General features: G+C 49.0%; 3 protein-coding genes and 2 non-coding genes across 5 annotated transcripts in view; 3 read left to right on the top strand and 2 right to left on the bottom strand.

Moving 5' to 3' along the window:
• Positions 1 to 7,015, top strand: part of LOC123036345 (peroxidasin homolog) — a 24,418-nt gene extending 17,403 nt beyond the window's left edge. The window contains exons 11-14 of the mRNA XM_044455521.1: positions 1,223 to 1,328; positions 1,698 to 1,791; positions 2,617 to 2,736; positions 5,254 to 7,015. Of these exons, the coding sequence (XP_044311456.1) occupies positions 1,223 to 1,328; positions 1,698 to 1,791; positions 2,617 to 2,715 (299 nt within the window). The 3' untranslated portion in view covers positions 2,716 to 2,736; positions 5,254 to 7,015. The remainder of the gene's footprint in view (positions 1 to 1,222; positions 1,329 to 1,697; positions 1,792 to 2,616; positions 2,737 to 5,253) is intronic.
• Positions 7,016 to 12,255: 5,240 nt separating this feature from the next.
• SRMS (src-related kinase lacking C-terminal regulatory tyrosine and N-terminal myristylation sites) lies at positions 12,256 to 37,404 on the top strand. The gene is made up of 8 exons (XM_044455334.1): positions 12,256 to 12,608; positions 22,091 to 22,212; positions 27,157 to 27,323; positions 29,855 to 29,996; positions 31,706 to 31,861; positions 33,628 to 33,809; positions 34,561 to 34,717; positions 35,885 to 37,404. Exons 1-8 carry the CDS (start codon positions 12,256 to 12,258, stop codon positions 36,076 to 36,078), a joined length of 1,473 nt encoding a protein of 490 aa, XP_044311269.1. The 3' UTR covers positions 36,079 to 37,404.
• A 1,601-nt stretch (positions 37,405 to 39,005) lies between these two features.
• On the top strand, positions 39,006 to 39,121 carry LOC123036531. Its single transcript, XR_006417159.1, has one exon. It is a non-coding gene; the product is annotated as a U5 spliceosomal RNA (small nuclear RNA).
• Positions 39,122 to 41,326: 2,205 nt separating this feature from the next.
• On the bottom strand, positions 41,327 to 41,442 carry LOC123036530. Its single transcript, XR_006417158.1, has one exon. It is a non-coding gene; the product is annotated as a U5 spliceosomal RNA (small nuclear RNA).
• Positions 41,443 to 54,292: 12,850 nt separating this feature from the next.
• Positions 54,293 to 69,528, bottom strand: PCMTD2 (protein-L-isoaspartate (D-aspartate) O-methyltransferase domain containing 2). The gene is made up of 6 exons (XM_044455275.1): positions 69,396 to 69,528; positions 62,862 to 63,194; positions 61,260 to 61,362; positions 60,194 to 60,365; positions 58,740 to 58,863; positions 54,293 to 57,434 (listed from the first exon to the last, which is right to left on the bottom strand). The coding sequence occupies exons 2-6, from the start codon at positions 63,166 to 63,168 to the stop codon at positions 57,055 to 57,057; spliced, it is 1,086 nt and encodes a 361-aa protein (XP_044311210.1). The 5' UTR covers positions 63,169 to 63,194; positions 69,396 to 69,528; the 3' UTR covers positions 54,293 to 57,054.
• Positions 69,529 to 69,881: the final 353 nt, after the last annotated feature.

Genomic DNA, 69,881 nt, shown 5'->3' with positions numbered 1-69,881 from the left:
CTGGTGCAGCAGGCAACCTGCTGGCTCAGGAGGATGCGGTACCTCCACATGACGCTTTTATTGTGGCGCTGGCCCTTCTTATTCACAGATGACGTTCAGCTTTTTCACACAGGGCATTCTTTGCGCGCCTGTCGTTTCCTCCTCCTGGCTCTTTAGATAGTGTAGGGACCCACTTTTGCATCTAGCCAGAACTTTCAGCAGGAAACACGAGGCATTTCATTGTGAACGCACAAGAAAGTACAATTTCCTCTGGTGTATTTGCACTTTTCCATTAAACCACAGTGCCACCTAGAGGACATGTAGCAGAAGAACCAGTGTGTGTCATGGCTAAGAATGCAAATCACTAAGATGGTCCTGTCAACTGGCTTGCATCTAAAAAGACACGAGAGACGAGGAAAAAGGCAAGGGGAGGGAAGAGGAAAAATGAAGCCATCGGAATGAGTAGTTCTGCTGCCCCCTCTTATTTCTCTCTGTTGCAACCTCTTGCCTTTCTACTCTCCTGTTACTCACCAGGGCTCTCCCTTTAGCTATTGATATGACTGTCATTAGTGAGGGACATGTCTCAATGCACGGCATCCTTTGGGGACAGTTGGAAGCTTGCATGGCAGGGCGGGAGTGGCAGGCAGAAAGCGGGCTGAACTTTTCCCCCACCTGCCTTCCCTCCCCGTTGTGCAAGTCAAACACGCTGGTGGGAGGGGGAAGTGAGGAGACCGGGGGATGGGGTCACTGGCTGGCAGTGGAAGGGTTAAGCACCCTTTCTCCCCTGTGATGTGCCCAATCTGGCGGCCTGTTGCAGTGCAGAAGGGGCGGTAAAGAGCTGCTGTGACCGTTGGGGGGCTGCCGTGCAGCGTGTACTTTGCCCTCGAGTGTGTGCGCGAGGAGCCTAGTCCAGCGTCCCCAGCGGGGATCTGGCTCAGGTTCGCAGCAGCATGGGACGTGTCACGCCCGCCACAACCTGTCTGCACACTTCCTTCCCTCTTCCTGCAGCCCTTGTGCCCGTTCAACTGGGGCAACTGCGAATGGGTTACTGGAGCGAGGCAGGAAGCCCACAGCGCCAACTTGCCTCTCTCGTGCGAAACGCACACTGAAAACGCTGCCCCGTCTCTCCCACCATTCAGAGAAGGCGCAACATGGAAGCCAATATGATAACTGGGGGGTGGGGGTGCATTTTGAGGCCCGAAACCCACCCCGACCCTCAAAATATCCCTTCCTCTTCCCCCAGATTGCAGGACAAAGGGCCAGTTCCGGGCTCTCTCGCAACAGTTCCGAAGCAGGAGGTCTTCTGGCTTCAGCTACCCGGAAGAAAACCCTTCCAGAGACAAGCCCCGGTGCGGCACATGTATTTATTTATTTCATTTGTACCCTGCCTGTCTACCGAAAAAGGCACTCCTGTCCGCTCTCTGTGTTCTTTTTCTCGTTACCCCTGACAGCTGAAGCTGCCCCACTCCCTTTATTCTGTTACAAATGCACACAAAGCACTTGCAAAAGGAGGAGATGTTTGCACTGTTTTTTGCACCTTATGCTTGGGATGAGCCAGCAAAGCAGAGCAAACTTTCTCACTAACAGCACGGCAATGCGCGTGCAAAGCTGTTCTAGGCATGCGCTGCCTTGTTTGGCCTGCTTGCAGCCGGAGAGGTGCTGCTCCTGGGAAGCCCCCTCAGAGGAACTCCCGTGTCTCGCTGTCTCTCCTTTTACAGGATGGAGGGACCGGCTCAGAACCACCCCCCAGAAGAGGATCTCGGGGCTTTAGTAGATGAACTTGAGAAAACCATCTCCTCTCTTCGGAAACAGGTAGACCTTGCGTCTGGGAGGAAAGGTTTATAGTGTTCCCCAAGCCCCGGTCCACGAGAGCGCCTGGGCCTCTTGGAACTCACCCTTGCCTTTAAAAAGGGTGGGTCTCAGAGTGGGGTCTTCTGCACTAGGGGCCTTCTGCACTGTACTCCCCCCACCCCCAGTCTTTAGGGATACGTGAAACATTTGCCCATATATTTGATGCAAATTGATCAAATTCACCGCTCTTGAGCCAGTAAGCAAGCTAGGAAAGGGTTCTGTGCCGAACTCCACAATTGGCACTGTGGTTTGTTGGGACAAACGTACACGAAAACATCCACATAAATATTTGTTTAATTGTTATGCCGATCCAATGGCTGAAGCGCTCTGGGCAGTTTCCAACAGCACATTAAAAATACGATATGAAATACACCATATTAAAACATCATTAAAAGCGTACAGTGCAAAATTTGAAACCAAATGTTAAACAAACAAACAAAAATAGTATGACTTGTTGAAAATCTTAAGACCTGTTTCACAACTAGAGGGTCCCAACAGACTAACTGGATGCCCTGCGGTGGAAGACAGCCCTGACCTGCCCCCTCAAAAGGCAACGAAATTGATGTTCTGTGTTCTAGAGGGGGAAAGCACTAGCCTTCTCCCATCTACTGCCCCCCAAATGGCTTAGACTGCAACTCCCGTCATTCCCAGCTACCATGGTCATTGGGGTTGTTGCAGTCCTAACACCTCTGGGGGGCACCAGGCCGAGGAAGGCTGCCCTCTCATGCCCCACCTTTAAATGCAGCACTAATGGAGGAACCTTCCCCTTGGTTGCTGTTGCTCCAGGTCAGTGGCTTGGAAGGGCGGCTGCGAAAGCATCGGAGGAGCATCGGCGCCAGGCCTGGCCGGCAGCAGAACAGTGGAGCAAAGTGGAGGGAGAGATGACCTGTGCTCCACGGTGCTCATGTGAGTCCAGGGTGCAAGAGGGATGGCGTGGGATCCCCCCTGCCTTTCCACGCACACACCCCAAGCTGAGAGCCACGGTGGCGTAGCAGGTGGAGCGCCGGAGACCTGGGTTCTGGCCCCCAGTCGGCCTCAAAGCACAGGGGGGCTCTGGGCCAGGCACAGACCCTCAGCCTAACCTATCTCACAGGGTTGTTGTGAGGACAGACTGGAGAAGGGCTGTTTCTGCGAGCTGTCTTGGGTTCCTTGTAAGACGAGAAAAGTCAGGGAAGAAATGCAATGATGACAGGAGTCATGGAGTTTTGTGGGTGAAAACAATGCAAGATAATATTTGAAGCGTCAGGATGTCTCACTGGAAACCAAGGCCACAAGCCTCCACGTTATTGTATTTCTGATCGCTGTGTGTGAGTGTAAAAACCAACAGGAATAGATGTGTTCAAAACCTGGTTCTGGAGGAGAGCTTTGTGGATATCCTGGGCTGCCAGAAAGACAAAGAAGTGGATCCTGGATCAAGCGAAGCCAGAGCTTTCCTTGGAAGCAAAAAGAACAAAACAGACATGCTACTTCGGGCATGTCGTGAGAAGGCAAAGCTCCCTGGAGAGGAAGACCATTGTACTAGGGAAAGTCGAAGGCAGTAGAAGAAAAGAAAGGCCAAATAAGGGATGGATGGACTCCATGAAGGATGCCACAGCCCTGAAATTACCGGAGCGGAGCAGGATTGTCAAGGGCACGCCGTTCATTCACTGGGTCGCCATGAGTCGGCGATGACTCAGGAGCGTGGAACGACTACTTTCAGTTGTAACGCATGATTAACGCTTGGAATGGGCTGTGATTCTGCAGTGATGGCAGGTGCTGTGCAAGGCTTTGGAGAGGCGCGATCACATGAACTCAGGGAGGATTGGTCTCTGGAAGCTGCAAGTCAAGACTGCTCTGTGGAATCTCGCAATTCGGAAGCACCAAGCGTCTCTGGGTGCAACTTGCGGCCGGCACAAGTGTGTCGCTTGGCTTCGCGCCCGCCCTGTGAGAACTCCCGATTGTTGGTAGTAGCAGCCAGGTGTGCGGGCTGGGTGAGCCCTTCGCCTAATCCTACAGGACTCCTCTTACGTACTCCTCCCCTTTTCCTGAATGTTCACCTCTTCCAAGAAAATGGTAAATCGTCTGCTGCTTTAATGACAGAGCTAAAAGCAGATCACCCAACCGCTCAGCAAGACATTGTTGGTTTATACATTTATATCCCACTTCCTTTTCTTGCAAGGAACCCAAAGCAGCCCCCAAAATCCTCCTCTTCCTCTCCATTTTCGCCTCACAGCAACAATAACCCTGTGAGGCAGGTTAGGCTGAGACTGGCCCAGAGTGATCCAGTGACTGAGTAAGGACTAGATCCCAGACAGCACCAGCATGACGGGCTGGCCCTAAATAACTCACAATGATGACTCCTGGTTTGGCTGGCTAGAGGATACTGGGAATTGTAGTCCAACACATCTGCAAGACACCCGGTTGGGGAAGGCTGTCATGATGTAGCAAAACCATGCATTAAAATTATTAAGAATATTTAATCTGCCGGGATGCTTCCAGTTTCCAGAAAGTTTGCCCACATGTAAGTGTTGTAAGTTTTGCATTTCAGTCTTCTGCATGTCTCTAGGCCTTCCCCAAAAGCACATTTCCGCTTGCCAGCGTCACTGTGACTGGGATATGCATGCTTTTTACTCTTCTAAGCTAGGGGTCCTCAAACTTTTTCACCAGGGGGCCAGTTGAAAGGTGCCGCTGCTGGGCGTGGGCTGGAAAGGTGGTGCTGGCGGGTTGTGCGACCTGGCGTGGGAGCGCGCACGTGCCGGGGCAGGGAGCAGGGCGCGCAGGCAGGTGCGCGGAGCGAGGCGAGGCGAGGCAGCGGCTTGCTCACTTGGAGATCGTTTTCCCTGAGCAAGTCTAAAACGATCTAAACGCGAGCAAGCCACCACCTCCCCTCACGGGGGTAAGGCGGACGGCGGCGGGTGCACACATGGCGCATTGAAAACCTCTGAGGTGGGCCAGGTAAATGGGCATGGTAGGCCGGATCCGGCCCCCAGGCTGTAGTTTGAGGACCCATGTTCTAAACCTTTACGCTATGGCCAGACTGCTTTGCACTTTGTTGTTTAGTCGCAAAGTCGTGCCTGACCCATCGCGACCCCATGGACAACGTTCCTCCAGGCCTTCCTGTCCTCCACCATCCCTGGAGTCCACCCAAGCCCACACTGACCACCCTAGTGACTCCATCCAGCCCCCTCATCCTCTGCCGTCCCCTCCTTCTTCTGCCATCAATTGTTCCCAGCATTAGGCTCTTCTCCAGGGAGTCCTTCCTTCTCATTAGGTGACCAAAGTATTTGAGTTTCATCCTCAGTATCTGGCCTTCTAAAGAGCAGTCAGGGTTGATCTCCTCTAGGACTGACTGGTTTGACCACCTTGCATGCTTTGCAGTACCTGGTCTGAATAAATCGTCCCTACTTGGATTTGTAATGCACATGTTCTTTTTTCCATCTTCAGGCTGTTCCACTCACTGTTTCCCACCCCCCAAACCCTGCATCACAGCTGGGGCTCCATCAAACCCCGCACTGGCCTTCCCAAGGCCACTGGGATTCTCCAGGCTCCTCGTTCACTGCACTGATAGACCACAAACCTCTCGGAGTCCTAGCTTTCCTCTCGCCTCATCAAGGAGCAACTCACTCAGACATCCCCCTGCCCTGCCTTCGGCTCCACCGGAGGGGCCTTTCCTGGCACAGCACTTCGCGCCCGCTGCACTCGCCCAGGAATGGTGGGTGCTGCTTTAGAATAAAGTTTCCCTCCCGTGGGCCTTCTTTCCATTTTTGCAAACCACCCTGGCCCAGCTCCCCCTTGTGCAGACACTGTTGGGAGACACCATCCCCGGAAGCCGACTCCCCCCCACCCCGCAAGGCTCAAGCAAAGCCAACACCTGGTGCGTCAACAGAACGTCCGTGTCGCCAAGCAATCGATTCGAGGGAATGACTGACAGGCGTGCAAAAATTAGCGAGCCGCGGCACACGAGGAGGAAGGGCAGAGCTGTTGGAAACGGCCCCTGTCATACCTGGTGAGCATTTGCCTGAGCTGAAGAACACGGCCGGAAATTGAGCGTGACTGCACATTCCCTGGGGCTGCCTTGTCAGTCCACCTGAAGCTGTGGCGGCCTTTGGAACCGAGCACCTGGCTGGGTGGAACCTCTCTGCCCTACCTTGTGCTAGAAGTGACCTTGCTTCTCTCTGGGGCTGTGTTCCTCCAGCTCCTTCTGCTCTTTCCTTGAGAGACATTGCCAAACATCTTCATTTGGAGCAGATTTTATTATACGGATGCAGAGAAGACAATGCCAGCCAGAGCAAGCCACCGGGTAAAAAACAAGGTCCAGTTAAAGAAGCTTCTCTCTAGTGCTTTTTGGACCATCCAGTCATGGCCTGCTAACAGATGAGAGAGGATCAGGAGACAGAAAGCACTCGGAAGCAAGGAGAGGGGTTTTTTCATGCCAAGTTGTTCCCATTTCTGCAGCAACAAGCCACCTTCTTACCACACTAATGACCTGAGAGTTCGTACATGTGCAGGTTCATGCAAAGCTGATGCTTACACTACAGTATTAGACCAGTTGTGGTGTACCACAAGGAACCCTGGGAACTGTAGTTCTACAAGATGGCTAGGACTCTCTAAGCACCCCTGAAAATTAGTTTCTTTGGCATCTGGGGAGAAGGCACAACCAGCGCTGATCATAGTGCCTCAAAAGAATGTGTGTTCCAAGTTGGCCCGGAGATAATTCCATGGGTCTGTATCTGAAGTAGGGATGTTGGTGGAATCCAGGAAGGAGTCGAATGATTTTAGGACTGTGTCCCATGGATTCTGCAGTGAACTAGATTTTTCTGAGTTGCACAGATTCTGTGGATTTAAAGATTTTTTTTACTTTTCATAAGTTGTTGTAAACAAATGCAAACATATATTTAAAAGGTCCTGTCATCCTTAGGCTAAAACATGAAAATGCGCATGGGAGGATTTGCATAAGCATGTTCTGGAAGCTAGAGGCGAGTGGATCTCTTCGATGAATGGGTGAAAGAATGAAAGGTGCCTGGCAATCCGCAGATTGCAAATGGTACAACTTTAACTGTATCTGTCCATCAGTACTTTGGTGCTCCAGCCAGTGTTTGGTTCAACAGTTCAGGCCAGAAATGCACACGCCGGTTTTGAGTCTGATCTGTGGTGCTTTTTCTACTTTGAGGTGCTTTTTAAAGAATAAAACAATGGTGCTACACTACGTCCTTTGCTCGTTGATAATGGCCCATGTCATTTTTCTTGGGTACAGGTTGCCTTTGGCTCCTGAAACGAGGGAATTTCAAGAGTACATAGTAATACCCTTGGGGCGACTGATTGTCTCTTTCTCCCCTTCGGCATGCTCTGCACTTCCCCACCATGTTCCTCTTCCTACAGTTCAAGTGTCACAAGTAAATACTCAATACTAAAGGGATTTTCTTTTCTTCTTTTGCCTTTTATGTGGAATTTTTCTGGAAAAACAGGGCTACCGAGAAGCCATGCATAGATCATGATCTGTTTGCTGCAACCAAAGTGTTGGCAATTTCCCATTCATTAGGCTCCATTCAACTATTAGCCAGGTCAGATGTTTCACCAGTTGTAAGCACTCAAGTCAGAGGATCAATCTGTAAGCATCTCCTTTCCTTCAAACTATTAAATTAGTCATGAATTGTCACACTTCATTCACTCACTCTTTAAGAAGAATCCAGGGAATACTGTTGGAAACCCAGTGGATTCCAGTGATAAATGCCACAGCAATGCCAACCTGTCAATTGTGGACTGTGGACCACTGTAGCTTTAATTAGTGGCTTCCCCCATGCTGCCCCTGCTCCTGCTTCCTGCTGAATAAATGGCCCGAGGCTTTGGCGAATGGGGCAGCATAGAAGCCTTCTAAATAAATAAATAAATAAATATTTTGCCATTTATGAAATGGAAAAAAATACAGGAAATTGGTAACATACACCTTAAAGGTAATAGGAACTCATCTAGGGAGTAATTGAAGTTACTCATCAACAATATGATTGCCAATTTAAACAAGAAGCAGTAATGAGGCAAACAGAAGGAGCCTACTAATTAAATTTGCAGTGGACCTTGTGGAACAAGATTTAGTTCAGAGTAAACTTTATGGAAAGGTCTTACCTTTTGGACTGGGAATGGACATTGTTGGATAATATGGCATTTTTACACATGTCGTGTGGAACCACTGTTCTAGTTTGGCTTGTAGCTAATTTACAGAATTAAATTACAGAATTGCAGCAGTAAAAGACCTCGTGTGGGAGCAGTCCTCATCTCAGAGTCTTCAAGCGCTTGGGTGTGCGAGGAGAGAGATGCTTGCACTCTTCCTCTCTTGCAGGCTTCTGCCGCTTGTTGCTCTCACACCTAATATAATTTGACAGTGGTATGCATAGGATTCTTCTTGGCTTCCTTGCAAAAAGGCCTGCTTGCAAAAAGGCCTGCCTTCCCTAGCAGAAGTGCTCACAATCTGAGAAGAAAGAGATGGGGGGAGGAAAGCTCCACAGCACATCTTACCCCTGGAAGAGTGAAGATACACCCGCTTTTAGCCCTGGCTGAAATTGCAGCAATAAACCGAGGGGCAAAACCCCATGATCCGGCGTACTTTCCCACTTACGCTCTTGCCTGCAACTGGCTGGGAGCGGCAGCAGAGCTTTTTGCAATGTGGTGCCTTTCAGATGCTTTGGGCCGCAGCTCCCAAGGTCCATGCTGGCTGGAGCTGATGAGCACGGGTGCAGGGGAGGGGGCTAGCGGCACTGCCCTGAGCAAACGGGGTCCTTGGCACTCCAAGAAGCACAAGCATCCTTGCACTGGGAATGCTGTGTGTTGGGGTGCTGTGGAGTTGGATGCCGACTACAAAAGATTGCAGGAAACTGCTGCCCGAGGGGCCCAGGAGGGGCCGCCTGGGGCCCTCCTGTGCCTCACCAGGGAACATCTTGCGGGGGAACCTCTGCAGAAGTCCTCGTGTCCGATCCCCACCTTCCACAGGTAGGGCCAGACAAGGCAGCCCTGTCGGAAACCCAGGAGAGTCAGGGATGCCTGGCAGAGTGAGCCCTCTTGGACTCTATGGATGAAGGCCCTGTGGGTGCATCCATGGGAGCTTTCCTCTCTCTCCACATGGGCCAAACCGCTGGGCAATCCTCTGCGCATAATTCTTGCAGTACACAACATTCTTCGTGGGAGGGCGATTTTGGGGTTTTGCTCGGGCCAGTCTCTCGAGCAGAAATATTCATCCATGTCCCTCGCCTGGCTTGGCCGTGCAGCACCTGGTTGGCTGCTTAGACACGCAGTGGCAAACTTCAATTCGGTGTCAAAAGTGGTGCCGCCGAGGAGGGCATGGCGGGAGGTGGTGCATGGGAAGAGCCTTCCATGTTGGGTTTCGGCGTTGTTAAAAATAAAACTTTGAACACACGAGCGCTTGGCTTTGTCCTGTGTGCTTCTGGTGAACATCACCACGTTATCGCACAAGGCAGCCGTTCGGTTTATGCCTGGAGCAGAGGTGAAGCGCCGCTGGTCCATCGGGCTGGGGTGGCGCAAGGTGGTTTCTCGGCGGACCTGGTCAGGCTTCCTTCGTGGGCCGCAGTACCTGATGGAGCGCCTCACCCAGCATGTCGTTACCTGCACGGAGAATCTGCGAGGGATCCATTGGGGGGGTGCGTGCAAGTCCATAGGATTCCCTGAGCTTGGCTCCCCGGACTCCAGTCTCCTGGGTCACAGCCGTGTTCCAAGTTCCTGGCGAGCGCCTCCAGCGGTGCTCAGCAGGATCCGACCCTCGCACGCGACCCAAGCAGCCGTGCCCTTCTGCACCACCCACAAGGGCATTCCTGCTGCTGTTCCTCATGCAGAAGGTTGCCAGTTGTGCAGCCTTTGCGCCACGTGTGTTTGCAGACCTCCTCCTGGCGGGGCCTGCAAAGGCCAGGCCGAGCACGAGCACGAGGGGGAGTCTGCAAGGGCCGGAGGGCGTTGTCCCAGCCCTGTCAGGAAACCGTTGGCCTCACGGGCGAGGGGAGCAGGCGGCTGCTGCTGGGGTGCTGGGATCCGCGTGCAAGAAAGGGATGAGGCTTTGTGAGATGCGTATGGGCCAGTGGCAAAGGCCAGGCCAGGCCAGGCCAGCGGAGGCCAGCTCAGCAGGGCCAGGGGGCTGCGGGCAGGGCAAGGGCAGTCAGGACGTGGAACAGGTACCTGGCCCGGCAGGTTGGTCATACCGAAAGTGGGAGCAGGCAGGAGTTGTGGCACAAGCAAAGTAGGAAGCAGACCCACGGGAACGAGGCCGCCTCCGCAGATGCTCCAGTTGGTGGGCAAAGCTGAGCAGCACAAGGGTGCCTTTCATGCATTCATAACACTAGTGTGCTGCCCAGTTGTACCACGGCGCCTCCGGGAGGCTCGCAGGCATGAGATAAAACACAATAAAAACTAAGTACAACATAATAAAAATGCAATGTTAACCAAATACGGATAAAAATACAAAACAGAAGGTTGAGTGGCATTAATTATTACAATGTTTTTTGAAAAGGAAGGTCTTTGCCTGGCCTTTATGGGCCCTTCCCAGGCTTCCAACTGTGCTCCGCAATTGCTCAGGCTCCAATCCTGAGATTGATTGATTGATTTAAAACTTTTCCATACCGCCCCATCACAGAAGTCTTGGGACGGTTTACAACAGCCTGAGTCAAGCAGCTGCAGGACAGACTCTGGTCCTGCAGGCGCTTGCAGAGGAAACTGGGGCGCCCTTCAACATCATGCCACCCAAGGGAACTGGATCCGGCCTTTGGATCCGACAGCCAGCCTCCTCATCTTCCTCCGGGTGCTTCTTCTCAGGACTCTTGGGGGCAGCCGTGTTGGAGAGGGCCTTCTCCGTGGTAGCCCCACCACCACCACCATGGAATGATCTCCCCAGTGAGACCCGCCTGGTGCCAAGATTGTCATCCTTTCAGCAATGGGCTAAGAGCTTCTTAAGTCTCTGCCAGCACACAATGACTTTTCAATCAGGTCCTGTCAATACTTTAAAGATGATTTTAGTTGTGTGCAGATTATTTTAATTGGGTTTACATGCATAAGACTTAGTAAGCGGCCCAAAGATGGCACAGAAAAGCAATACATGACATGAAATGGGCCGTCTTCCCTGGCAGTTAGTGGAGGAAGGGGGCCAGTCTATCTGACTGGGGACTGGAAGTAGCAACAGAAATCCCCCTGCTTATGAAGCCAGCTGTGAATGCTCCCCATTTTTCCAGGTGTTTTTATGGAAAAACAGGAAAGACCACACATGGCGAAGAGGCAAAGCCTTGTCGTGTTGCCTGGGATTCTCACTGCTACAGAAAACCGAGGCAGAGCGAGCCAGTTCACCTCCTTTGCTTGTCTTCCCAGCAAAGAACGCGTTCCCACGCAGTTTCTCTCTAGCCAGGAAAGCTCAGGTCCCTGTCAGAAGAGCGGGCCCATGGCTCTCCAGTCAACACTGCAGCCTCGAACAGCCTCCAGTCCTCCAGTCTCCAGTACCCCAAACACAGAAAAAGAACAGGTCAGAAGGGGTCTCCCGGGCCATCTAGTCTGACCCCTGGCTCCAGCTGGCCCCACTCAGGTAATCCCCAACAGTTCCCCACCAGTGCCACAGGGCATGATCCTGGAAATAAACTGCGAAGGACTCCCACAACTCTGCCTGCTGTTAAAGTTGTGTTGATGCACACCCAGTAAGCCGCTCTGACAGACTTCTGAGTAAACATGTGTGACAAGACACTGCCTAAGGAACTTTTCCCTTAGTTGCATGCAAGCACGGGCCTGGCAGGGGAGGCAATCTCTACTCATGCAGCTGGTTCGTTAGCAATTTATTTCTCCCCATTTACAAAATGGTAAACGTCAGTCCATGGCACCAATTCCGGCCCTTACGGGGGGAAACGATAGGGTACACTGGGGAAACAAAGGCTAGCGTGTGGCTCACACCCTTCAAAGTATAAAGTGTTATGCTTTAAGCCAAAAAGGGCCAGTTGCCCCCCCGCCCCGCTCCAGCCCCAATACTGCTTTTTAACAAGTGCGTTTTACACACACTGCAAACGACACCTGTGGCAGCACGCCAAAGAGAAGCGAATTCACGTGCACTTTAGGCAACAGAGTGGAAGCAAGAGCTAATTTGGGGCGCAGCTCAGAACAGGAGCCAATCTGGCTTCCTCCACGGCAGCCTATTCAGTCTGCAGAAAACGAGTTCTACCAGATCATCCAGTCACCCTTTGGGCACTTGGGAGTTCCTGGTAGCCGGCTCCTGCACTCGGGTACCTCAGCGGGGAGAAGACAGCATCTCGTGTTTCCGGGCTTGGTTTGGGGAGGGGGAGCACCATGCATTAGCAGAACAGATGAAAAGCGCAGCCACGATGCATCTGCTATGTTCCTCCTTTTCTTCAAGAAGCCCTTTGGAATAGCAGCACCGGGTCCTGCTGGAGAAATCCTCAGTGACGACGGAAGAAAGGAATGGACCACATTAGGAAACACCTGACCTTCTTCAATACCTTCTGGAACAAGTGTCTGCCCAACGGAAGTCCAAATAGCCACTCGCTGGAGTTCTGGGAGTCAGATCCTGGGTCTCTCCATCCCACCCTGGACCCGGATCCTACAGAGCCCACGTTCTCCCTCTTCGGTGTGCTGTGCGACTTCACAGCCAGGAGTGCCGATGAACTGAGTGTCAACAAGGGGGACAAACTTTGTATCCTCAAAGAAGATGGAGGGTACGTCTTGGCGAGACGGCTCTCCGGGGACCCGAACATGGGCTACGTCCCAGCCAACTATATCAGCAAGATCACTCAGGAACCTGTTGCCCAACAGCCGTGAGTATCTGACTCTGTTGGGATTGCTCATTATTCTTTCAGAATGTGTTAACATGTCTAAATTATTTGAGGCACTTTGCAATGTCCTAGGTGGAAGGGAATGGGAATTTCTGGGGGGCAGAAGCTTCCCGAGCTGAGAAAGTTACTCATGGGACTAACCCCATGATCTTCAAACGATGCTGGAGAAACTTTCCTGGAATTTTATTAGCAATTACAAGTGAAAACAATGAACAGCTCAGGCAGCGTTACTGAGGATTAGTAAGGTGACTAGCAGAGGTGACAGGTAAGTGGAGCAGTGGAGAGGTGTGTGTGGACTCACTAAGTCACCTTGACTGGGAGAGGCTGTCACCCTTATTACAGGTTGCCTGGATGCCTTTATAGGTCACCTCTTTAAAATAATCCTGTTTTTCCTTAATCCAAATCATAAAAAGTTGTTACGGCTACCCAAATGACCACCAAATGGAAGGGAGAAATTTTGCTGTGTCGATTGATGATGGCCTGCGGACACACCGGGACAAGCAAATGTCAGCTCTCCCAGCAAGGGATGGTGCTTGCTCCTTTCTTTGGTGTGAGGTGTTCAGGTTGCTCCTTAGGCAGATAGGTCTGAAATGCAGTCGGGGGTGGCTGGTGTGGGTGTCACACAGCCACTGGCGCTTCCATAAATGAGGTGCTGCTCCCTTATGCAGTTGCAAGGCAGAAAACACCTTGGCTGTGCTTCTGCCCCGGTACAAAGTCCCCAGTTCCATGGACACAATCCTTTACTTCCCTAGGTTTTGAGCCCAAGAGATTTACAGAGGAGAGTGAGGGAGAGTGAGGACTGCTGTGTGGATTCACTGTTACTGTATGAGTATTGGTATTGTTTCGGTATTAGTATTTATTTCTATTTTTGTATCTATCAAAAGTGCTGAAGTGAAGGAGTCCTGATGCTTTTAATGTCTCAGCAACTACCTTCATATAAAAGTGACTCACTGTAGGAGAGAAAAATTCAGTCTTGAAACCCTGTAGGTTCCAGACTCTCCATATTTTGGGATTAGATCATGCTTATAAATCCCTGTCCAAAACTGAGACAATGTTTTTACTCTTAACCATTCAGAATTTGGAACCGGAAGCATACTAGACCTCGTGCCAGGACAAAACAGGACTAGCTGAATTCCAGCAAGCGCAATGAAAATTTATGGAGTAAGAAAGGTTCTCACAACATTAATTTAGGATCTGATAACTTTACATGACAGGTAGTCTTTCCTTGTTGCCAATTATAGCATATAATAACAGGGAAAGAGGAAGCAAAATATACCTGTCATACTACACAGAAAAATATGCTAAATAGTCACATTTCCATATTAAATCAAGCTGCACGAATTCATTGGCTTGCAACTAATGCGAATGATGCATGCTAGTTTCAATAGCTAATGCTGTGTGAAGGCATAATGTTATGTGGTCAGCATTTAGGGCTTGATAAACCGCATTGCAAATGAGCAACATGGCAGCACAAGCATCCCTTTTTCCTCCCTTCCTCCCTTCCTTCCTTTCTTCCTTCCCTCCCTTTTTTCCTTTCCTTTATGCTAGGAAGGGATACCTTCCCACCAGATCTGAACCTGAGGTGTGATGGCTAAGTGTGCCCAAACAAGCCAGGATTTCCATACAGGATAAGCCAACAACAAACTAACTTGGTTTCAAACTGGTTTACAATCCTGGCTTCTTTGGCGGCACTGGACCCTAGCCCAACTTCTGATTGTGACACAGCGCTATATGCCTTCCTGTCTTGTTTACTTGCCTATGTGAAGGAAGGAGTGAAAAGGTGCTCTGTGCCAGTGCACTGCTTATTCACACTGTGACATTAAATCTGTGCTTTAATGCCAAATGTGTGCCGTTTATATGAGCATAAGCAGCTGCCTTGCAGTGAATCAGTCTTGGTCAGTGCAGCTAGCCCAGGATGGCCCACTGGCTCTCTAACGTTTCAGGCAGGAAATGTTTCCAGCCCTGCTCCGTATATTCTTTGGAACTGGACGTGCCCAAACCTTGCGCCCTTGGCATGCTAAGCATGTGCTATGACAAGACTGGGGAATCTGAGACAATCTAGATCAGCAGCAGGCAGAAAGTAGATCTGACCATCATTGGCCAGACGAGCAGGGGCTTTTGGGAGTCGAAGTCCAAAACATCTGGCGATCCACCTTCTGTCCATGCCTGCCCTAAATGTTGCCAAACAACAAGTCCCATCATTTTGCACTATTTTGCACACTGATCCACCAAGGCTGCCAAACATCTGAAGCCAGAAGGACAACCGTAGCACAAGAGAAGCAAGCGCTCCGTAAAGCCAGAGTTGCAAACGCTGCAACAGTGGTGCCCACACATGTCTGCCCGACATGTGGCAGAACACTCTGTGCCCGTATCGGCCTTATCAGCCACCTGCAGACACACCGTGGACAGCTCACAACCCGTTAGAAGTCAAGGTCCTCATCGAAAACAATGGACAAACATCATCATCTTTGGTGGCTGAGACAAATGGGTGATATAGTCCATCTGTGTCTGAAGGACCAAAGCCTTGCGAGATAATGAACAAGTGTGGGTTCAAATTGACTGAATGTTCCTCCATTTAAATGTATATCTCCACGCAAAAAACTAACAATGAAAATGGAATGGTTCTAGACCATGACGATGGTGAAGATGATGTAATATTTTATGTAAAACTGCTGACCATGTTTAAACATATCTCTTCCACCCTTGACATGCTACTTTTCTGCGTGAAGGGATTTATTTCATTTCTTTTGGATAAAAAGGCATTCGGTCATGGGAGTGTCCCTCAACATTCTGGAACGGGACACCCCAGTGAAAGCGAATCCATGTCACTCAGGTCTCTCTTTTTCTTGGGGACAATTCTACTGGTTGCACTTTGTATGTGCCCATTAACTAAAGCAACCAATCACACTGGCATTTCCCACCACATCATAAACTTTTCTTCAGGACACTGGGAGATTGTTTTATTTATTTATTTTTCGATTTATATCCTGCCTTTTTCCTCAAAGGACTCAAGGCAGCTTACATCATTCTCCTCCTCCATCTTATCCCCACAACAACCACCCTGTGAGGTAGGTTGGGCTGAGAGTCTGTGACTGGCCCAAAGTCACCCAGTTGGCTCCATGGCCGAGCGGGGACTAGAACCCAGATCCTCTGAGTTCCAGTCCCATGCTCTTAACCACGACACCACACTGGCTCTGATGGCGCAAACCTGCAGAATTGACCCACCTGAACAGAACCAGGAAGGTTGTCAGCTGACCAGAACCAAAACAGCCTTGTCTCCTTCGACAGCATGTGCTCTTGATGTGCTGTTTGCAACAGCTGGGATTTTTCACAGCATGGAGATAAACATTCTGTGCTGACAATGTCTACACAGTGCGATGCCGTGAAAGGCAGAGGAAGCGCTGGCGGATTTAATAGTCAGAATATTTACACATATTCAGAAACAGCAGTATAAGGTCATGTTGCGAGAGGGGCATTACTGGCAAATCAGTGTGAGCAGAATCTCATGTCTTTGCAGCCTAGAATTCAGCTGTGCAGCCAGCCTTCCCTATGCAGTGGGGGATTTTGAGGAGGGGGAGGAAGTCCATCACATCAGCCAATTCCCCCACCCTCCCACCCCGGTCCGTTCACTCACCCTTCTTTTTGAGAGATCCCCAAGAAAGGCAGACCCAAAATTGTGGCCTTGCCTACAGCTGCCGTCCTTTTTGCAAGTGGTCTGTCCCCAGGTTCTGATTCTTTGCGAGTGGAAGTATTTTGGAGGGGAAAGTAAGCTTCTGAGCATAACATTGATGCTGGATTGTGTGTCGCAGAGCCACCTGAAAAACAAACTTGTCCATACTTCAAATTCTGAGATGAGCAGGGAGAAAATCAATACTTTAGGGCATGTTTATTACATCCTCATTCAGGACCTCTCACCTTTGATTGAGCAATCAAAGGAAAGCCTTCTAACGTGTTGCTATATAAAGGACTAACTAAGCCATCAGAAATAAACTGCAGGCACCCACTGGACTTTTTTTTAACTGGTTGCTCAGTTTTCCACCCCAAAATCCCAAAAAGCCCTCAGGTGAGGCTGTGCGCATGGGAAAAATCAAAGACAGAGGCTGAGCCTACGTGGCTGGCCAGCCAACTGAACTGTGCATGACAGAGTTTCTAGTCCTCTTGGGCTGTTTTCATCCTTTGCCATCAAGTCCTCAAAAATAATAAAAAAATAGTGTGACTGTGAGCGTGGTGAGGGCTTTGAAGAGTAAAGAGTAATTTAGGGAAGATTTTTTTAAAATGATCTTTTAAAGTCACCTCATTTTTAAATGATCATTTAGGTCAAAACAAGTTGTATCAAACCTAGGAAAGGCTTTAATCTGTTGTTGGAAGACCTAAGCCAAGAAAATTTAGAGGCCTGCCTGATCACCTGGGGAAAGGCAATCCCCAGGGATTTTCTGTGCTTAGTTCTTCCAGCATGTTTTCCTTAATGCAATTAAGGCAAGGCAAAGCCAAATTTGCGGAAGGGATTTGGCTGCAGGGACCTTCATGGAATGCTTTCAAACCACCAAAAGCAGTGTAAACATCTCAAGTAGCCGCATTATTATGGATTTAAGAACCGGATGATAAAATGGGGACCAGGCAGGTAGGGTGGCCACTTAAGAAAAGAGGAAATGCATCACCAAGCAGGAAGACAAGGATTTGCATACAATGCCCATCTATTGACAGAAGTAATGATAATTCAAATAGAAATATGCCGCATTGTTTCTTAGCCTGCAAGACTGGGGCAAGGTAGACCATCTGCCTGCCTGTTATCCAGGGGCTAGCTGTTGATGAAAGCAATCCTTTATCTCCAACAGAAGATGCCTCCCAACAGAGGTCAGTTTTCAATGAAAGAGGACACATGGCCACCCTGAGCAACCCACCAGGGCACTGAATTTGGGAGTGCCTGGAGAATTTGGGAGAACAGTTGGAAATTTCTGTCTTCCAGAGTGAAGGCCAGGAATCTTCCCAACAATTCCAGGATGCATGTTCAGAAGGGTTCACACAGCACTGCAATCCTGAGTTAGCCTGGGGACCTACAGAAGCCCCTGTACAGGATCAAACTAGCCAGTGCATTGCATGGGCCAGCCTTACCTCAGCCTTCTCCAAGAGGGAGTCCTCCAGATGCGTTAGCCATGCTGGCTGAAGGCTTCTGGGAGTTGTAGTTCCAGCACATCTGGAAGGCACCCAGTCAGGGAAGGCTGCCTTTCACATACTTCCTTAAGTAGTAACCAAGAACCCTATTGTAGGCCCGCTCTGAAATTCCTGGGAAAGTGCCAACTCAAGGAAACAGAAAACAAGGCTGCTCAGGAGAGAATGAAACAGGGAAGCTGCGTATCCTGTCTCATTTGTATTGCTAAATTGCTCCACTCCTCAAAGATCTGACATATCATACACTGGTGGAAAATACCGGCACACGCGGGAATCCCCTTTCGCCAGGCCACCACCCTTTCCCCATAATCACCACTATTTCATAGTTCTGTTTCTTGATGTGCTCAGTAAATGCATATCCCACCTTTCCAGGGCAGCATGATCCTTGTCTTCTCCACGTTATCTTCCTAACAGCCCTGCGAGGTCGGTTAGGCTGAATGGCCCTACAGCAGCCAGTCTAAGGCGGTGTGGGGACCAGAACCAGATTGCAGAGTCACGGGCCTGCCGCTCCCCCCATATGCTTACCTATCTTTCATTTGCAAGCACCTGTCACCTACCAGTTTAAAAGCCAAGCATGTGTTTGTTCTTTGATTAGCTATTCTGAAAACGCAGGGTTGTCTCCTTGTGTGTTGATCAACAGTTCACAGTATACCTGAGCAAGTACGTGTGTGACCTGATACGACCTGTGCAATGCACGGTTCCGAGGGTTGATCCAGGTGTGAATGGGCACAGAAACAGCGCGTTGGTTCCCCACTCTGGGTGCGCATGTGGGGCAGAGTGTAAGCAGCTCTTCATCAGCCATTAAATCTTTGACAGCTGACACATGTCACGTTTATCGCACAGTTGTACGTCATCAGATATACGTATAACAAAATACTGATTTTCCAGGCTCCTGAAGTCCTTGCCCTGTATCAATTATTACTTCTGCTTTTGTTATTTTTCCTTCTTGGAAGGGTGTCAACTTTCGGGCTAATCCAGTCCTTTCAGTTCATACTTGATCACTGATAATGCAGAAAACCTGTAGAAGGGCTTGCGATGCAAATGAGGAAGCCCGTTAGTTTGAAGACCCTACGTGTGCAAAAATAGGAAGGAAAAGCTTTGTACTCTGCCCTAGGAAATCCCCTCCTCCTTGCTCTCAGTTTCTCTTTTGCAGAAATTATGTGCTGGCAGAGCTCGCAACCCTCACAGGAGGGCTGTCGCAAGAACAGCGATGGAGAAATTTCATGACCGACCTGGCTTAACAGGAAGTTTATGAATCAGCGTGAGAAAATGTAAACAGCTCAGAGAAGAGCCTCTGCAGTTTTGAAATCCCTCCTTTTCTTTTCAGGCTTAACCTTAAGATGTTTTCCTTTTTAATGCAAGCTAGCAGGGAACTCCCACCACCAAAAAACCCAAACACCTATTCTGCCACACCTCCTATGAGCACCTCTAATTGACCGTGCATTATTCTTCCTTGCTGGCAACTTTCTGGGATAATTTTGCGGGACTGGTCTCCAGGCTGGTGACTTGTTAGTCTGGTCTGGGCTCCTGACCTCTCAGAACATGATTAGCTCCAGGCCAGCAGCATGAAATCTTAGCACGCTCTAATGTGCGGCTCCTGTTGCACGGGAAGGTTTGGTTCTTCGTATAGGAAAGCTGCCTTGGAGGAGCAGGAAGTTCTTTGTGTGGGAGGGTTGAAAGCCAGCTATCAAGACTGGTTGCAAAAATAAATCCTCCAGAGCAGAGGAAAAGGTAAGCTGTGAGCCGTAAGCTTTCATGGGACTGCAATGGCCGCCAGTTCTCACTATTGGCTAGCAGTCTGAAGCAATGGGTATTCCTATGGCAGGTGAGGGTCCACATCTCATGGATCCCTGGCATAAAGGTACCACTACCCGGATTGGCTTATGTTCCAGGGACATTTTGAAAACTCTTCATCAAGGGAAATCTTTAATTTTTGCAAAGGCTGCTCCCAAGGACTTTCAAACAGCTGAAAGGCTCTCAGTAAGGTTTATTTCAATGTGCATTGAGAATAAATACCATCTCAAGTAGCTTTTTACGCGGGGAAGAGGAAGTGGAGTTCTACATGCCCTGAAGGATCGATTTCCCCACCCTGCTCTACAGGGAAAAAACACCTTGAAGGCAATTTTGAACCAGGGAGGGAAAGCACTGGATCAAAACTCTCCGTGACCAGGCCGAATGTTCCACTGGCCCAGCACCCTTGCGTCCACCTCTGCCAACTCAACTCTTCCAGGAAGCCTACCTGAAGAGCAGGAAGGCCACACCTGTGCCATACCCCTCCCCACCCCTCATGCCAGCCAAAGGTATTCCATGGCAAACATACACAGCTGTGCCTCATAGTTCAAAGGACTCCAACTTTGAACAATCTCAAGAGCGAACGTTAGAGTCGGGATAAGATCACTCCACAGTCTGAACGATGCTTCTAAGTTTGAACGGTGAGCAAAGTAAATGTGGTTGCCGCAAAAACGTCACGGGTTGTGGATCACCTCTCGCTGCACCTGTGCATCTTCACGGCATTCCTTTGCGATCATTCTCAATGTCTCCTTGATCTTTTTCAGCCCCTTCTAACTGCCTGCCTGCCTGCCTTCCCAATCCGTCTCACTGCCACCTCGATCCTTTTCTACTTCACCACTCCTAACTAAAAAAATTTGGACAGTAAATGCAATGTTCATGTTTGGTCTTCCTTCTCCTCTTCTGCCTTCATCTTTCCCCAGCACAGATGTCTTCTCCAGGGAGTCTCTCCTTTTCATAATGTGCCCAAAGCGTGAAAGCCTCGATGTTGTCATTTTTACTTCCAGGGAAAGTTCAAGCTTGATTGATCCAGAATATGCATGTTTGTTTTTCTGGCAGTCCAGACTATTTGCATAGCTCTCCTGCACCACCATGTTTTGGATGCGTCCATTTTCTTCCTTTCAGCTTTCTTCACTGTCCAGTTCTGACCCACATATAGAGTGCATTTTCAAAAGTAGGCCTGAGCCAATCATGAGATCTAGCTTCAAGCCAAGAAGATTAGCAATGGAGCAAGCAACCTTCTGCAAAAGTGCAGCCAGTACAACTCTCTCCTGCAGTGACAGCTGTTGCAAAGCGTGGATGGATGGATGGATGGATGGATGGATGGATGGATGGATGGATGGAAACTGTTGTGAGTTTTTGGCTCGCTTGCTTTTTTGGTGGGTCAACAACCATGTCTAGTGGGATGGACAATGTCCTGCACGAACTCCGTGTGTGCTCCAAGATGTAGGACAGCCTTCCCCAGTGTGGTGCCCTCCAGATGCACTGGACCGTGGGATGGTGTATTCTGGTGACCTGCAATGGCCTTCCTGGCCCCTTCCAGCTCTGTGATTCTATGCCAGCAACTCCCATTATTCCCACGTGGCATGTACCACAGCAGTGACGGAAAACCTCTTTGATGATCGAGTTTCAAAATTAGCATCTCCACATGATGCAGAGCAAAATGTGTCACCAGATCTCTAGATCAGAGGAGGCAGATTCAGGTTTTTCCAGAGATGGTAGATTTTGCATCTTTGTCTGAAAAAGGTAGAGGAGGTAGATTCAAGATTTCAAGGACTGTGGTTTTTCACAAGAGGCTGAAAACCGTTCCAGAATCCCTTTGGCCCCTTTGTAATGTAAGGTTGACAGTGACCACTTTCTTCCACACTGTTTTCTTAGAAGGGGCTGGAGAGAGGATCCAAGGCAATTAGGATCAGCCATAAAGCGTGTCTGTGGGATGGATCCAGTGTTCATAGGATGGAACACTGTGCGTGGCCAGCACCGCATAGCCGTGGGTCTTTGCATCCAAGTCCAACTTGCCCACTACCACATTTATTCTGAGCTTTATGGGAGCATCCACGGTGCTCAACTGTTTGGGGCTGCAGTTCAGCACCAGCCTCCCCTGGTAGCCGTTGAAAATGTTTTCCTCATTCCAGTTCCTGAGCTGAAGGTTGCCCAGAACAATGGCCTGTTCCAAGCATGGCAAACCTCGCTCAATCCAAGGACCAAAATCAACTGCAGGGAAGCTCTCCCGGGTTGCCTTCTGATGGAGGGGAGCACGGAAGGCGAATAGGATAGGTTTACAATTAAAAGACAACTAGCGCATTCTCATTTAAAGATGTTACTGCTCACAACAAACCCTTAGGAGGTGTTTCAAGCAGCACCAAAGCCAGAAACCCCTAAGGGGTTATGGGAAAGGGCAGGGGGCTGCAGCTACGTGAGGAACTCCAGGAAGGCTGGAGTTGACCCTGCTCCTGGATGATGTCAATGGATCCTTTTAACCTCAAATCCATCACTTTCCTTTCCAGCTGGTACATAAGCGGAATCGGCAGAAACAAGGCCAACTACCTCCTCCTCTCACCTCCAAATCGCCATGGATCCTTTCTCATCCGGGACAGCGAGAGTAACAGAGGAGAATACTCTTTGTCAGGTAATTGCCAATCCCATGCCTTCTGACCCACAGGGATCATTTGTTACATTTGTTAAAAATGTGTTACATTTTTAAAAGAGCTTCTTGGAGGGAACAAACAAACAAACAAACAAACAAACCAAACCTCAAGCATCACCAATTAATCTTTTTGCTAGAGAATATCTGAAGTGAACTTAACACATTGTTAAAAGCAATGCCAAGCCTCCATACTGCTAATCGGAGGCAAGAGCATTTCCTGGCCAGAGGAGAGAGTGCAGGCTGGGGAAGAAGCAACCAGGCCAGAAGGAGAACCTCGGGGGCCGCATATGGCCCACGGGCCAATGGTTGCTCACGACTGCATGGCATCGGAAGTGCCCTCTTGCAGGCGTTTGATGTCGTCCACCTTGCCTGTCTCCTCCCTTGCTGCAGATGAAACCCAAATCTCACCTTGATGAGGTGCAGAATGGGGCCCACATACCCAAAAAGGTCATGCATGCTTCTGCCTCTTGTTTCAGGAGTCCTTAAACCAGGGGTCCTCAAACTTCAAAAAGCTGAAGGTGCCAGGTGCCAGTTGAAAGGTGCCGGGGAAGGGCCCCGACCGCCAAGGCAGCCTGGGTGGGGGGGCATGGGCCACGCTGGGGGGGGGGGCACGCCGAACGGCAGGGGCATGCGTGCGCAGAGAGCCTTTTCTCCGAGTGAGTCCAAAACAATCTCCTTGCGAGCAAGCTGGCGCCTGGCCATGCGCGCGTGTTTGCGCACTCGTGGCGAGCTATGACAGGCTGGAGCAGTGGGCCTGGCAGGCCAGATCCAGCCCGTGGGCCGTAGCTTGAGGACCCATGCCTTAAACGCGGCCCAATCCTGTGTATGCAGTGGGAATTTTTGTCCACCAGCACAGCATCCCAGTGTTACCCCTCTGATTCCAGGCCATGGATTGCAGGTGACCTGCAAAAACTGCACACACAGAGGAGATGTGTGTAGGTTAAAAACCCATTACGCTACATCTACACACCCTTTAACTTGTACAAATTGGCTGGAAAGGGGGATGTTGCAGAGGCGGGGTGGGAAATGGTGAAGTGAAGGATTCATTGGACCGACCACAGAGCCAACCCCAAAGAGAATCCACAGCTACCACCTCCTGACCCTGGAGATTTGTGTGCGTGTGTGTACACACAGAGAGACATAGTACGTTTCTTTTGTTTATATGCAAAGATGCTAACGATCTGGTTAAACTACATCATAAAATGTGGACTCTCCCCCTCCAGCCAATAAATCACTTATAAATACTCACAATTACTTTTCTAGGGCATGATTGCAATCCCTGGAATAATTACCTGGAAATTAACCTCCACTGAGCTCAGTGATTTCATTGGTTCAAGCTGCAAAAGTCACTGCAACTTTAGCAGAAGTTCTTTGTCCAGCTGAAATGCAGCCCTTGGCTTTTAATTAAGGAGGCGAACGATCTTGCAAAAGGTTGTAAACTGCCAGGTGAAGCAGGAATTCCCTCCAAGGAAAGGAAAACAATTCGCGGGCTCCACTTGTTTTCCTCTTTCCTTGACTTCCTCTATGCTAATCTGTCCCAAATAATTGGTAAACTTGAAAGACTTGTCATCACCTCCTGACAAAGCAAGGAAGAGTCCTGCTCTAAGATTCCTGCTTCCAGAACGACAGACACTCAGCTGTCTTCCTTCTCCTTGATACATGTAGGCAGGGGAGGAAAGTTTAGCAAACCTGCTGGACGAAAGAACCATGCATCCATCTCATAGGATTTTTAACCGACCCTCAACACACCTTTCTGCACTTGGGGGTTACAAATACACCCCCAAGCCCAACCACTGGCCATCACTGTCTCTTTATTTATTTATTTAAAATATTTATATGCTGTCCTAATAGCAAAAAAGCCTCAGGACGGCTTAATTAGCCTTCCTAAGAAATGGCTTAGGTTTACCAAAGGTTCTAGTAAATCATTCCCTGCTGCACGGACTTCAGAAGGAATAATAATTCCTCTTGAAGAACAACCCACCGAGAAAATAGAGACAGTCTTTCCTCCTGGGACAGATGCTAGGGAACAGGTGCTCTCCCTGGTGAACAGAGGCCCTCGGATGGCCTTTTCGGGGTGCGCCAGGACTGATCACCCAAGTTTTGCAATCAGGCCTTGGGCTGCTCCCAGGCTGTCAACACACAGCGTGGCTTTGCTGGTATTTGAAGAACCCTCTTGCTGACTAGAGGAGGGAGGGGCAGGTTAGGAAAAGATGCACTTTAGTCAGGGCCTTTCCATCTGGGAAAAGAGAGGGTGGAAGGGAGGTAAGGGCTTTTTCCGAGAGTTCCCTTTGAGGGATAGGCAATCAGTCTGCGGAACCAGAAGATTGTGCTTCTGTACAACCAGGCATGACCACTCACATTTCAAAGAACAAAGAATCTGGGCTTTCCCATCTGCATCTCAGCATCAAATTAGGGTTTTAATGAGAGGGAGCGCTTCTTGATTGAATGTTTATCACTAGCTTTTTCAGCAGGTTTTTCCAGATTGGTTAAAAACTAGTTTTTGGTTTGGTTTTTTTTTTAAGTTGCCAGACTTTTCTGGCCACAATAGCCTGCCACGGACACATCCCGAGGACGAAACTGTTATTGTTCCTTTATCTCCATAGCCTGGGAAGTTCCTCTGTTTTGTTAGGCTGTTCTTAAAGGCCCTGAAGATGGACTAAAGGCATCCTAATGTAGCATGTGTGGCAATCTATCCTTCCTGCTTTTGCTTTGCATGACCAATACAAAAACAGAACAGCAGTAACTTTTCTTTGATATAAATGCAATGCCTGGCTTACAAGTGGGACCAGAGCAAAATTCTGCAGTGTTGAATGGCCTCTTTAGCATTCCAGACAAGCAGTCCTTTCTGGGAAATGTCTCTCTTTCCCATATCCTCTTGCACTATTCCTATTCTTCCACCCAGTCAGCATTTTACATGCCTCCTGGCGATGCTTCTGATGTTTTGGGGTTTGCCTTAGGGAGGGTTTTTAAAGATTGCTGGAACTTATGCAAATCTTGGTGTGCTTGGCCAGTGCCTCCCACTGGAACATGGAGGGGATTGTGCTGGCTGGATGAGGAACCGCACTCAGAGAATGGCTAGTCTCAGACAATACAACAATCCACACTCATGGGCTTACAGTTATTGTGGATGATGGTGTCCAAACCCAACCAAAAGAGGCGGGGGGGAGCCATGGTGAACAACACACAGGTCATAATCCAACAACCAACTGTAGATTCTCTTCATGGGTTGTTTTTGGTTAACAAGCCATGGCTTGCTAGCACAGTTGGGTTCAGACAAGGCCACCCACATTTTGACAACAACCCCTCTTTGACTGTACACAACCCTTAAATGTGAGTTATTGTGTTGTCTGAATGCAGTCGGAGACAACGTGGGGATGCTGGAGAACCAAGAGAAGAAAACTGTTAAGGCAAAATGGAAGCAGGCGATTTGGATGGATTCCACAGGTCACAGTTGTGATGCTAACTTCTGCCCACGCTGCAGTGACACAAAATGCACATGCACACTATTCTGGTGTGCGATCAGCTCAGAGGCACACGCTAAACAAAGAGTTTTGAAATAATGGACGATGTACCAATCTGTCCCCGGCCTGTGTGATGAGCTCACTTCCGAAAACTTTCAGTAAGGAGCATCTTGCAAGGGCTAAATGTTTATTACGATGCCACACACACACACTCCCTCTCTCCAGTGTAATTACACCAAAAGGTGCAACAACAGTGGCATCTCACCCACACAAGGGCCAAACCAGCCCCAGGCCAAGTAGCTGCTAGGCGCTCTGAGCAGTGCCTTCGACCATCCGTCATTAGGGCAGCCCCGGCAGCTTTGCCAGGTCATGCCCACAATCAGATCCAGAGCAAATTACAGTCTTTGGATGGCCATCCAGAAATGCAGTTTATGGCCAAACCCATTTCCTTGTGTCAAGAGACAAGAATTCAGAAGACCGGACCTGAGATCCTTTGGGCTCTCCAAGAAGGGAAGCCACGCGTAGAAATCTAATGACCGCAGATTCTTTGGGCATCGCTGCATTACAGGCTTTTATTGGTGTACATTCTTCCCAGGGGATTGTGGGAAATATGGTTCTGTGACTCCTGGATTAAGGATTCTTCTCAGCACCTCCAAACCACAATTGCCAAGGACATCTGGGGAAAGCCGTGGCAGATAAACTAGGAGGAAACAGATATCAGCGTTCTTTTTACTTCTCTGTGGACAACTGATTGTTTGCCACCAGGCTCCCAATCTGACTTTTTCAGTCTGAGGAACCCTCAGTGCTGATCCTCATATTATGTCCCCCAGTAGGTAGCTGCTGGGAAATGTTTAAAAATGGGTATTAAGATAATATATTAAATACATATTCACAACTCCAAAAGTACGTGCAAACAATATATTTACCAGCAAGGGAAAGAAATAAAGTTCAGCACAAAATCCTGCCTTTGGGTCAGAGCACTCCCAGGTCGAGAGTGGATTGCCTGTGTCTAATATGAGGCTGTGACCCAGGGGTTCCCCAAAATCCTTTATCGTCTTGAAAACCTTACAATCCACAGTGAAACCACCACCTGAATTCAGCCCCCTTGGGCGTGGGTTATAGTGCTTGAACTTACTCTCTGATTTCTTGATGGGAGTTTACAGGAGAGTGAGAGATCCTGGCACTTTTGGAGACATGATGGAACTATTGTACGGGTCTTTGTGTCAAGATCACTGTCAAGACATCTGGAATTTGAGGTTTGACAAGGTCAGGTAGCCAGTGCCACAAGGAACACACTGCCCATTTCTGCATGTCTGAAAATACACCACCTGTGCAAACCCTAAAGCCGAGCTAAAAATGTTGGCTTCCTAGCCCTGGAACTGGTACCCCTCTGATTAGGGGATGGCAAGAGGGAGCAGCCAAGTTTCCACATGCGTGTCATTCTCGCTTCTCTTCCAACCTGCAGTTCGGAACCACACCAAAGTGCGACACTTCAGAATCTACAAGGAGCCAGGAGGAAACATTTACTTAGAAAAGGGTCACACGTTTCCAAGCCTGGAGCAGCTCCTTGACTACTACACGGTCAACTGGAAGGTCATACAGACTCCTCTGCTTCTGCCCTGCATCCAAAAGGTGGGTGGGAAGATGGTGTAATCCTGTGTGAGCTCAGACAGAAGAAGCTGGAGCATGCTGGGAGCTGTAGGGCCCTTTTCCTGTCCAAACCAGCACAAGATTGGGCCTTAGGTCCCTCCCTTCTGAATGCACACATCCTCTATACATTTTCATCTGTTCCTGCCCATTCCTCAGGTCTGCTTCTTACCTTCTATAATCCCTTTGTCCTCTTCTGTTCATTCAATACTTCTTCGCTTACACATTTAGAAAATCGCACTTTTCACATAAAACATGTTTTCTCTGTCTATCATCTTTCATTTTCATTTTTATTTGTGAATTTGTGATTCTGAACTCCAAGTCCCATGTTTGATCTTGGAATGTAGTATTCAGCACTTATTTTTCTGTGATTCTTAGACCTGGGACCCACATTTTGGGTCTTAGCAGGCATACTGAAAAGCGACCTCTGAATTGTGGTGCTCTTTAAGGCTGATACACACAATATTTAAAAGGTTTTTAAAGTTAGTTTTGGTTTTGAAAATGACACTGTCAGATAAGGAGGAATTACTTTCTACTTTAGATCAAATTAGGATTCAGCAAGCTGTAGAAAGTTCTCCTTTCGCCTTTTCTCTTTCGTAGAATCATAGAATAGTAGAGTTGGAAGGGGCCATGAAAGCCATCATGTCCAACCCCCTGCTGTTGCAGGGCACCAAGTGACACAATCTCATTTGTTAAATGGAATCCTCCTCCATCTTTTTTGCCTTAGAACTGGATTAGTAGGATGCTTCTGACAACTCTGGCCAGGGCAACTTCTTCCTTCTCTTTTCTCCCCCTATATTCTTTATTTACTTATTTTATACTGTTAATTTTAATTTTATATTATTGTATCTCAGTGTATTTTTTGTATTTTTGTATTTAGTGGTAATTTATTATGTTCTATTTTATTTCAATGTATCTTATTGTGTTGTAAGCCGCCCCGAGGCGTCGGCAAGGGGCGGCATAGAAATGTAGTAATAATAACAACAACAACAACAACAACAACAACAACAACAACTCCTCCTAAGAGTAAGGATGGGCAAATGAGCAATGTATAAGATCACCAGACTCGCCATTCATCTTGCTGTTTCCTGTTTGCATTTAACAATCCCCATTGGCTTTGTTGGCATAGGAAACTTGTACAAATTAAGTAGCCATCAAAGAACTGTGCAGCTCTTCCCAAACTGGCTGCTCTCATAATTTGTGCAAATTTCCTCCATGCCATAAAGCAAGGCTGATCCAGTTCACGCAGGACATTTCCGCAAATCGAACCAGGAATCAGGAACAAACCCGTGTTTGATAGCCTGCCACTGTTTTCAGCAACATGTGCTCACACTCGGGGCTCTGAGCAGAGCATGTTTTGTGCGCATAGGCAAAATTCTCCTTTATCCCTCTTTAGGAGTGGCTGAAAGATTCACGCCCTGCCTGTGCTCACATTTGCATTTCTCTGCTGTAGATTCCACACACCTCCCACCCTCATTCATGCACTTTTCAGATTTTCCTGGTCCCCAGCCAAGCCCCACCTAGAAACTTCAATCTGTCTCCCTGACTCAGATCACCCACCCACCTACTTACATGCAAGACAAAATTATAGTTTTTGCTTTGGATCTGGTTCTGATTCAATGTTTGTTTTTAAATATGATTACAACCGATTCTCTGGCCATAGTTCCAAGTTCCTACCCATGCAGCAGGCTGCTAACTTTAACCAGGCCCTTCCGAAGCAGAGCCATGAAGACCTCAACCCTTGTGGAAGGAGGGATGCCTGAACTGGGGAGCAGAAGCGCCAGCCCTAGGCTCCAAGCAGGCTTCTGCTGCGTCCATTATTTGGCTGAATTACTCACCCTCATCTAATTCAGCTGATTCCCACAGCTGCCTCTGTGAGACCCAGAGAAAGCTTTAAAGCTGGTTTGGTGCAAGCAGCCAGACAGAAAGGTTTACTTCTGGTGGCAGAGGAAAAAGTCATGGGAAAGGAAAGGCCGAAAAGAGGGCGAGTGCATTGTTTTGCCAGTGTTCCTTTTCACTAATTGGCGAGGCCTGGTCAGTCCATGACAAAAATCAGGGGACTCAAGCACATTGTCTGCATAGCATCAGAGGGCAAGGTGGGCTTTTGTGCTGAGCTGCAGAATTTGCAGGTTTCAATATATATGGGATTTCTCATACAAATTTCTCAATGTTCCATGTAGATGCCAGGAAGCACTTCCTGACAGTTAGGACCCCCAGGGTGTGGAATGGGCTTCCACGGGAGGAGGTTGAGGCCCCGTTGGTGAGGGTCTTCAAAAATACGCTGGACATGCACATGGTGGGCATGTCATGAGCAGAGCCGGCTGCAGCCGGGGGTCAGACTAGATGGCCTGGGAGACCCCTTCCGACTCACTCTGTTTCTGTGTTTCTCCTCTAAGATGTGATTCCCCGGCCATGCAAACCAGACCCTTTTCTGTGTGGTGGGTAGACTGACCCGTTGCCTTGTGCAGGTTCTGTCCTGAGCAAGGTCAATTTGCCCCGTGTTTGTCCTCTCGCAGAGGCCTCTGGAGACAGACCAGTGGGAGCGTCCCCGTTCGGAGTTCCAGCTCTGGAGGAAGATGGGAGAAGGATATTTTGGAGAGGTGTGGGAAGGGATGTGGAAGAACACAGTGCCGGTGGCCATCAAAATCATGAAGCAAGGTTGGTGGGGGCAGAGCCCGTGGTCTGTTGCAAAACGCTTCTTCCCTCCACCTTCGTGCCTCCCTGGTTCCCAGCAGGTTGCTCAATCGCCTTCGCGTGACTCAGGCTGTCTTCTCTGTGTGAGTAAGACTGTTTGTGCCTCAACTCCTTACCGGAGGGTAAAGCTGGCATGGTAGATCAGACCCCGAGATGTTGTTTCCCAGCGCTTTTCTGGTCCTGAGATTGGAAGCTGCAGCTGAAGATCAAGAACACAGGGTTGGGAGGATAAAACGGAGCTATGAAAGCCACCTTGGATTCTTGACGAGAGGGAAAAAAGCAGGATAGAAATGCAACGTAACAGCAATAGTCATTTAGTCAAAGGAAAATTAAAACCCTGTGGTGGCCAGTGGGGAGGCGGAAGTCAACCCACCGCACTGCTTCAGCCTGGCCAGGGCAGTTAGCTCAGGCTTCTTCATACTGGTGCCCCCAAGCTCGGCCACTGAGCACCTCTGGAGGGCGCCAGGTTGTGGGAAGCCGGCTCAAGTCCATTTCCCGCACCTCCATCCAAGAGAAAAGGCTAGTAACCCGAGGTGCTTGAACGGTGCAGCCCATCGGTGTCGCTGCTACTGGTCTGGAGGGACAGGCTTTCCGTTTGCCTGCTGCTTTCTGCTTTTGACGTATTCTGCCTTCTGGTGTGCTGCTTTTCCTGCTCTGGGTGAGGACGGAAAACCACGCAGGGTTCTGGGACAGCGAAAGTAACAGTGGCACAGATGTCGTTATGGTTCTGATTAACATTATTATTCAGGGTGTTTTGGCAAGGGGGGCCCTGAGGACGAGTCAAACAAGAGTCGATCAGTGGCCCAGATTTGCGATGTCTAGGACAGAGCCCGCGTTATGTGCCAAAGGGTCTTGCCTTCCTTCCACCACCCGCAGCTCCCTGTGCGTCCCAGGTCTGCTCTCGGGGGCCTGCTGGCACTTTAGAGGGCATCCAGCAACCTCCAGGGACAGGGGCCGTGCAGCCTGCTGGCAGTTCCCCCTCAGTGCGCAGAGCAAGGTGGTCAGAGACAACCCTCCCCTGACCCCACAAGCAAGCTGTGCAGGCTCCAGGTGGGTGAGGCAGGAGCCATGGCCCTCCTGGGGCAAAGACAGCCTCCCAAAGGAGCGAGGAGGCAAATATACTCTGCACATGCTCAGAGGCACTCCCTTCTGTAGCACCTCAGAGATCTGTCTGCATCTGCACCAGAGCAGGCAACCAGGGTGTCCAACCAGTGCCTGGATTGTAACGAAAAGTCCGAACAGGATGCCAGAAGTCTCTGTGTGTAGATGTAATGGGGCGTTCCTTGCCAGCAACACTGCCGCTCCATGGATTTTTTTTCTGTAGCATGCAGGTCTACTCAGAAGTAAATTCCAGGGCAGCCAGTGGCTCACACCCAGGAAAGCTTGGCCAGGGTGGCCAGTTCTGTGAAGCTCAGAGCAGGTGTCAGGATCCCGGCAGTTCTGCTGGGAAACGCCGTGCTTGGTGTGCGGCACGTCTGGGTTCCGGGAAAAGGAGAAATGCGTGCCTTTGGCACGGGTTCCGGAGGCAGGAGCAGCAGCCGTGGGGCCAGGCGGGGCCACGGCCATCGCCTTGGGGGTCTGCCTGGGCCCACACCTGCCTTCTGCACAGAGAGGCAGAGTTCCGAGGGCCAGGAACGCCCCGTCCTTGACAGGTGTTTGCGTTTGCTCCACAGCTGACATGCGGGACGACTTTGCCAAGGAGATCCAGAACCTGAAGCGCCTGAAGCACGCCAGACTCATCAAGCTCCTGGCCATCTGCTCCGTGGGCGAGCCCGTGTACATCGTCACCGAGCTGATGCGGAAGGGCAACCTGCACGGCTTCCTGAACAGTGCGTAGCCCCGCACTCCCTGCCCGTGCCCTTTGGCCCCTTGAGAAAGCAGAAAGAGCCGGGCCATCTTATGCCAGCATGCCCCAGCCCTGGGGTGTTGGACCACAATGCCTATCAGCCACGGTCAGCGTGCAGCCTGACCCATGGAGGGTGGGGCGCCAGGTTGGAACCGTTCCCTCTTCTCAGGTGGCCCAGAGGCTGCCGCCCACACCACTCATTCCCCGAATCACGCTCAAAGTGAAGCCAGTTAAAACATGCCGTGTGCAAGGAAATCCGGGGGGGGGGGGGTTGAGCACAAGCAAACATTGCACAGCTGCATTCCCAAGCTCAACAGCTGCTTTAGCGCGTCATCTTCGCCCCACCTACCAGCTTGCATCTCACCTGCCCGGCAGCGGGTCTCTGGCACAGCTACCATCTTTCAAGGGCTGCTGCTTCGATCCAGCAGCTCAGCCCTTGCAAAGCAAATTCGCTTCCCTTCCTTCACCCATACTAGGAATCCCCCTTTATGGGCAAACTCAGACTAAACTCGGACTGGGACCACTCTCCTTCGTAACCCAAATCGATCAACAGCAGCCCAAGCATTTTGGCTCACCCTTGATCCCCAGCCAGGGCACGTGGGGTTTGCCAGGGCCTCTTCCTAAGTGCAAGGATCTGGATCCTGCCTCTGATGACATACGTGCGGATGCTTGTGTTTTTGACCTGCAAGTTTCTCGTGTCGTCCTGTGGTTTCTTCCATCTGTTCTCTGGTGTTGGACAATCCACCGAGGAAAAAAAACCAGATAGCTGCATGATGGCTTCCTGTTAGGACAAGTACTCCTTCATCTGGAAGCTCGCTCGCTCGCTCGCTCGCTCGCTCGCTCGCTCTCTCTCTCTCTCTCTCTCTCTCTCTCTCTCTCTCTCTCTCTGTGTGTGTGTGTGTGTGTGTGTGTGTGTGTGTGTACATGCATAAGCAAGTATACATATGACGGCCTTCCTCTGTACCCCAAGGCCTGGCATCACCTTTAAAAACATTCAGGGCTACTTTCCAAAGTTGTTCTGCAACATGCATGCAACTCACCCATTCTCTAGAGAAAATTGGGGCTCATTAGAAGCTTGAAATGCCACATGTCTCTTCTCCTTTTGGGCAGCCAGGATATTTCAATTTGTCTATTAAGATTCTATCAAAGGGCAGCTCTCATTCCAACACCAGCGTGACAAATAGGCACCAGCATGCCAAACAACCACAACAAAAGAACACCCCCACGGTGTATATATTCCTTGGCCTTTTGCTCCCAGCTGGGAAATATCTATCCCAGGAATCAGGTCGAGCTACTTCTGCGGAGGGCGTTCTTGCATGAGCGCTGTCCCGTGGTGAACACCTTGACCTGCTTTCGAGATCTCGTTTGTCACCCAGAGAGGGACAACTCCCAAGGAGAACAGGTCGGGATGATCTACACGGACAAGGGAAGAAATGACTTCTGAAACCTGAAATCTATCAGATAATTAGTTCCCTCACTTCTCTGCAGCATCCAGAATGCACAGGTTGGAAATAGCCTCCCGCGTCTCTGTTCTTTGTTCGTAAGGCATGGCCTGATCCTTTTCTGCATGCATGCGTGCGCACAGACACACACGCACACCCCACCAGGCCACCCTGAGAACCAGCTTGCTCCGAAAGAGGCTGCAACCCCCAGCGATGCGGGTGGGGAGCGAAAGCTGTGCCGTTTCCATACAACGGGTAGGATCTGCGATGTCCACAGCAACCGTCTCAACGCTTCTGCTTTTCGCAGGTGCAGCAGGGAAGGAACTGACCACACATCACCTGCTCAGCATCTCATGCCAAGTGGCGGATGGGATGACATACCTGGAAGAACAGCACGTTGTTCACAGAGACCTGGCTGCCAGAAACATCCTCGTGGGAGATGACCTTTCTTGCAAGATTGCTGATTTCGGCCTGGCCAGGCTCCTAAAGGTTCATTCAAGAAAGCCTTTGAGTTGTTGCTCATTTATCGCTCATCTCTCTATTGTCTACAGTATATTCCTTTCAGCATGTGCCCATGAAGGGAACCTCGCCCTGCATTTCCCCACCCTGGATAAACAAAGCCAAATTAAACATGCAGCTGAGAAAACTGTCTGAAATACAACTATTTCTCCCTCAAGCCCAGTTTTATTCATGGGAGAACCTGGTACCCTCCAAAAGTTTTGGGCTGCAGCTCCCTTACTCTCCCCCTCCTTGGTCAGGTTGGCTGGGGTTTATGGGAGTGGTAGTGCAAAAGGTCTGGGAGAACACCAGATTGGCTTCCCCAACCCCCATGGCTTTGCAAGCTCTCCAGTTAGGGTCCTCTCATTCCCAGGCTGGGACCTTCTGTACACAACCCACGTTCTCACCCACCCGCCGCCCCCAGCCCCAACCAGCCCCCTAAAGTTGCTGTTAAGTGCAAGTGTGCAAAGTTACTGGCACTTCCAAATTTGCGAGAGTTTAAAATCAAGTGTTCTGGGGAGCTGCTGCTCAAAGGGATGTAATACCAGCACGACTTTTCTGAGCAGGAAGGCTGAGATCACTCAGATCCTATGTCTCTGTCTAACTCTCAAAGTCATACAAAGTCACTGCAAAACAACCACAGAGCATTCAGGGGAAATAATGCTTGTTTTGCTTACCAGCCTGCAGGGCACAAATTTTAGGCCCTTTGCTAAGGACCCCCTCCTGGCTTCTTTCCGCCTAGGATGACATCTACTCCACCTCTGGCAGTGCCCTGATCCCTGTGAAATGGACAGCGCCGGAAGCGGCCATCTACCAGACCTATTCGGCGAAATCAGACGTTTGGTCCTATGGCATTTTTCTCTATGAGGTTTTCACATATGGGCAATGCCCTTATGAAGGTACAGTGCTGTTTAAACAAGTGCTGCCATGTCCTGCCCAGAGAGCTTTGGCTGTTGGGCAGTACAGAAACTTAAGAAATATGGGGAAGTGAAGCGAGGTGGGTCACAAGGAGCAGCAGAAAAGTCTATTTAGTGGTGGCCCCTTCTTTTGGGAACACTCAGCCTGAACTCTTGCTGCTAAGTTTTATGAACCAGGTTAGGACCTTTTTATTTGCCTGAGTTTAAAACAAAAAAATAAGCAGACTTTGATTTTGTTAAAGTAGCCATGCTGCGTGAACAGGTGGGCCAGACAGAGCCTGGGCCTAATCCAGCAGGGACCTTCTTATGATCTTACAGTGCCCCTTAGCTGTGTTGGGACACTGGACATGCTGCCTTTGGGCAGGCAACTACTATGTGGCAGGAAACTGATTTTCGGCATTGCAAAAAGGCAGCAAGGGTTCGATTCTTCCTATGGCCTCCTGGTATCATCTGGGAGGGCACGGGATTCTTTGGCATCCTGGTTCTGAGATCCTGTGATCTCAGGGATGTGCCTGCAAAGACCAAGACTCCCCCAAGGTTGCAAATGTGTCCCAGACGGGAGGGAGCCGCCGCTAGTGGGCAGTGGAAGGACGGATGGACAGACGGACGGAGGCCTGCTGGGGATGGGAGAAGACTGGGCCTGAGGGCTTGGGACGATTCCTCTGGCCGGGCATGTCAGGGTTCACGGCATGCCTCCCCTGGAGCATAGCAGACACATAAGCCTTTGCGTTCAGGGGCTTCTGTGCATCAAGGCTGGGGCGGCGGAATTACACCCTAATGCATTCATGTTGTATTTTCTGCCAGAAAGTGGGAGTGTGTGTAGGATTTTCTGCAAAGTAATTTGGCCACACATGGGAACTGGGCATCCTAAGGAAAGCCAAAATGTTGAGGGCCAGCCCTGTGTGAGTCCACTCAATCGGAGGAACCAAAACCCAGAACACCAGCACAGAATTTGAATGCTGCTCCTCCAACTGAGCGATGAGCGATCAGAGCTTAGAATGTTTGAATGTGGGAATGTGCACCAACCACATCATTCGGCCTCAGGTCTCTTAGACATCCCGCCGGTGGGAAGAAAATACCAGACCTATGAAATCTGCCAATTAATACTGATATGTACATATACACACAAGCCTATTTTTCTTCTTCCAGGGTTGACCAACCAAGAAACTATCCAGCAGATTACTCGGGGATACCGCCTCCCCCGCCCAAATAGCTGCTCTCCCGAAATTTATAGCATCATGCTAGAATGCTGGAAGGGCCATCCAGAAGACCGGCCGACTTTCCTCAGCTTGAAGGAGACACTGTTTTCCATCTACAGGTGGGCTTATCATCCGTTCTCCTGAAGGGGAGACCCCTCCAGCGGTGTTTCAGACAGACAGTAAACACTGCACCTTCACCTGGATGAGGAAAACTGCTGGAAGCAGCCAGGTCAAGCCAGCCATCGGCTTGGAGAAATCCATGCATTTGAAGCTGGATCATATGAAGGCCTGATTCTCAGGAAGGGCTACACGGAAGCACCCCAGTTCTGGCTAGGGATGGGGTCCCTGGAATTTGCTTGCTGTATCTCCCAGAAGATAATTATTCTGTATAACTGCTGTATCGCCAAGAAGTCTTTATGAAAAGGAACAAAAGTTTTATGCTCTCCACAGGAAAGCTACGCACTGGTTTGTGTGTGCCCGTTGACTTCCATTATTTGACAAATGTGTGCATGTGTGATGCTGGACGGTGTTGTTTCGGTGCAGGATGGAATGAACCCCTTGCAGGTGCAGAATCCTGGGATGCCTGCAGCTCCCAGGATTCCCCAGCCAGCCGGAGCATGCCTATCGATGTAGGACGTTTTCTGCCTCACCTGGACAGGTTGGCTTCTTAGTGATCTTTGCCCCATTCCTACTCCTATGACATGGTCAGTACGCAAATAAATACGCAATTCTTGGTGCTGTGGAATTTCAGCTAGGTTCTTAATAGTTATCATCTCATCTCAATATTATCATTATAACTGTTTCTATGCTACCCAACAGCCAAAGTTTTCTGGGTGCTTTACAACTGTGCCTAAAATACAGTTAGAATACAATAGAAAAGTACACGTAAGAATAAAATATCGTAAGAATTATGCTACCAAACTGAGACACCAGATTTAAAATGGAGCTTAACAACCACAATATGTAACAGAAGTTAGGACATAAGATCTGTTAGAATGCTCGGGCAAAATCTGGTAGCTAGTTTAACAATGAGGGCTAGAAAGGCTGGTCTTGTAACACCCATTCCAGCGCTCTTGCCTTGCCTGCCCATATACTTCCAAGCTCAGTTCAAGTTGCTGGCTTTGACCTACACAGTCCTGCACAACTTCTCACACTGAGAGGAAGAAAAGTTTATTATTTTCCAAACCACAAATCATGTACCAGTCACTCCGATTTGCAAACAGCCAAAAGGTCGCAGTGGTTAGAATGAATTACTGGGACTTGGGAGATGTGGATGCCAGTCCCCACTTGCTGATGAAGCTCATTGGTTAATTTTTGGCCACGCGCAGACTCTCAGCCGTACCTACCTCACAGGGTTGTTGTGAGGATAAAATGGAGAGGAAGAAAATTATGTAAATTATCTTGGGTTCCTAAGAAAGAGAACAGTCAGAAAATAAATATCATAAATAAAGAGAAAATCCTTTCCTGTCACCCACTGTAGTCGTACTTTCTAAATAAAGAGCTCCTTGCAGGGTTCTTGTAAGGATAAAATGGAAAACAGAACGAAGATGATACAAGCTGCTTTGCACTCCCTGAAGAAAAAAGGGCAGGATATAAATATAATGCATTACAAATAGATAAAAACTCTACCTTGTCCCCCACTGTTACCATATTTTCAGAGCAAACACCTCCTAACCAGGCACTGGTGAGGATAAAATGGAGAGGCAACCAGAACAATGTGTCCATGCTGAGCTCCTTGGAATCTGGTAGGACAGAAAAGTAAACCAGAACTAGCTAAGATTTGGGGTGTTAAACTTTGAATATTACTGGATGCAAATAATGCATAGAGCAACAGCAGTGTGGACAGCAAAGAGTACACCAACCGTTTTGCATCAGTTCTGCACAGTTTAGACGCAAGATCCTGGCCTGGAATCTGGCAGCTTGTTTTGCTTCTGCACATGGGAGCTTGAGCAGTGAATAAAAAGAGGCACTTTGGAGGTGTTGCTGAAAAGAGGCCCTCTGCGCATATGAAGATTAGATTCGCCCACACCCACTTCTTGCCGGATAACAGATCCCCATGTGACTCTGCGGTATCACAAGGCACAGAGACCGTGGCCCATGAGTGTTGCCTCCCTTAAAAGCCAGTCTTATGGGGTCGAGCCTCCATTGTCCAAGGCAGGCTACTGACGAATACCCACCGCTGTTGGGCGTAATGAACCGGGATTCAGGATAAAATGGTGAGGAGGATCGCGGTGCCTCAGGTACCTTGCAAGAGGAAAAAGTCAAGCCACAAACTTAATGTAGTGATAATATAATTAATCCTGAGTGTGATGCCAGCCCATCCCCTGAAATGTCGGATGGTGGCCTCCGCTGCAACTCTACCAGACCTTGTGATGGGGCAGCGGCTTCTGGCCATGCACAGAGCGCATGGCCCAAGCATTACTGCAGGGGTCGCCTTCCCCGGAGCGGCCTGCAGCTGCCCGCGCGGCTCGTCGCTTCGATCCGCGCGGCCCCGCCGCGTTGCCAACGCGCGGCGTGCGGGCGGTTCGTCGGCCCAGAGCTCGGGCGCGACGGCGCCGCTCTCCCTGTAGCGCTTCACGCGCCGGCGGCGCGGAGAGCACGGGGCGCCCCTGGGCGCGTGCAGAGCGCGCTCCCGCGGTGCTGCGCAGCCGCACCGGGCTCCGAGCAGCGCGTGCCGGAGCTCCCGTGCTCTCGCGCGCGCGACAACGGCCCTGCCACGCGCGCCCGCCCGCGCCCAGAGGCGGAGCGGCGGGGCCGCGCGGCAGCAACGCGCGCCGCCACCGGGAGAGGGCGCGCGACCGAAGCCTCCCTCGCGCGGACGGTCCCGGAGACGGGGGCGGGGCGGGGCTCATTTGCCTTCGCCGCGACCGTGATGCATCGCGCGGAGCGGCGGCGCGCGCTCCCCGCCGTCTCGCGCGCCTCCTCCGGTGCGCCGTCCCGGGCCTGGCTCCGGACGCTCGGGGGGCGCAGCGAGGGCCCCGCCGCGGCGCAGCGCGGCCGCAGCGCGGGAGACACCGTGAGCTGCACGAGGGTCGACGGCGGTGGGGCCGGCTCCGCGGGCCGAGTGTTGCATACTCTGGTTTCTCTTCAGATCGTATAAATCTTTCGCCTTTTACTAAAGATTTCCGTGGAGAGGAACATTTATGAGTGTTTGATTAATTTTTTGAAGCTCTGTTCCGGCAGGGCTGATAATGCTGGTCCAAAATCAGATAAAGCGCTTTTGTGATGCAGTGTTCAGACGCGCCACATTTAAAATCGTCGGAACGTTCTCGAAGTTCTGTGCGGCGCAGCGGGCCGGGGAAGGCTCGTTCCCGGGCGCTGCCACTGCTACTGCAGCCTTGGGAAAGCCCGGCCGTGCCAGACCTTCCCCGCCGGGCTCAGTGCCGCGTTTCGTGCCCTTGCTCTTCCGTGCCGTGTTTGCGCAAGTGGCTGTCCTGGTGCTCGGAACTTCCCAGCTGTCCCCGGCTTGACCTTCATCGGAATGCGTCGCCGTGTCGCGCGGCAGGCTGTTCCTGCTTGCGTGCAAAAGCTGTAAAGCTGTGCAAATCGCGCACCGTTTATCGAGATTATCAATGAGCTCAACATTTACAACACGTTAAACAAAAACAGGCTAGCTGAAGCATGCTGGGAGTGGTAGACTGTTTTCTTTTAAATTCCCGAATTCAATTATTTTTGGGGGCAGCCTGCCTGTTCAGACTGACCTTTATTGATAGGCTTGTTCCTCATTTTCAGGGAAGTTGCCTAAGGAACGGCAGCATACATTTTCTCTCCTGGTTTTCATGCTCTGCTTTCTGCAAACTCTGATTGTCTGCATCCTAAGGCACAGCTTTCATAAAGTGCCAAACCTTTGAGCAGTTGGGAAAATGAAACTACTTCTAGACATTCATCTCCAGGTGATAGACAACCTACCCAAACTACCCAACCTATCCTAGGGTTGGGATGAAGAATGCTCGGGACTTCCTAGCAAAAGTTTTGTTGTGGAAGGACTTTCAATGCCAATCAGAATTAAAAACTGATCCCAGTGCCAAAACGCCTCAATTTGAAACATGATCTTTTAAAAACCATGCTCTTCTTTGTGAATCTCAGGGTTCTGGCAAAACTCAAGTCTTGATGCCCACCACCACCTTAAGAATACTGCTAGCATTTGTCCTCCTAGAATTATGCTGATGTTGCTAAGTGTCATCAAGTCATTTCAAACTCACGTGAGCCTATGAACGGAAACCCTCCAAAAGGCCTGTCCTTCACAGCCCTGCCCAGCTTTTTAAGCTTCAAGGCTGTGGCTTCCTGGATGGAGTCCATCCATCCCATAGTTGGTCCAATTCTGACTGCTCAGAGAAAAGATGCTAATTTGCCCTGAGTGGCACCATGTCAATATGCTTCTGTTTTAGACTAACTTTTAGCTGCTTTCATTTTCTTATAAAATATTATGGAATTCTAATTCTTAACCATAATTGTCTCTTTAAGATCCCGAGGAAAGCTGCTGCTACTGATGCAGTTCCTAACTGGACCAGGTCTTGGTAGATGGCCAGGCCCTAAATGTTCAGGATTTTAAAAACCTACACCTTAAATTGAACTCAGAAAATGGTTGGTAACCAGTGCAGGCCTTTAACTATTGGTGTGATGCAGCTTCAGTACCCTGAATCGGTAATCTAGCTGCCACATTTTGCATGAATAGAAGTGCCCAGATATTCTGCATATTCTCCTCTGCAGGCCCCAGCAGTTGCTCCAAGCTTGATGTACTAGCCAAGGCACAGAATGTCTGCTGCTCAATCAGGCCAAGCTGGGAAATGCTCTAAGGAATAGACTTGATGCATCGGGGGAGCAGAACTCCCTTCAAGACAGGCCAAATCTTGTTCACCAAGTCACACTTCCAGCTGACCAACAGCACCAGGTCTTGTCTAGGTTTAACCCCAGCTTGTTCTCTCTCTTGCCCCGGACTTGAGTAGCTGTGGAGATCAAGGGCAATCTGATTAGATTATTTCGGGGTCGTGGTGACATTGGAACTGCAGCAGGAAGTGAGTGGAAGGCAACGTGAACACAGTCTGATTTGTTATACTAGAACTCGGGCAGGCAATGGAAGAGAAGACTAAGCCCAAACCAGGCTGAGCAAATTTACTCTTAAGAATTGTCGTAGTCCAAAGTTTTTATCCTGTTCTGTACACCTCACAGGTGCAAAACGTGCCCATGAAACTGCAGCGTGCAAAGCAGGGTAAAGTCCGCGCGGTCAGGGAACTTCTCCCAGCCGCCAACCTTTGCCCCGTCTCGCTACATGGAGACACGCGAGCAGAGCAGATTTTGAAGATTCGGTGGCGAAGTAACGAAATAATCGATTGTGAAGGTAGCCGCTTTCACCACACAGAAACATTTCATCTGTTTTTAAACTGAAATGGGTAGCCCTGCCGAAGCAGAGCCTCAAAAAATTGGTGAAAAACTCATAAATGTTCCTCTCCACGGAAATCTTTAGTAAAAGGCGAAAGATTTATACGATCTGAAGAGAAACCAGAGTATGCTTGGGCAGCGTCCAAGACCCCAACCCCAGCACCGGCGCCCTCCAAGCATTTTACGGTGTCTCGCGCTGGAGCGCAACCACTATGCGACGTGTGGAAATCAACACACGTGCACCCGTTTCTCCGCCAGTTTCACAGCCAGAGTTTAATGTTACTTAGAAACATAATAAAGTTTTAGAGTTAGCGCGGGCTTCTTCCGCGCAATGAATCATGGACTCGTTAAATGCAAATGAGACCTTCTGATCACGCAACTGCAGAGGGATTCCTACGCGCAGTACCGTTTCAGCTTGCTATTCGGTAAGGTATTGTTTATCTATAGACGAACTGTTGTTAAGGATCGCTCTGAGAGATATATAATTAGATATATAAAATCTAATACAGTGATTTTCTGACTTCGAGGGACCTTCCACTGTGCTAAAGGGAGGCAAACCTTCAGTTTAATACCGGAAGTGTCGATAAGAAAGTAGGTCTATCGTACCCTCTCTAACAAAGAACTTGCGGGGCGGGCTGCAATCTGGCGCCCTCTACACGTCCCGCCCCGCATTGCAGCGATAGCCTTTCTCGGTTAACCTCGACAAAAGGGGGTGCGCGCGCGCGCGCACGTGCTTGGCAAACGTTCAGGAATGCTGGGAGTTGAAGTCCAGAGCGTCTGGCGGACCCAAGTGCGGGGAAGGCTGGCGCGCGAGGCTGCCAGGTCCCAGCGATCGGGGGCGGCCCGGGACCACGCGCGGCCCGTGCGTGGGCAGCAGGAAAGCTTTTTCGCACGCAGGAGAAATCGCTTGGGATAAGCCGCTGGACGGGCGACCCTTAAAGGGAGCAGATTAGAGAGCGGTGCCCCCGCTGTGACTGCGAGCTGGTATGCCCACGTCCGCCTGGCGGATTAGGCGCAAGCAGATGCACTCTGCACAAGCTCAATGGTACTGTGTTCATCCCTTGAACATAGCAAAGAGGGCCCAAAATTAAGACCTGACTCTTTCCTGTCTCTTTTTTTCTTTTTAAGGGCAGAGATCACGACTGGCAGAACGTGGGGCTGTCGCACTGGGGTCTCAGCGCGAGAAGCAGGACTGAACAAGCGGCAGCTGAAGCCCGGCTAGTAGAAATGAGCCAGAATCGGTTCTCTCGGTCAGGGCAAGCTGGGGCCTTTTGATCTCCCAAGATTTTGCAGCCGTCAAGGCGGATATGGGGTCCTGGGTTCAAGTCCCTGCTCAAGACTGGGCAACTTTGGGACAGTCATGGCCTCTCAGCCTAAACTACCTCACAGGGCTGTTTTTGTGCAGGTACAATGGAGAGGAGGCGATCTTGGTAAACTGCCTGGGAGAAGAAAAGCCAGTGAGAGCCCATGTGGTGCAGTGGTTAAGAGCGCAGGACTGGGACTCGGGCGATCTGGATTCTTGTCCCTGCTCAGCCATGGAGCCAACTAGGTGACTTTGGGCCAGCCACAGACTCTCAGCCCAGCCAACCTCTCAGGGGTGTTGTAGTTTATTTATTTAAAACTTTTATATGCCGTCACCACATGCTTTGGCATCTCGGGACGGCTCACAAACATACAATTAAAACAATAAAACAATAACAAATTCCAAAAATTATATAAAAACAGAAAACAGAAAAGCAACTGTTAACAATAAAATACTAATTTTTAAAATAGCCATTAAATAAAAAGGTATTAACCTGGCACTGAAAAGAATATAAACTTGGCGCCAGGCTCGCCTCTCCTGGGAATGCATTCCATAATCTGGGCACCACTGCAGAGAAGGCCCTGCTCTGGGTAGTTGTTCTTTTTATCTCCTTTAAAGAGGGCTCCCAGAGCAAAGCCTCTTCCCAGATCTTAAGGGGCGTGAGGGCATGCAAGGGAATGTAAAGGACTACTATTCCCGTGTAGTTGTGGGGATAAGATTGAGAACAGGAAAAAAGTGATGTAACCTGCCTTGAATTCATTGTGAGGAAAAAGTGGGATATCAAACAAACATGCTATAATAAGAATTTTCTAAGGGAAACTTTCATGCCCCCCCCACAAGTCTGATAGCTATTCATCTGCACAGGAGAAAGTATTGTGTTGAATTCTATGGGGTGCCAGGCCTGGGCACCTGGGGGCTGTCTCCTCCCAACTATGTCCAAATTGCAACATATTTACTTCTTCCATAGAAGTGAATGGGAGCCATTGAGCACTAAGGCATTGCCTCCCCTTGGGCTCTGAGTCTTTGCAACACAGACCCTGGGTGAATTACAAGGGCAATCTGGATTGTTTATGGTATAAACCATTTGGAGTTAACCTGCAGTCTGCTTCTGGGTGCACCCTGAGTACGCATCTCACAAAAGTAGCAAGAACGGGGCATTTGCAGGTTGCTTTCCAAACTGGAAATGGCTCACACATTCCAGCAAATTGTGAGTTAATTAACTCACGGGTTGCCAAGTGAGCCCTGGACCCCTGACAAAGCCAGCCTTCCATGCACACAAATGTTTATGATGAATTTGGAAAGGCACTTGCAGGCCCGAACCTCCTGGGGCTGGGCAGGGTGAACGCCAAGAGCAAAAAATTAAGCACGGGGTGCTCACCACCCTCCTTCCCCGTCCGGCTCCCTCATGGTTGGTTTGTCAAATGCTCAGGTTGAAGCAAGAGCAGAGCCTGATTTTAATTAAAATGCCTACTGGAGCCAAGCAAGACGCGCTGTGCCAGATGTCCTGCTCTCTGATTCCGTATCCGTGAATGGATCATTTCAGAGTAGAGTCTTCTTTGTACTTTTTGTTAAGACCAAACCGTGTTAAAAAAATGGAAGGGGCGTTTGGGCGCAGTGTGATCCAGCAGCAAGAGCTGAGTTGGGGTCCTTGTGGGCTGCCAGCCACCGTCTTGCAACCTCGGTTCTCTTTCAGTGGGATGGGAACAAGAACGATTTACCCTGCAGGGCTGTTGCTGGAGTACAGGATTAGAATGGGGCGGGGGGCTCTTTCCGAGGGCTGGGGAGAGATCTTTGCCCCCCTCAGCCAACCTCTGGCTTCATCTGCAGCACCTTGTTTCTTTGGCCTAGAAACGGCTGCCATAAAACCCTCAAGGTGCTTTCCAAATGCAGAGTGGATCAGACTCCCCTGGGAACCAACCTTGGCTTCCAAGCAGGTTCCCAATAAATAAGGGGGGTGTCGCACAATCTCTCCTCTTGCCCAAGACTCCGGGAGCTTGGAAAGAGGTGTGCAAGCCTTGTGTAACCTTTTCTTTGCAGCCTGCCATGGCACGGTGTGAAACACCATCTGGATCAGGCTGTACTTGAACCCCACAGAAAGACAGGTTGACAGCTGGGCAGGAGCCAGTGAGAACTCCTGAATAAATGCATTTGTTTGGATCCTGTTCTGAGGCCCTTGGTATGAGCCACCCTGGAAAAGACTTTGAAGGGTAGAGTGTAAACCCTAGAAGCAATCAGGCAAGCCCTAATTCCTGCTGTTTCTTTTTGCCACCCACCACCCCAGGCTATGGAGAGGCATGATAAGCCAGAGCAGGCGAGAATGCTTTGAGAATGCTTTTAGGAATCTTCGGGGAGGTCCTGGGGAGCAAAACATCAAACAGGTTGACTTTGTAGTGTGTGTTTGCCTCCCCTCCACCAGCTCTCCACAACTAATGTTTCCAAATTTTTACAGTGCAAGTGTTGGAGACTATGGAATTAAACTACTGAGTCAAACACATACAAATAAAGCGGCTTGTTGAGGAAGACAAATTGCTCCTTCTCATGGTTCTTCTTTTGATCACCACACTGAATGGCATGAATCTTATTCATACAAGGCTTGGGGGAAAAGAAAAGGGGTTGGCTTGTTACCGGCTGATATTAATAATCAACTGTTAACAAACTAAGCTACACTGAAAGGGGAAACCTGATTTGCCAGAAAAGACATCTGTACTTTGGAAATACTCTCTCCCTGCCCCACAGCAACAGCTGGGAGACCCCTCTCTCTTCTGGCTAGCTATGGACAGGAGTAGTGATGGAGAGCACCTAAAAGCTTAGAAAGCAATAATAGGAAGGGATGAGTCAGCCTTCCTGAGCCGTAGGCCTCTGAGAAGTGCCAGGTTGCAACTATCCCCAGGCTGCGGATCAAGCCCAGCACACCTGGAGGCCCCCAGCTCCAGGAAGACTGGCTCAGATTCTGTGCTCATGCAGGTGAGGCCCCATATATCTCAGGTACATTCTAGGTGAACAAGGGAGAGAGCCTTGAGCTGGAGTGTGGCCCCTGGAATCTTCCCCCTCCCCCTGCTCAGGCACAGGGAGGTGGAGCGGGTGCCAGCAGGACGATTGTGATTGTTTTGGGGCTGACTCAGACCCTTTGGTTTACTCAGGCATTTTAGTGGGCTGGTTGGTTTATTCTGTTCTATTGTATTCATTGCCATCTTTGCTTTTTTAACATGTTGTGGGTTAGAGTGTTTCTGTTGCACTGTCTCTCTGCATTACACTTGCATACTGTCCTTGTATCCATCAGAATGAAGGCTGCTTTTAAATGTTTTTAGAAGTGAACTAAAATCAAAGCAATCCTGCACACTGGGGAATAAGTGGTTCCGTGAGTTGGGGGAAGGCCCGGCGTCCGAGATTCCAATCCCTGGCCGGGCATTAAATTCCCCGGATGACCTTTGGACCAACAGCTCCATCAAGATGGGCAGGTACGGAGAACCAAGTATGTGCCTCCAGCTCCTCCCTGAAAACCCAGAGAGGTAGCTGCAAATCCGAATTCTTTGCAGAAGTGGACTCTGCGCCTAGCAATCCTCCTGCATGAGGCTTGGGGGGCACAGGCGACCTGTTTCCATAGATTAAGGCCCGTCTCACCGGGAGAGGACCCGCCAGCTGCCACGCAGCCCTTCGGGGAGGGATTCCTGCCCCGGCTTCACTCTTTGCCACATTTCGTGAAGCTGAACTGAAGAACCACACTGCGAAACAAGCCACAGTCCTGCTTGGTCCAAACAAATGATCCCCAGCTGCTGCGTTCTCCGAGCCATTGGCTGCATCCCACCAGATGACGGAGGAGAAGGCAGCAGCCAGACTGAGAGTGGTGTCATCCATCGCATGTGTTCAGAGGTGACTCATCTGTCCATTTGCTCCCCTTCCTTTGCCCTGTTCTTGGCGTTTGGGATGAAGTGGGGAGATGGAATGTCTTGCGCCTGATGGATGTGGAAACCAGGACCTCGATGGTTTCCTGACGCCAGAGAAGAGATAATTCTGCAAGTCAGAGGGGAAAATACTGGTCTAGAAAGGTGGCTTAAGAAATATCTAAGGAGGCTTCCATAACCTCATGTCCTCCAGGTGTGTTGGGCTCCTGTGAAGGGCTCTCATGTAACACAGTCCAGCTCACCTGGCGTGCACCAGATTAAGGACGAGTTTAAGGATTAAGGACCCTAATTCCTGCTCTAAGAACATTTTCAAGAGAATGTCAGAGGTATGTGTGTGTGGGTGTGACCAGAACTGAGGATGGGGGCTTGCTAGCTTTCCATTTTCCTCTTTGCTTTGCCTGTCAAGCTGTCCCCACCTCAAAACATCATCCAGAGGATCCTGTGGAACATTTTAGGCATTGCCTCACATTTTGCACAGGTCTGTGCATCATCCCTATTGCTCTCTTTAAGTTGTGAGCGTGCCCTAAGTTTATTTAAATATTGACATATTGCTTTTCGTCTAATTTGGATTTCAGGCTGGGGTTCAGCAAACGAATACAAGGATACCCTGGGAAGGAGTCAAGGCTCTCCATGCATCAGCTCTCCCTAAACCATCCACCTTGCAGCTTCTCCTGGTACTTCCCTCCCAGCATGACCTATTTTGCTGGTGCAATCCTGTTTCTTGCCCCCAGGAGGACCTACAGAAGAAGTGCCTGCACAGCACTTTGCCAGCATGGCATGCGACATTTTGAGCATCTGAAAATCAGAAGGTGGAGGTGATGCGAGGAACCATCATCCTGTGTGGAAGAATGCCTTGTGGGCGGAAACATGCATTTTTCAGCAAGTGTTTCCAAAATGACTGGGCATGGCAGGCCACCAGAATCTGTGGAAGTAGCTTCTCTGTTTGGCTTCCTTCCTACAATACTAGGGATGCTTAGTTCGTTTAACTGAAAAAAACAAAGACCCCTGTACCTCTTTTCCTTCTGATGGATGGCAGTAGGCAGTTCGCTGTTTCTCCTCTCTCCACTTTCATCCTCTGCCTTTATGATTGTCTCTTTTTATCCGTTTCTCCATTTAAAACAGGCACAAAGCATCCTCCTACCCTGCTAGACACCTCTTCACCTCCTCTGGAGAATGAAGAATAGAATAAATCCAGCTATCTAAGCCTTTATGTTGATCCTTTTGAATGAGCATGGCTTTGTTTCTTTCCCTCCACTTTCACCCTAGGCTGCAGTCTGAAGATTAAGGAAATTAGAACGTAATGTGCAAACCAAAGTTTAGTAAGAATGTGTGTTTGTTTTTGGAAGTGCAAAACTGGTCTATGCTGTGTGCAAATATTTCCATTGTTTTGGAAAGGAAGAAGATGCCCTTGTTCCACTGAACACCAGCAGTCTCAAAACTTCTGGGGCCATTCTGCTAGGAAGTTCTGCACAAGCCCTTTAAATGGATGGGAGCATCCAGGATGGCATTGCACTATTTCTGGTGAAAATGGCTAGTTTTTCCAGACGTGTGTACATACACAGCAAGAACACCGAAGCAAGACAGAAGTGTTCCAGATGGAGCTCTAGTTGGTCAAAGAAGTCTCCCTACCCTCCTTATGCCACCTCTTTTAAAGCCCACCTGCCAGGAGTGAGGGCTTCTGGAGGGCATATCTCAGATCCTAAACTCTTGGAAGGAAATAAATACACTGATGAAACATTTGAATAATGTTCCCCATATGCTGCACATGAATTTACACTGTCCCAGAAGGCTTGCCACTGCTTAATAACACCCCTCAAACTTCAGTTTTTCCAGAATGCTTTGTTAAATATCCTCCGGACTTCATTCCCCAACCATAATGAAATTTCAGTATAGGTGGCTACATTTCTGTGTATTCTTCCTTTCCTCCATCATCGGGTTTACTCTTTCCTCTTGGTGCTTTCCCCACATTAAACTGCAGGCTGCAAAAGGGATCTTTCTTTTTCTGCTTCTGTCTAAAGTACCATGGAACATGGTTGGTTTTTAATGACTCGCCTTTCTTATTTCTTTCCAGGATGTGCAAACCACATCTTTGCAAGGGCACACAATGCAAAACCTGGTTTCTTATACCTACATACAGGTGAAAACTGTAACTGTAACATTCCCAGTTTACAAAATACTTCCAAACTCTGTCATAACAACTCTGCAATGCAGTTACTATTAGTCTGTGCTAAAGAGAAGGGACCAAAGCTGAAAGGTCACTTGAACAAGGCCAAGGGAGTCTCCGGCAGAGGTGGGAACGAAACCCAGGCCTTCTGGGTTCCAACGCCAGCTTTCCCGGCACCCAGCTAAATCCGCTCACGACTTGACCTGTGCACCGTTCAAGCAGGTAACAGAAGACAGAGAGAACCCCAAATGAAATGGCTACTTACAGAACATTTGTCTGAGGTGGGACTTCGGGAATGGTTTCCAGCATCAAATGCATACATCGTACTGTGGTCCTGAAACACAAGCAGCGGCTGGGGCAGGAGATGGCCGAGGCAGGGATGAGGAGGAAAAGCCAGATGCTTGGAAGCCCGGCAGTTCTGCCCAGCATGGTGTTTGCTGGGATGGTGAGTGGCTCCGATTCTGAGCTGCAAAGAAGCAGGCAGAAATTTCCCAGCTTCGAGGGCCGGGGAGGAGGAAGAGGAGGGGACACAGAGACATGTGTTTCCAATTAAGTTAAGGCAGCTTGACAGGGCCAACTCCCACCCTCCCGGCTCACAGCGCGCATACAATGTCCGAGAATCAAACTGCGACCCTGCTTGGGCGCAGCCGGTCGCAGCGGCTGCTTTTTTGCAGAATTCTGCTCTTGGCTCTTCGCCCGACGAGCAAGCATTCTTCGCTTTCCCCCTTGGTGGCAGGGGGGTCTGAACGCTCCCAAGGATGGAGAAAGCTGCCTTGCAGGGGAAAATGGGAGAGCCAGAGATTGCTTTGAGGAGAGCTGAGCGACCTCACCAAGGTTTGCCTAGCCTCGTGTGCACAGAGACCCCTTCCTCCTGCTGTCCAGCACAGCTGTTGGTCTGGCATGCAGAAGGTTTCAGATTTGATTTCCGACATCTCCAGGTAGGGCCGCAAAACTCTTCCATGAAGACATAGGCGCTCACTGCTAGGAAGTATCAATGATACTGGGCTAGTGGGTTCGACTCAGCTCTCCCAAGTTCCTAGTCCCTCACATCTGGCAGAGCGTGGAAACTCATCACCCCATCATGCCGGGAAGCACTTACCTATTGGACCCTCTCCTCTACCCCCCCAACCCAAATTCCCAAAGGATGGTCCTTCCATGGAGGTCTTTAGGTTGCAGCCACACTTTCGGATTAAGCAGCCACCCGGTATCGACTGACTAAACCACAAAAAGAGCTTTCTGTCCTTGACGCAGCGTTGGGCTCCGAAAACTCCAGATGTTACTCTGCCCAGAGCTTAATTTGACTGCATCCTGGTCCAGCCTGTGGGATTTCCTAAGGGGCTGGTAGCTTAAAATAAAACTTACCCCAGCTATAGTTCCCTTGACATGTATATGCAAAGGCAATTGATAAGCAGGTCTTGGCTGGCATGCAAACAAGGGGACAGGCAATAACTCAGTGGCAGAGTTTTTGCTTCACATACATGAGGTTCCTGCTCCCCCCCCCCCCCGTGTCTCCTTTTAAAAGGGGGATGTTGTAGGTGGTGGCGGAACCTTTTCTGCCTGAAACTCTGGAGAGACACTGCCGATCAGAGCACAAAATACTGGGCTAAGTGGCCAAACTGGTGCAGGGTTCTTAAAGCACGTGGGAAAATACCTGGAAAAGTGTTGCATCATCCCACCTAGAGAAACACAGAGGCAACCCTAAAATATCCCTGTGCAGCTGGTGGGATAAACGCACCTTCCCTGAGAAAGTGTTCCTTTGATGCATCCCTGTAGAGGCAGCTCAAGACATGCCACTGCTTGAGGTGTGCCAAATCGGCTGCATGGGGTCATTTTATTTCAAGGCAGTGGACAGAACAAGCATCATCTGCCCTCCTCTGCCACCTGCACAAGGCGGAAGGACAAATTGCTTCAGAAATGGAAGAACCAGGGCGGGCAGGGCCAAAAATAAATATTGACTGCGAAGGCCAGCATAGCCTAAGCGTTTGTGAATCTGCTGCCTCAGGCTCTTGTTGCTGCATGGGAAGAAGGACATGTGCCGTCTGAGCCATTGCAGGAGGAGGGGAGGAGGGGGCTGCCCGCTGCCCTCCCATGCCCAGCTCCCGCTCCCCCAGACCCTCGCTCCTTTTTGCCCCACAGCAGCACTGTCCTGCTCTCGGATCACTGGAAACTGCGATCGCGGTGTTGCTTAACGATCTTGATATACACAATGGCCATTTCTTCTGGTCTTTGTCAAACTTGGCAGTCCCTTAGCTGCTTTTGCTTGCTGTCTGCTGTTCTTCCTCCTAGCTCTCCTTAGAATGCAGTGACCCAAACCAAACAAATTACTCCAGTTAAGGCCCAACTAGTGCCAAATCGGGCAGCCGTCATGAGTTTGGGGGATTATTCACACATGGCCAGCCTCTGGGCCTTAACTAATATTAATTGAGTCTACTTGCTGGAGCAAAGACTCTCACTGCGATCATGAAAAGCATGGAATAGTGTGGTGGAAAAATGAAACACAGGCAGGGAGATGAGAGCAACAAGAAGGTTGTAACTTCACAATGAAATACATCTGGGCCCACAGCTTGGTCCATTTTCTAAAGCCCATTTTATACGGCAAGATTGCCCAAGAGTTGACCCCTCAGTGCATTTACTGATCTAGACAAAATGTTCAAGCCTTCAGCAGATGCTGGGGTAATTAATTTAGCATTCCCAGATTCGTGACATAAAGCAGACCTTTTGTCTATATATACTGTAAATAAGTGAAGTTACAATACTTAAGAAGCCACTTTAGTTGAGGACTAAGAAGTTAAAGCCAAAGTAGCTACAGAAAATCAATGGTGGTCCACCAGCCTAAGGGCATGAAGAAATCCCAGAGACCGGTAACCAAGTACTGTGGGGTTCAGTAACTTTTTCCATGAATGACTCAGCAGCTGCATTTGCTCATGTTCACGGAGTTGACTCAGTACACCACTGGGAATTAAAAAGGAAAGAATCCTTCCGTAGGCCAGTTTTGGGAGTTTCAAACACTATTTATTTAGGTTCTTATATACCGCCCCATTCCCATAGGCTCTGGGTGGTTTGCAAGAGATTAAAACCAACAATAGTTGAAATTTCAACTAAAACCTATTAAATAAAACTAATCTGGGAATGCCTGTCGGAAGAGGTATGTCTTTTACTCCCTCTTTAAGGGAGCAATTTGGGGCAGGACATTTAACAGTTTAGGGGTGACCCTTGTCCTCTGGGTAGCCGATATTAATCTTGCAGAAGCAAACTCCAGCAGATTTTCCCCAGAGGAGCGAGTGAGGTGGAATGTACGAGCAAAAGTGCTTCTGAAGGTATTTTGGACCTGGGCCATGAAGGGCTTTAAAGAGAATTACCAACACCTTGTACTGCATATGGAAATGTATTGGCAGCCAGTGCAGGGGCTTTAATATGGGGGATACGTGGTCTCTTCGTGATGATCCAGGGACCAACCTGACTCCAGTGTTTTGTACTAGTTGCAGTTTCCAGAGTAGGCACTAAGAGTGTATTGCAAAAACGGGGGGCTCCCAGTATGTGCTGCAGTTGGTGCATCAGCCAAAGGTGGCAGCAGATCCCCTTGTCCACCGCTTCTCTCTTGGCCAACCTCTCAAGGGCTGGGGCAAGCAGCACCCCCACTGCAATACGTCTTCCATGGGGAGTGACCCCATCTAGAACTGGTACACACACCTCTAATTCTGGACTGGAAACACTTTTATTTACTTCTGCAGCAGCTTGATTTGCTTGTATGAGCAATGTAGCGCTACTGTCACTGTATCTGCTCCTTGCACATGTGGAGCATGAAGGAGGTGTGCATGGCTTGATCTTGTACACACATACTTGTGAATAAGCGACAGAATCAGAAAGCTAACTGTTGCCTCCTACCTTTGGCAGTTCTCTCTCTAAATCTTAGGTAGATATACCTTATGCCATGGTTGAGTAGACTTCAAGCTTGTGGACTCTACTTTTTCCCCTACCAGATCCTTAAGTGAAACCAGGTGCAAAAGACGTACACTTAAGAATTACAGAATTCTACATCCAGGGGACCAGGATTGCACTAAGTTCAGTCCTTCTGCACACACCTCTGCTCATGCTAGCGATTCTTATTTCCACAGTGTAACTCAGACAGGGGCAGAATCAATTTCTTATTGCTGAGCAATTAGAAGTTGGAAATCCTTGCTGATCTACTTCAGATCATTCCAAAAATCCAAGCATTTCCTCACCTACCAATTGTACAGCATGGGTGTGTACCATCATCACATTTGAGGGCAAGGCATTTAAAACACAAGTAGGTTCAGGAAGAGCATATCAGAAAATGCAGCTTCAGAGACAGCTATCCTAAAATGACAGAACTACACCTCTCCTTGTGGAGGAGAGATTAATCCCACGGACCACCTGGTGCTGATGAAAATGAAAACCACACATCCCACATAGTGGTAAAAACAATTTTACTTTCTAGCCTGACACTGGAGACCTTGCTGCTCATAGGCCCACATGACAAATCTCAAACAATCTGCTGTTTGTTTTCCTTGGCACAAGTTTAAAAACCAAGGACAACCTCAGCTGGAAGTTGCTCTTCCGGGAGGATTCCTAGAATAGCTTGGAAAAGAGCACCCCCTAGTGGCAAGAAAGGCTTCTGAGATACTCTACTTTCCATCAAGGGATGGGAGTATTGCCTGATACTTTATTTTCACTAAATGTACTTAAATGCATTTAATTATCTATATTAATCCAAAAAGAACCCAGAGTCCCCGCTTTGCATGTCATGAAAAAGAAATCCAGGAATACAACGTTCCTGGGTTAATTTAAAGCAGAAACAAGAAGTGTATGGCTGACATGGTCTAATTGTCCCACAATTCCTGGATTAAGTGAACCAGGAAATGACATATGAACTCGGTCAATATGTTGGCAGTTAGTCTGCACTCCTTTGCTCATTGGCAAGAAACTAAGCTGAGCATTGTTTAAAGAACTGCACTAAGGAACCAACCATGCCGAGTACCACGGAAAACAAAACATGGCACTAACGAGTGATCAATTCTTCAAATCCAGGAGTGCATTAAGGATGAGGTGGGTGGGAAGAGTGCACACCTATTTCACATAGAATTATAGAAGAGTTGGAAGGAGCCATGAAGGCCATCGAGTCCAAACCCCTGCTGTTGCAGGACACCGTGTTACACCACCCCACTCAGATGGCTGTCCAGTTTGAGTGTCTCCAGTGCGGGAGAGCCCACCCCCTCTCCAGGCAGCTGGTTCCACTGCCGTATTGCCCTGACTGTGAGGAAGCTTTTCCTGATGTCCAGCCTGAATCTGGGTTGTCGCAACTTGAACTGATTATTCCGCATCCTACACTCTTCTGGCATCAGCAAGAAGAGATCTTGACCTTCCTCTTTGTGACAGCCTTTGAGGTACTCACAGAGGGACATCATGTCCCTGTTCTCTTCCCCCATTTTCAGCATTCACCTTCCAACCTCACGCAGTGTTACTGCCGTCCCGCAGAACCTGTGCAGTGACCCCTGCTTCCCCTCAACATCTCTTCCATGCATTCCCTACAAGTGGCAGGCCAGCTGCGACGGGTTCTCAAGATCAAACACAAGCAATAGTGAAACAGACTTAAAGTGGGACCATGTTTATTGACACAGACATTTATTTTGATAAAATTTGTATTTAAATCACCTGCTTCTGACATTTCTCCATGCCTCAGAAAGCATGTTTTTCTGATCTTCATGTTTATAGCTATTTACATCTTTAGATACCACACTAAAGCAAAACTTATGGCATATCGTCTCCTTCTGCAAATCCTATCAAAAGCTATGAAATAACAACCTCGGGCTTAAAACGCAGATAGGTGAAACTGCAAATGGTAGGCCATTTACGGGGGAGAAAAAGGGGTTTACATAGATCACAAAAAATAATGTCAGCAGGTACAAGTTAGTTTACTAAGAACATCCACTGACTGGAATCAACAGTGTGTAGATGCTGGTGTATATGAATGCCACACTGTAATTCCCCTTCCGTCACAAAAGCTACAGCCTATGTTATTTCAGTTACGCTGTGTGCCCACCCACACATTACCTTTGTGTATCGAAAATGCTACTGGATAGATCACAATTGCTTCTACTTGTATCTTTCAACCAAAGCAAGGCAAGGCTACAAGACACTATTTTTCTATGCAGTTTTGAAAGAGAATCCTAAGTAATTAAAAACAGGACAAGTTGATGAAGAAAACCCTTCACAGCATCTTTGATAAAGCGATGCGGGAAAGAAGCCAGAAACACCGTTAACGGAAAGTGTGCCTCACTTCAGGACAGATGTGACGGTGACCTCCAAGAAGCTTGTTTACCAAAGTTTTAGAAGATTAAATTAAAATCAGGGAGGCAAATTTGGCAGCTCCTCTGGCAAGCTGCTCTGTGGATGATGCAAACGGCATTTGCCATGGGAAAGACACACACCACGCAAGACTTGGGAGAGTTGTGGCCAGCCACAGAAGACGTCGCTGGCCCGAATGCATGCACAGCCGGGATCGGTACAAGGCAGCTTCATATGGAATCGGAAGTTGTTTAAAGCATTGCTCACAGGATAGAGAAAGGGACGGGGATTTTAACAGACAGCTTTGTGTGTTAAGTTACATCTTTTACTTCAGAGGGAAGACACATCTTTAACTCACAGGTACAAAATGGGGTCTAAGTTGTGTGAAAGATCAGCCATCACTGCCTTAAAACCTCGGATGCCACAGGAACACGGGTACAGCTACTTTCTGGGCTGCACGTGGCCCTGGGCAGACTGCAAAGCAAGAGCTAACCAAGTCTCTGGTGCATCGTAATACCACATTGCTCTATTGTGTACAGCCTGGGGTTACCTGTTCTATACTATGGGCCTGGGCTTGAAAGATGCTTGCATCCTGAAGTATGAATTTAAACACAGATATGTGAAAGATGGCCATCTGCTATACTGGACAATCCTAACTTGTCTTTGTCACTTAAAGAGAGGAAAACTTTAAGTTAACCAAAGTAGGCAATTCTAAAGGAAATAAAAAAGGGATTAAAAAGTATCGTGTGGCAATATTTGATGTTTCACCCCAGTTCCTCCCAGCTGGGTGGAAACACAACATTTTCACAAGATACACTCTTCTTTCTTTTCTTGCTTCAGAGTTCAAGGCTAAAATCCTACTTAAGTGGATGCTCCACAGTCTAACACAGCCTCTTGTACTATCAAACTAAAGCATATTGGTGAAATTGGTTCCAAACAGGAAAAACAAACAAAGATGATTTTGGCGGCAATCATATTTCATGTAGGAAAAACCCTACAGAAAGAGTCTTCCAGCCCTTTTTCTGCTTCAGAGGTCCCTGCTGGGGCACAGACATGGCAACGCACCCAGCCACTGACAATTTTATTTAATTGATTCCAATTTCTGGACACCCTCTGAGAGAACACAACCATCTGCCCAGAAAACTAGCTTCAGAACAATCTTCGCAGCTGCCACATTACCTATCTGGCTTAGCACTCATGCAACAGACCCTCAGAAGGAAACAGTAGCTGCGTTTCCTTCCCCTCTACTTTTCTTCTTTCAGAGAATGTAACCACAAACTGGATAAAATGAGCAAGTATGTACGCAATCAAGTTTAAAGCAGGGGGGAAGGACTTCTGCAGCAGAAAGTGCTGCCGTTTTGGTTGTTTCCTTTTTGAAGCACACACAGCCTTTTTCTCACTCATGTACCAAACAGGAATTCTCCTGATGAATCTTTCGGAGATCACACTGATTCTCTGGGGAGTGTTACTCTCCCATGAAGAAAGTTTTCCCTAGAGTCCCTGCTGATGAAAAAAAAACAGCTTTAATTGGGCACTCAACATATGCCAACCCCATATTCAATGCCTTTTGCCAATATTGTGAATTTGGTGGGATTTTTTTACTTTTAGGGGCAAGGCTTACCAGGTCAGATTATACTATTGTGCTGCTTTGCTCTTTTAGGGTGAAGCAGCTTCATTTAGGAGTTGCCCAAAGTAACTTCTGAAATGGTCACTCAGCAAAAGAACACAGGTGAGATATCCACAGGTGTCTCGGCAAGGTTGTCGTTTTTTCTTTTTCTTTTCTACTGAATGAAATCTTCATTTCAGGAAGCAGCAGAAGCGGCTGCTGCCAGCCTGTCCCCGCTCTGCTCCCTGCCATGGGAGGAGGACAAAACCGGAGCACGCAAACCAAGGGAAAGAATCTGAAAAATGGTATCGTGTTTTAAGAACGTGGCAGCCACATTCCCTGGCCAGCTTCCCCACCATGCGTGGTCACATTAACAGGCAAGCAAGTGGCAAACATTGGTCAAGCCCTACGCAGTGTTTTAATGTCCTGCCTACCTCTCTGCTGTATGCTGACAATGGCCTTATTTTTCTCTGTAATAGAGCAGGTAATATTTCAGAGGATCAGGCAAAGGGAGGCTCAAGACCTTCTCCCTCAAGATGTTTATAGGAGGGTCGGGCTTCAGTTCAGGGACAGCTTTTTCCACCTCTTCCCTGCTCTCTTCCTCCAATTCTTCACAATTATTATCGTCAGAGGGGTTTGAGATCCGACTGGCAAAGACCTCTTTGTCCAAGAAGACAATGGTTTCCATGCGCCTCCGCCGGACGCGCCTCCGCTTAAACCTTGGTGGGTTCCGGAGGCCGTTGCCGCTTCTACCTGCTGTTTCCTGGTGGATCAGCTTTTTAATGGTGCTGCGGATGGCAATGCGGGCGAGGTCTTGGAGGCTGCGGACCATCACTGGGGCTAAAAACATGAGAGGAGGAATTGGAACCAGTGTGAAACCTTCAGTGATTCATTTACTGTATTTCCATACCATGTCACATTCTGAACAAGATTCATGTGCCATGCAAAATTTTCAAGCAGCAAACAATAAAGAGAAAGAAATGCATCAAAATACAGAACTTGAATTTTAAACCAGGTGATTTTATCTAAAACTGTGGCTGGCCAATCAGAGAATTCTTGTTTAAACAAAAATGTCTTCAGCAGGTGCTGGCTGACCCGAAGAGCAGGGAGTTCCACAAAGAGGAAGGAAAAAGAGAAAGGACCTGCTTTGTGTGAGCTCCAGACAAGCTGCAGGGCCATGCCGAATCACCAGAAGTGCTTTGTCCGACGACCACAGTAGCCACGCCAGCTGGTAGAGGAAAAACTGTCTTTCAAATGTCCTGCTCCTGAGTTGCTTAGGGCTGTATATTCCAATTACACAGCCTTGAACCTGCCCTAGCAGAAACAAGGCAGCTAGTCCAATTCTCTCCACACTTGGTGCAGCTTCTGGGCCAACCTTAAGGGCAGCTTCACACAGAGTATGTTGGATAAGCAGTTGAGGGAACTAGCGCCCTGAAGCACCGTCACCTGATTCAGCTGGCACAGCGGGACAGAGCTGTGACTGCTCACAGCAGCGTCACTGAGATTTTGAACTAGGCGGGATAAGACAGTGCCCTGCAAAACCCTACAGCTGGGAAAGAGTCATCTGGTATTGCTCTGTGAAACTGGTCCCACAGGTAGTGCTGCTGCAACACAGTGAGTCTCTCTAATGCCCAACCCATGGAGCCAGTCAGAATACTGTGGTCAATGCTATCAAATGATCTCTAGCAGCACTGAAAGGGTCACACTCCCCTCGTCTTTCTCTTGATAAAAGAGAAGACTGATTCAGTCAAAACAAGGCCGAGGCCCAGAATGAAAGGCTCAGATAAGCAGCATCTGAGTGCTTGCGATGGCACTCAAGTAAGCCCCAAGGAAGGAATATTTGCACTGGGTGGAAGCGATTCAAAATGGGTACCCCTGGTTCTGTCAGGGCAGCAGGAACCACATGTTCACATACAGATACGCTTGTCACCCCTGGATTCATCCTCTTTCCCTCTCTGCTGTGTCACACACACCCTTAGTCACTAATATATCTGCTGAAGTAGCGCAGCTCGGGACCATGAGAAGGGGCTGCAGACGACGCTGGGAGATGTCTGGCTGTGAGGAATGTCTTTCAGAGCCTCATGGGGCTGATCCCAAAGATGACAGCATTGAAAAGGCTGCAAACTAGAGAAGAGGGAGACTTACGCAGATGAACAAGTTTTGACTTTCCTGAATCCGCATGGTTGGGCTGGATCAGAGGGGCAAAGGAGACAGCCAAGATCTTCTTTGTCTCCCAGGCTGAAGGGCCAGTTCGAGTTATCTTAGTCAGCTGTGTGAAGAACACAAACATAACCTGAAGCATTGGACACTATCGTGGACAACAGAAACAGGGAATTTGTCAGATTTAAAATACATCCTCCCCACTTTCTGCAATGCAACATTGAAAATGCAGTGTTTAAGCCCAAATCCAGACCAGAGCCAGAACAAGGAGCAAATTATGTATGAAAACGCTGCGTTACTTTGAGCAGTTGTCCAGGACCCATTAATTGTGGACTGTTGGTAGCAATGGAAGAGGAAGCTGCCTTCACCATTTCAGATGCTCAGGTGGGACTCCACAAATACATCCGTCAGGCTTGCCATGTCAAGGACAATCACCACCACCAGCAGTAGCAGCAGCAGCAAGTTTCTGTATTCTGCTCCTTCTCAGCAGTGCTTCCTTGCCTTCCAAGCTCATCTTAGTACTCAGGTGCTTGAATTTGAAACTTGAATGCACAAGGTGGTTTTAGGGTTTGTTCTCTTGTTCAGAAATTCGTACTTTCACAGACAAGGAATTCAAGGGAACTTCTAACTCCTTTTGCCAGAGGAGACTGTCACCCAAATCAAAGAACAAAAGCTGTAAGTCTCCCCAGATTTCTCTGTAAACACTGGCCAGAAGGGCTCACTTCTCCTGTAGGCAAGGGTCATAGCAAAGTGTCAGCTGTGAGTCAGCTGCAGCCTAAACGGACAGATCAGGAGAAAATGAGCAAATCTTCAATACAAAACAACTCAGGGAAGTCCTGACGCTTAGAGGCAGAGGCCCATGGACAAGACCCTCCTGGGGTCGCAATGGTAGTGTGCGGGGGTACACGCTTGTTCACCAGCCCCTCACTGTGGCCGAGTGAATGGTTTTGCTGAGAAAGAGGAGAAGCAGATGCCACGGCCTGCTTTCCCATTCTTCTTTGCTTCTCAAGCAAGCAGTAGCCATGATGAGAAGGACGAGGAGGAGCCAGAGCAGCTGGCGAAGATGGTGGCCACCGAGTGTGTCCTGCCCAAGCGCGCTGGAGCTGCACCGGCAACAGCAGCAGTGTTGATGTGGCAGAGCCTGCATGGAGAGCCCCAAGGTCGCCCTCCCATCAGCGCCAGCCTCGTTGACGCAAGTCTCCCCTCATCTCCAAGCACACGATGTTCTCTCTTCCCAGCACACCCTAACAACGCAGTGAGTGACAGAGAGGCAAGCTGCCGAAACGGATTTTATGTGACACGTTTGCACACCTTTTCCATGTGTAATACCATCAGCTATCTCGATGCATTACACGGCCACCCTTTTTGGAAACGGCAGAATATGGCAAGAATCAAATGAAGCCATAAGGCATAAGGTGACCCCCATCCCATAGGCAAACCTTCTCCTCCAGTGGCATGACAAGGATCCCACCAACTTTCAGCAGGTTTTTCATATAGTCTTCATGCTCCTTCTGGACACCAGCACCACAATACACGCGGTCATACTGACAGCAGTCTGGAGAGATCTCTAAGCAGTTGCCAGTAACAAAGGCAGGCTCACAGAATTCAAACCTGGGAACATGAAAGGCTGTTTGTGAGTGAATCTTACAGTGGGCACACATATGAACCGACTGAACCTGCCCCATCATATATAAGTTGGACAAACAATAAAAAATAGTTCTTTCCTTCGCACTAAAAAAAATTATACCGTCCATGAATTTCACTTCCATGTGTCACAAGGACAGAGTAAACTTTGTCACCTTACAATACATACGCACTCCAAAACTGCTGCTACTACTTCGACAGAAACTTGGCAGGTGCAAGTTTTCAACAACAGCTAAGAGAAGAAAAATGAAATTGAGACTTCCTTTACGTTCTTAGGCCAGTGATACATCAAACCCAGCTGCTCTCCAGGGTCACAGGCCAAACTCTTGCCTAGGCCCATACACTTAATATTCTCTTAACTGGAGACACCTGGAACTAAACCCAGACTTTCTGCATGCAAAGCGCTGGGCTATGGCTGCTTCCCGGGTTTGGTGGGGCAGAGGAGGAGGTGGCAGTACTCCCTCTTTCTCCTTTGGCCAGTGCAGTAACAAAGTCAATTTCCTGAAAGGCAAGCAGGGTTCAGATTTATGTAAGACCTTGCCCACAGTATTGTTTACAATCTCAGAAGCATGGCTGAAACGCACTTCTAGACTGAACAGAGTTAACGGTTTTTGTTTCTTAGCTCAAGCATATTAAGTCTCTTAGTTCCACAACAGTGGAAGGCAACAGTGTCAGCAGCATGCAGACAAGTCAACAGCCTTGAGAGGGAGGATAAAACCTTTTGTTTTGTCTTGCTGCAGTTAACATCACGTATATCATCCTGAATTCATGGCGTGCTACGAACAGAAGTTACAATCCACAGTATTAGATCTACCCTTGAAGTCTGTTTTAATGCAAATTAAGCATGGTTTTTGTTCTTACTTGTCAAAGCTGTCACTTGTTCTGATGAAGCAGTCCAGTTTCTGCTTTGCATATTCTATAACGTCAGAGTGAAGCTCTACGCCATGATTAACACCGAAAGGGCCTGAGTGTTTAAGGAATGCAAAGAAAAAAGTTTCAAAAACAAGCTGATGAAGGACCAGAGTCAATTCAAAAAGTTTTTCTCTGCTTGACACAGAAACTGAGAAGAGTCATTGCTGTTGCCATTTTCAGTCTCCCATTAAAATGCAGCTACATGCTGAATCCTTTAAAAGACAGTTTTAATTACTGGTGTAACTAAGTGAATAATCAGATTGAAACAAAGGAGTCCTGGCCTAAGAGAGGCACAGAAAAGTGCACTGCAACTCAGTAATAGTCAAGCAGAGAAGGAATGGAAGAAAATTCTGCAAAGGGAAAAATGTGCAAGTTCACTCGAGCCCTATCTGGCACCTGCTTATACAGCTCACATAACTTTCTTCATGGATAAAGCACCTTCAAAACCCCTAAAATGCATGCAGAGGTTGTTTTTATATGAATGTTTATATTTAGTGCAAACTACTTTCTGTACAAGTAACAGCAGGAGACCAGTGGTGGTCCTCCAGTTCCATGAGGTTCTCTTTCATCTGGAGGTGGAGTTTACCTGCTCTTCCTTTCCTGCAGGGGAAGCAACCCTTTCCCACTTTTCTAGACCTGCACACAATGAAAGGAACTTGATGGCTCCAGCCACTGCACTGAGTTCTGAGTGAGCCAGTTTTTAAAAGTGTTTTTTTGGAGGGAGGGAGAAATGTTGGTAGCTAATACAGACCATCAAGAGTCAGACTGACTTTACGAGCAAGATAAATTTGATCCTTTTGGTGCTTCACAGCAGCTATGGATCCATTTTTCCCAGAGGTTCCCGCACAGGCTGGATGTGTGTGTCTGTGTCTAGTGAGTGACAATGGTCCTTATCCTGGGCCTCCTAAATTTGCCCACCTGTATTATGCCAATGTCTTGGTCTGCCTGAAGACCCAAATCCCGAAGCAGACTGTGCTGCAACTTTCAGTCTGCCACCTGGCATTCAAGAAGGGTAGCTTCTTAAAGCAGGCTGACAAGCTGGTTGCCCACTATCCATTCCTGGCTGTGTTAACTGTTGTGCTAGAAAATGCACCACAGCACGCCAAGAGTTGTTAGGAATTGCAAAGTCGGGGACCACAAGGCAGTAAGTTGGGCGATAATCCAACAATGCAAAACAAGGGCGTAACATTTCACATCTGCAGGATGGCTTTTGCAGCAGTTCCCATGGGTACCTTGATGGTACCATGATGTGCCCAAATGAATTAGCTATGCACCATGTTTACCTGGGGGCTGGGGCTGGAATTTCTGGCACTTCCTTCCAAATTCTACCAATACACGTTCTTCCAAACTGTACCTCACAGAGACATCATTTGATTCTCAAGAAAGGGCTGATCACTCTATGTAATAGCCAGCATTTGTGTGGTGATACAATGAATATAAATAGCACTGTTTATACTCACTGCATTAACAAGACTGGAAAGGCAGGCCTCCTTCTCAAGTCACGAAGCTTGATTCACAGGGCAAATTTAGCTGATCGGAAGGATCACTTACCCAAGATGAGTCCAACCATGGAACTCAGGTAGCCAGTGCCACTTCCCAGGTTCAAGAAAGAAAGCCCAGGCTGCAGATCCAGAGCTTCCATAACCTCTGAATAAATGCAGGGAGCAGAGAGATGAATATTCCCATGTTTCCAAGCCAAATCTTTGTAAGCATTGTCCTTGAACTCCTCAAGGTAATAGTCTGCTCTGTCCACAGCCCGGAAGGCCTGTTCCACTAGTTCTGTCCGGATGTACTGCGCCTCCTTCAGATTATCGATTAATTCATCATTGTCCTCGCCGGCACTTACAGCACCTCCCATGGTTCGCGCCGATTCAAAAACCAATTCTCGATGGCAGGGGAGAAAAAATGGGAATAGTCATTATCCTGATCGAACGAAGCTGTTCTGCAAAAGAGTCTAGAGGACACAAACTATATGCAAAATGCGTTCTAGAGAAGACAGAGTGGAAACATTTCTACCTACACAAATATCGCCAGTTTTACTCTCTCCTTTGTCACTTTCGTCTTCAAAATGTGGGGATTTCCTCTTGAAAGAATTGGGTAAATTCATTAGACCAATGAAAAAGTCTTTTGATGTTACACACCAGTGACCATGACAAACACTTTTTAAGGCTTTATCAGACAATTTGTTTCTGGATATGGAACCATGGATTTTAGTTGGCAGTGAGTTCTTTCAAGCACAGAGACCTTGTTGGTTTTCTAAGTGCCACAGCTAGGTGGGCCTTATTGCCAGAAAAGTTTCAGACTGATTCCTGCAGCTAGTGTGGTTTTGGTGGAACAATTTGCTCCAAAACGGGAGGTGGAAAAATGTTTCCGAGTCCCTTTTGTTTGACTAAGGAAGAAACCCAAATTCCCCTCTGTGTTATTCCACTGGACTTTCCTGGAAAAGGAACTTTTCTTTAACGATTAATGACTCCATGACTTCTCATGTAAGCCTCCCATCTCATTTTGGAGAATTTTCCTGAGATAACCAGGATCCAAGCTAACTTATTGTGCTTGACTGAACATAAGTGCGAGGAAGACAGCAGTAGTGAATAAAAGAGAATATGCCTAAAATCCTATGCTGGCACGCATGGCTGCATGCTTTACAGAGAATCAATATTTTTAATGCAAGAGCGTAAGGAGAAGCATGAGGAATTTCTGAGCTTACAGGATGGACACACCCTTGTATTAACTTCTTGCCCAGGCTGCATCCCCTGGTGAGCCCTGAGAAAAGCTTCATTTCTCTGAAATTAGCTCTTACCTCTGCTCAGTTGCTCATTGGAGATAAGAGCTTTTTCCTGCAGGGAAGAAGGGGCAGGACCGGGGAAGAAGCTGCTGAGTGATTCAGTCTTATTTACTTCTGGGGTGTTTCCTGCTTCTTATGGGCAGACAAACAAAAGACTTGGCTCTTCTTGTGAGCAGACATGCAGCTCATGTTTACATTTCATTCTGCATAAACATGCAGGGGCTCATCCTGCTTATTTCTGAATGGGTAGGAGCACATTTGGCCTCAGACATGCTGACCTTTGGCAACGTACACCTTGTTTCTGCGCCCAATGGAAGGTGGCCCTGAAAGACCTTTCTCACACTGAAATCCAGACTCTGGATTGAAAAATGCTCTCTACCAACTGGCCAATTTGAAAATAGCAATTTGGCATGAAGGTTAAAGAAAGAAGTAAAAAACAAAATCCTCCTGCAGAAACTGAAAGTATCTTTAAAGGAGATCCTGGAATCCCAGCTTTAAATCCATTGAAATGTGCAGTTGTAACTGTTAAATCTATGGGAATGGCAAACAGACGTGAAGCAAAGCATTAGTCTTAGATCTGATGCAGCCTTCACCACCTGGTACCATCTGTATGTAATGGAATCCAGTTCCTGTTAGCCTTAGCCAGTTTAATCAAAGACCAGGAATCTTGGGAATTGTAGTCCCTCCCCAAAATATGGAGGACAAAGCTGCTCTAATGTGTACACAATACAGCCACTGCACCACTGATTTAATATTCAACAGTCTTTGGACAATACCAGCCTTTTAAAAAGCCAACTCTAATTATTAAAACATAATTTGCAATGCCCAAACTGTCTAGTTCTCCGCAGACTGCTAATTTTCTATACAGGAAGAGCACAATGCAAATTTTTATTTAGAGCACCATGCTTTTCTGTCAAGAACTGCCGAAATGGCAGATTTAGTGTTTGCTCTTAGTTCAGAATGTTCTGCCTCAGCTTCACTGTTACATGTGTTCAGCGCAGACAATGCCCAACCTGTATACATCAAAAATGTGTGAATAAAACCAGAATATACTGCAAGAGCCAAACAAGGCATGGGGGAGTAGGAGCATCCCTGCATAAACCTACCTATTTGTTGAAACAAAGTGGCTGCATGTAAATATTGCTAGCATTGCTCAACTTTGATACCATCAACTCAAACTTTCAATGAAGTCTATTTTGAAAATTATTCACCTTCTAAATTATGCCTGCTATGCATATGCTTGCACAATCTACATGCTCTGGACAACTTCTTAATGGAGTCTGTGCAGAACTTGGGACTGTCTGGCAAAGGCTGTGCTGTGGACGAGATGGGCACAGCAGAGGCAGCCCGGAATCATACCTGCCCCAGGAACGTTCTCCGCATTGCACAATGCCCACTGGTGTTCTCCTAGCAGCTAAACACACAATTAGGCCCACGGCTGGGTTTCGTTGTCTCCTGTATGAGCAGGAGTGTCAAAGCCCACAGCCTGATCTTTTCCTTCTACTTTCAGAAAAAAAAAGAAGAGGCAGGGTGTGTTTCCAGCACAGCCAATTGTGTCTCAACTGCACTGGCATTTGGAGCAGTATCTCTGTGGATTAGCCTGCACAGCTAAGCGGGCACCCAATGGAAGAACCTCCTGCTGAGAGAGTCCCGAAACTGATTTCCCGCTATGGCTAGCCAGATGCACCAAGGAAGCCCATACGGAGGGCAAGAAGATAATAGCCCCCCCCCCCCCACAGTTCACCAGTAACTGGTATGCAGAGACCATGGCCTGTGAACCCCATACATTTCTGCAGATGTATTGGCTGTAGACATAGGACCTGTTCCAGCTTCTCAAAATCTACCTTCCCACAGCACCGTAGTTTTCACTCCCAACTGAAACACAGCCTAGGGACACGTAACCCTTGCAAACTTTACCTCCCTCCCCTGCGAAGTCTCCCTCATGGATTCTTAGTAAGGCACACACACAGGGACCATGAACTGGTTAATTTCCATTCGCTTTCTGCTGCGCACCAAATGACAGAAGTACAAAGTTAAAGAGTTTCCTGATAGAAGCGGGCTACCCTCTGACCTGGCTGCAGTCCAGTTACAGGGTTATTAGCAGGCCTGTTGTGCCTCTACAAGAGATAGCTGGTCTGCAGCCAAGTCCAGGCACACTTACTGAAAACAAGGTCTCCTGTTTACATTGTCCTAACTCTGAAGAACTGCATAGCACTGGGAAGGCGGCATGAGGGTGGTAATGAACAGAACGGTTCTCTTCCCACAGCACAGAACAGTTCTCGTTTTGCAGCCAAAACCTGCTGCAGACACCCTAGTTTCAAAATGCATTACCACTACCAAAAGATGTGTGTGTTCAACTTCTCTTTCTGGCATCACAGTTACAGTTTCTGGCATCTTTCCCATGCCTTTTTCAGACAGAGAGCCAAAACATTGCTGTGTAGCCCGCAGGCCAGGACGTTCGATGGTAGCAAAATGAAGTGGAATTACAGAACTTTGCAAGCGCACCTGGATAGTCACAAGACGCCACCTGAAAATACTTTTTGTGCTCAAAGCTTAGTTCATGTTCCAGGAGTGAGGAAAACACTCAGATTTCAAAGCACACACCAACTTTTCAAGCTGCTGCTGTTTATTCAGAGATGGTGGAGGCAAAGGCCTTGTTATGGTGGGGCAAGCGAGGACTCTTAATTATTTCTAATTTCTACAGCGGAATTTGCTGTAATAGAATTCGCTGTAACCAGAAAGGCTTGTAGGGCTTTAAAAAAATGGAATGCTCATCTACTTCTGAATCTGTTTCCTCTAGAGAGAAAAGAAATTATATTGCTGGGTGCAGTGGTGCGAATACTGATCCTCCTAACTTCATAAGCAGAAAGCACATTCTCATGAGGGAAACTGACCCAAAGCCCTGTAATGAGGGCAGCTGGACAAAAGCCTTTTAATTCGCTTTTTTGGCTGTTTTAGTGATTGTTTAGTTTACTGTAGTTTAATGCTTTATTATGGGAAGCCATCAGATAATACTGGGCAGTACACAAATATTCTGAATAAACAAATATGACCCCCTGCCCCATGGACAGGCAGGGGAGAGAAAATAGGGGAAAGAAAGCCTTGTTACGGTAGATGGAGGAGGAAAAGAAGGGGGAGAATGAAGATCTGACATTCCAATTTGATGGGAATGCAGGCAGAAACCAAAATCCTATTGCAAGAATTTGTGGGGATGCAGAGTTATATATTCCCCATTGCTGTGGAAAATGGGGCACACAAGGAGCTCATAATCACAGGTACAGAGAAACTGCAGAGTGAGTTCATTAACACAGAGGCAGGAGTCTCGAGGCCTAAAATGGGTAGCTGTGTATGTGTGCAGAGTGGCAAAGAACAGCAGTGTTAAATCGGAGCAGGAAGGAATGATAACCACAAGATCCTCATTTATAAGGGGAGGAAGGAGACACTCAACTCTGGTAGGGGCAGGAGGCCACAGCTAAAGCGTAGAGCACATACTTGGCAGTTAGAAAGCCCAGAAAAACGAGGGTGAGAAACATGCCTGCCTTAAGATTTGGAAAGTTGTTGCCAAGTCTGGGTCAACAATACTGAGTTACATGCACTATGCATCTGACTCACTGTAAGATAGTTTCCTATGGAAGAAAGGGATCCAGTACCTGCAGTGACAGAAGGTATTACATTACTGAACGTGCTAAATCTTAGGCCCCCTACTAGCCATGGCAAGTGGTGGAATCTAATAATTAAGGGGTATGTCGAGTGACCCTATTACCATAAAGCTGGAGGAGGAGAGGTGGGGAGGGTCAGGTTTTGCACCCACTGCCCTACAGACTGTGAGTGATAGTAAAAAGGGCATGGAGAGGGATCTCCTGATCTGAGGTGGCTTATGGAGAGGAAGGGATTGACTGATACTTAACACCTACTAGAGATGGAGAGATTATCAAAAGGGATACAGGAGCAAAAATAGCATTTTGTAACTGTTCTTCTGAAGAGTGCTAGCAGATGGGGAATTATGGAGAGGTGGGTGACTCTACTGCCACAAAGTTGGGAAAAAGGGAGTGAGGGAGAACCACGGTTTTATGTTCATTATATTGCAGAATGAGGCTGGAGTGGAAGGAAATGCACTGCAGATTCTCACTGAGAAAGAGCTGGTTGTTTCTGTTATCAAGGGGCTAGGATGGACTGCTTTATATTTATAGTGCTGGAGATGTGGGTGCGCTGGATGGAAAAGAGAATTTCTAGGTCCTTACGAGAAGTAAGGGGCAGAAAAGAAGGAATAGTTGGCTGGGGAACCACAAGAGATCTAAAAAATGGGAAGAATGAGACAAAGGGCAGGGGAGAGAGGTTATGAAGTCCTGGCGGGGAGGGCCAGCCCCTTTACCACGGAGAAGACATGAGATGGTAAAGAGAGGAGTGGGAAGGAGAAGGAAAGATCAACTGTGGAGAAGCTCTGCCTTCTGTTATGAAAGGGTTGTCCATTTATCCAGCGTATGCTTACAAATTGGCTTACCAAAAAAAGTTTAAATTGAGCGTAATAGTAAAAGCAGCAACAAAAAGAAAACATAGTCAGGGAGGGAGGGCATAAGGGTAATGTGCAGATATTAGAACCGTTTAATGGGGGAGAGCAAGCAGCTCGCCGCCTCCTTGCCATGGGGCAGAGGTCGGCGCTGAAGACTGGGGGGAGCGGTGCCGTGGGGCCAAGGGAGAACTTGGAAGCTGGGGGGGGGGGGGGGGGGGGCTAGCTCGCCCCTTGTCGTGGAGCAGGGGGGCGACGGAAGGAGGGGCCGGACGGCCTCCTTCCGCGGGGATGGGGCGGACCTTGAAGGCGGGAGGCCAGCCAGCCCCCTTGCCCGTGGGGCAGGAGAGATGGTGGGCAGCGCGGGAGCAGTGGCGCGCTAGCCCCGGGGCCACGGCAGGTCTGGAGGCCGGGGGCGGGCAGGGGGCGAGCCAGCCCCCTTGCCACGGGGCGGGGGGGGACAGGACGTTGCGGGACCACCCGTCATGGCGGGAGGCAGGTCCGACTGGGCCCATACACGCCACGGAAGCGGGCGCCCCTGCCGGGGGCGGCTGAGGGGCTTCAGGCCGGGGGGGCAGGAGGGAGCACACCTTGAGGCAACACGGGGCCGAGGAGGGAGCCCGGCGGGTGCGAGGCACCCCTTGCCCCGGGACTGGGGGAGGGGGGCTACGGTGACCGCGGGGAGGGGCTTGACCCCCGCCCTGACAGGAAGCGAGGAGGGGGCCTCCTCCCCCCGCCTCACAACTCGAGGAGGGAGGGGAGCCCCTCGGAAGAACAGCAGGCGCGTCTCTACCTGTTCCTCCAGCACCAGCAGCCTCCGCCGGCCCTTCTTTTTCCTCCTCCCCCCTCCTCCTGCCTCCTCTTCTGCTCCCCCCGCCGCCACACGCCGAAGTCCCACAGCTGTAAACAGTCACCCAGCTGGAGAAACACCCCCCTCAGGGCAGCGCCACTGCGCAGGCGCCGCACGGGAGCGACGCACGACGCGACCAGGAGGAGGGGGCGGGGCGGGAGCTGAGCGAACGCGCGCGCGCGCGAGCGAACAAGCGCGTTGGGGATGTACCATTCCGGCCCAAAACGCAGGGAGAGCTTGGGGAAGGCATGGACCAAGCGACGGGGAAGGGTGTAACCACGGTTGCCTTTCTTGACTGGGGGAAGGAAGTACCACTGAGTGCAAGAAGGAAAGGGGTGTGTGTGACGGACGAGGTGGTCTTGACGCCACGGTGAAGGGCGGCGACGAGGATGATGGGAATGGAGACTACGTTTGAGTAGCGGCTGTGCA

This window comes from Varanus komodoensis, unplaced genomic scaffold, assembly GCF_004798865.1.
Source record: "Varanus komodoensis strain SLA01 unplaced genomic scaffold, ASM479886v1 scaffold8, whole genome shotgun sequence".
Classification (NCBI taxonomy): Eukaryota; Metazoa; Chordata; class Lepidosauria; order Squamata; family Varanidae; genus Varanus; species Varanus komodoensis.
Note: the sequence above shows the minus strand (reverse complement) of the source record. Positions and strands in the feature narration are given on the sequence as shown.

What these genes read in the sequence shown, in the direction of transcription:
- PCMTD2 (XM_044455275.1), bottom strand. Translation starts at nt 63,168, where the DNA reads ATGGGAGGTGCTGTAAGTGCCGGCGAGGACAATGATGAATTAATCGAT. An exon ending in ACAAGTGACAGCTTTGACAA is followed by an intron (nt 60,366 to 61,259) that starts GTAAGAACAAAA and finishes TCATGTTCCCAG; the next exon opens with GTTTGAATTCTGTGAGCCTG. An exon ending in GTCAAAACTTGTTCATCTGC is followed by an intron (nt 57,435 to 58,739) that starts GTAAGTCTCCCT and finishes TCATGTTTTTAG; the next exon opens with CCCCAGTGATGGTCCGCAGC.
- SRMS (XM_044455334.1), top strand. Translation starts at nt 12,256, where the DNA reads ATGGACCACATTAGGAAACACCTGACCTTCTTCAATACCTTCTGGAAC. An exon ending in TTCTGCCCTGCATCCAAAAG is followed by an intron (nt 27,324 to 29,854) that starts GTGGGTGGGAAG and finishes GTCCTCTCGCAG; the next exon opens with AGGCCTCTGGAGACAGACCA. An exon ending in CATCAAAATCATGAAGCAAG is followed by an intron (nt 29,997 to 31,705) that starts GTTGGTGGGGGC and finishes TTTGCTCCACAG; the next exon opens with CTGACATGCGGGACGACTTT.